The sequence below is a fragment of the Mixophyes fleayi genome, chromosome 5, assembly GCF_038048845.1.
Source record: "Mixophyes fleayi isolate aMixFle1 chromosome 5, aMixFle1.hap1, whole genome shotgun sequence".
NCBI lineage: Eukaryota > Metazoa > Chordata > Amphibia > Anura > Limnodynastidae > Mixophyes > Mixophyes fleayi.
The window spans coordinates 40,137,129-40,209,217 of NC_134406.1; positions in this window are offsets into that span (position 1 = coordinate 40,137,129).

The following is a 72,089-nucleotide window of genomic DNA, read 5'->3' on the forward strand; positions in this document are numbered from 1 at the left end:
GAGAGAGTTATAATATGTATTGGACCATAAAACCAGTTGTAAATCAGACCCACATACCAGCCCACTTCTTTCAGTGAAGTCATAAAGAAGGGGGATTGCGGTAGAAAAAAATGGTTTTAAAAATGTGATAAAAAATGAGACATTGTCATTTCTTGGGATCAGTCTGCTACTGAGGTTCTGTCCATTTCTAGCCTTCCCCCAGGCAACAGAATTACAATAAAAGTACATGAGTGTGAGTTTTCTGTTATGTGATAAGCCACATAAAAAGTAAAGTCTAATGAATACTCATCATCATTTATTTATATAGCGCCAGCATTTCTGCAGCGCTTTGGACCATTAGGAGGCGATTAATAGCCGGGGAAATCGACCAGAGCTCAATCCAACATTATAACCACTGCTGGGCCCACAAACCCTTTAAAATCTTCTGCTCCCACTCCCAGTAACAGGACTTTTGAAGTGAAGAGGGGAGACGAGACACTAGACATCATAATAGGAACAGTGTTGCGTATATCCATAGAACACTCATGGGCTGATCACGCAGGACACCTTGATTAATCAGACAGACCAATTGCTTTGCCAACAGCAATACAAGGAGACACCAAGCCAGCTCATCTGTAGAGCCAAACCCATGCCCTTCCTAGAATTATTTGTAGTACTAATCCTGCTGATCAGGTTCAATAGGAGACTTCGCTGAGCTTGGCCTGCGTGCTACAGGATTGCCTTCCTCCAACCCAGGCCAAGACAACACAAGTTTGAGGCACTGCAGCTCCTGCATGACTCCGGGGCTTCTCCGGACTCCTGAGAGGGGACATGCATGTGCAGTAGCAACAGTGGTGCTTACATCCCGGACATTGAGGAGGGTGATGGGAGTAGCCAGCATTGAGCATTAGGCCTTGCTAGTGAATCACTTGATAGGCTATGCAGTTGGTGTTGGGTGAGGATTTGTGATCACCTTGGTTTACAGAAGCGGGGATTGACAAGGGTGTCTGTTGAGGGTTTGGATGGCAAAGTATGTAGTTACCAGGTACATAGACAATACACTTGCTTTTTCAATCACAAGTTGTGCTCACCCTTGCGTTCCACTGGGAATCTGGTCCACTAAGTTTATACTTTAAACATATGGTATAAGACTCTCATATTTAAAACAGTTCACAGTATTATTCCCAGCATAGATGGATAGAAAGGATTTTCAATACTGGTAATTTTGAAAAATTCTACATCACTGCAAAACTGAGCCGTGTCGAGTGGTTTTGTGGAACAAAATGTAAGTCCTCTGGATAAAACACTCTTTTTCCACTGTGCTTGGCTCATATTGTGAGAGGTTCACAACAAATGACGATGTATCCAAATTGTTATGTGAATTTTGCTTTTTGTCTGGCACATTGAGACCAGCTTTCATCCTTAGTCTGTTGAGTTTCTTTTCCTTATTGGTGATTAGGTGATGTTGTAATTTATAAAAGAAATCACGTAGTACTTTCCTGGTTGGATATGACACAGGTCCCTATATTGTGGTATTTAAGGAATTAATATTATTTTCGATAGTTCTCCTCTTGTTATAGAAAAGTCCAATAAGGTGATTTCGCAGTCATCAGATGATCTGTAGCAAAGTTTTTGTCAGAAGTGAGTATTGTAGGTGTGTCGAGTTGGATTCCTGATCATGAGGCCTTTGGGAATTAGGTTCTCTTTTTTGCATCTGGATAGTAAGAAAATGTCGCTGTTCAGTACGGCCAGTTTCTTCAGTAGGTTTTTAAGATCCATCTGTGTTCGGTACATTGAAGTATCTTCTATTATCAAAATGTGTAGCAAAAAAATGTTTTTTTACATTTATTCTAGTATGGACTATGAATAAAAGAGGCTCACTTTATATTTAGAATTAAAGTGAACTTTTTGACATTTTGGATTCACAATAAATTCGAAACTTTCATGTTTTTGATTCACTTTTGCTTTGTATCTATACATTTTTGTTGCCTTGGTGATCATTTTTCAGTGTTGTGTAGACATCTAAAGGGAACGCTTTATTTTGAAGCTAATTTTTATCCATTCCCAGCTTAAATGCTTTGATTAAAATATGAACTAATACTTCATACATTCATCATTTTGTTCGATACAGACAGATTTGTAATAGTAAGGATAGGCGCTGACACCATCTGTTTTTGTTTATTACTTATGATAATAATAATAATAATAATAGTTGTACAATGGTGTAAATGATATCTACAATATTTATATAATTATCGCATTTATACATCATATATAACTTATTGCAAATTTCAAATGCCCTTATAACATGTATGACATTTATTTTAAAAAATATGATATTTAGGGAAGGTTCTGAATGTTACCATTCCCATTACTCAACTGTGCTTTTTGAAGGTGCGTGAATCAGAGGAAGTTCTTGCAGGTGTGTTTTCAATAACATGATCTGAACAATGGGAATCTTTTGAATTGATTCCAGGGCCATAGAAAGCCATTGTTTGTTCTGCAAGCTTTCCAATGTTATTTAATATTTCCAAACTTAACCTGTTAAACAATGTGCTTGGGTAACAAGGCAAACATTTCTCATCAATGGGCAAAGAGCTTTGTGCTTTCTAATCCAGAAACCAGTTCCCAGCTTCTTCCTAGTTTTGGGATATTTTAGAACTTGTTTTGTAATGAGAAACTGAATTATTTGAGCGTTTAACATTACAATATCATTAATGGGTACACAGATGCCAGATCTTTTTCTACACTGAATTGCGACACCAGGGTATTTAATGAACATTTCCCATTACCCAGAATTCATATCTTCTTCATAATATGAAACAGATATCCGAGTCTTGTAAATGATTACAGTAATTCTATGAGTGGAAATGCAGTCTCTGGGTTTTGTTTCAATAAAATCTGCTATACGTCATGTATTGTCTTTTAAATGGTTATTTGACTGTTCTAAAGTGAATTGAAGCTTTTAAGGAAGAATAAATTACATCTGTTATTCAGTCTTTAGATTTACCACTATATGCATATGAAAATACATTGTTATATATAAAGATATATTATGCATTTAACACAAAATTATACCTTATACTTTTTTCGTACAAAATCATTTAAGAATTGATGGCAGAGCTCTTTGTTTATATAGTTATTCTGTATGTTAACCCCTTTATAACAAAACACTTGAATGCCCCTTATAGGTGCTTTACTTGCAGTTGTGCGTTCTACTGAATTGTATTTATTCAGGAATAAGAATGATTATATTTACAAATAACAAAACAACAACATCTATTAAGATCAATCTTTTCCTTATATCCAGATTCCATCCTTTTCCATCACGCACTCTGGGGCTCGTACTGAGTTGTGTGTACGGCCGTTTGCGTAGTGTAAGATGCGCATATTTGGACTGTGCATGTCCACAAAAAAAAGCATATGCAAATGTCCATATGCATATGTGACACTTTCGCTTCCTTATGATTGGAGAGCCAAATGCAGTATGAATACACTAAAGATGTCCTTTGCGTAATTGTTACCTGAGGCAGACCCACAGAGAGATACAGATACACCTGTCAATAGCTGTACCACTTGCAGTGGCTTCAGCTGATGCAAATACGCACTGAGGATGATGATGATGGTCGCCAGAACTAGCTAGCCGCTTCTGATTGGCTGATTGTGGACTGACCTCTGAACTTTTTTTCATTGATCATCACTATCAATAACACAAATAGTGTATAATTGTATATTATAAAAAAAAAAATTATCTACGGAAGCTTAAAAAATTCCAGGCACCTCCAGTCCATTCATCTTGTAGGCCTGTGTAATGACATCTCTGATCCATTATGGTTTTGATGGAGCATAACCTTTACTGGAGGCTTCAGGAAGGACAAACACTAATCTGTTTTTCTAAATCCACTTGCTCTGCATAGATAAAGAGAAATTGCCCTGACAAGCTCTAGAGTATGCAATTACTCCTCTTTGTCATTAGTTGTGGACAGAGATGGTAGTAGGATATCCTGATTGATATGGAAAGTAGTAACTCCTTTTGGTAAAAAGGCAGGATTAGTCCTTAATAATATAGATGTTTAGAAAAGATTCTTTCCACCATAAGGCATGACACTCTCAAACTCTTTGTGCAGATGTAATTGCTACAAGACATAATAATCTAAGTTTGAGCCATTTAAGGAAATATCCGGTAGGCTCAAAGGAGTCAGCCATTAGGGTATATAGGACTACGGTGAGATCCCAAGGTGCCAAGAAAGGCTTGATACAATGAAGAATTACTTTTTACCGTCTGAAAACATTGAAGGATAAGGTCATCAGATGCGCGTTTGTTGTCTAGAAGAACTTTAGGTTCTAAAACTGCTCGATAAAGCAAGACCTTTGTGTAACAAACCTCTTTAATAGTACCAGAAGTGGAATTGTCAATTTTGTGGTTTATACCACAATATGAATCTTCTCCAAATTCTATAATAAATAGAGGAAGAATCTATATTTCTTGCTTGAAGAAGCATCTAAATAAATATCAGAAACCCCCTTGCTTCTTAGCAGAAGATCTGATCAGCATGGCAGAAGCCAATACTATCTTTCCTTACAAAGACATTACTATAGGGGAATCATCTGATGCCATTAAATCATGTCAATGGGCTAATGGTGCTGTTATATTTCAAATATGTATTTGTGTATGTTATACAGTTTTTAAGGAATACCAATTTCCACTGACAGTAGTGTTTTAAGGAGTTGTTCCTACACTGTTTTCATTCCTGGAAATTGTTTTATTGTCAGTTCCTCTTTTTCAGTCCACGGTATATGAGACATTCCCATCATGTGTTCTTATTCTCTGGGGTTTATACGTTAATATTTATTAAAGGGCGTATTTAAAATGTAAAAAATACAATATAACCAAGTTCAATAAACATGTCATGATGGGGATTATAGTGCCCCAAGGTCCATTAAGACAGTATTGCACATAAGTAGATGCAGCTGCCTAGAAGTGTAGTGTCAGTGGAAATTATTTTGCAAGATAATTAAAGGACTACCAGTTTTACCAGTGGTCTATGCATGAAAACTTTAAAATTGACAAACTGATAACATAGACAGACCCTATTTGCACAAATTGGCCTACATGTCCACAACTGAAAGGTGAAAGATGATCCCTATGAAAATACAGAGATGAGGTTTAGTTTAGTTTTCAGCACCTTTGATCAGCCAGAGAATTCAAGTCCTTTTGCAAAGGAGGAAAGGACTGTGTGACTTGGAATATGGGGAACGTCTACACAAGTGCTTATTCTCCAGATCATTTAGATTATCCAGTCCCACAAAATCAAACCTCTACAAATTCACTCTGCAAATCATGAGGCACTTCAGGCCTACAGAGACGTTGGCCAGGGAGTAGCCATGCTCCTTGAAGTCCACTGAACAAGCCTCCAAGATGCATCTGTACAAAACTCAGGTGATACATGGTGTGCACTAAATGCAGTAAATGACCTCCTATACACGATACAAAGCTTTCTGAACAGCTCAGTAGCATTACTGCTTTGCCTATTTATTATTTAAAATCTGACTTAGTAGGTCCTATATTGATTCATTATATCCAATAAATTTGTATACTTTTATCGTCCATTGCCAAAATTGCCCATATCTTCAAAATCCCCCTCCTTTACTTTACCGAGTACTGTCATATATTCTAACTTATTGTTCTAAATTCTATACTAATTGTTTCTGTGCTCATCATTATCTACGTAGGCATTCAAACACCCTAGGTGATACATTATTTGCTATTGCTATCTCAACAGGTGTATTGTTGTAAAACGCATTGACAGGTGCCATACCAAACTTCCTACACTTTTTAATACCATTCACTAAGAGTGAAAATAAATGGGCAACACATTGACACCTCAACTAGTGTTTTCTTTATACCACTGGTAAAAAGCACATTTTTTTATTGTGTTTATCTGTCATGGAACCTAGTGAAAGAGTTAGTCTAGCAATAGACATGTATAATGCTAAAATACTAAAATACACATTTTTATTTTTGTCTAATGCTAAATTATCATACAGCATATAGGTAAATTGCATGGATAGCATGGTCCATAGTTGAGGGTTGGTCAGTTTTAAATATTGCAGTCCACATGGTTGAGGATGAACTTACCATCCACAGAAAAATTCATACTTCACAAGGTACAGCGAAGAATTCCATTCCACATTGTCTGCTGTATTAATCACTTGTCAGTCTGTCCACCCTCTATTATTAAATCCGTTTTCATCTGCCCCTATCTAATTTACTTGACTGTCAGTTGAGGTGTCAGACAGGCTCTGGTAAAGCCAGTGCTTTTCCAGTGTTACTAGAGCTCAGTTTCTTTTTCTCTGAAGCAAACAAGAATTGCTTCTTCCCTTTCACAGTGACTTGCTCTGATCTGCATCTCCGCACAATTGTAAAATGATTGACAGATTGTCCTGAAGCGAAAACAGAGCAGTGTGAATCATGAATCACCAAATTGCACCTGCTAAATAGGGGGGATCGCCAATTCACAAATGTTAATTTGAATTCCATTGAATAGCAAACAAAATTTTTGACCACTAAACCACTAAGAGCAAACAAGCCTTAAGTCCTGAAAAACATTTACAGGCATTTAGTCATGACATCACCATACGTGTTACAAAAGTGTCTGGGGAGAGAATTACAGTGATGCAATCATCATCATCATTTATTTATATAGCGCCAACATATTCCGTAGCGCTGTAAATTGTAAAATTGGGCAATGATCCAAACTTGTGCCTTGAAGAAGACTACATTTCACAAACCTTTATAGGAGCCAATAAATGTGTCATTCCACAAAATTATATAAGGCTACTTACATACTTACCAACATTGAGATAAAATCGGCACAATACTGACCACTGATCCAAGTAGGTCACATGCTCAATTCTCTTAGACCACTTCCTCACTTGAATGTTTCCTCTTGCCTTATCAGACTACTGTTGGGGTTATTTTCCTGTATGTATCTGCTTTAGAAAAGTCCTTAGCTTCAGAATGCAAACTTCTCATAGCTGTCATCATTTTATAAATATATTTGCGCATTACGACATTAGGAATACTTCAAATTGACTGTGGATAAAGAAACTGTTAATTAATATTAGAATAGGGGGTACTGAAAGTTGATGAAATATGAGAGCATTAGAGACTGGAATAATATCGCACGCAGACTGCTAAAATAATCCAAACAAGATGCTGGTCAGCCTATCACCTCCAAAATTCCAAATCCTTAACTACATTGCTTAAGCTTCAAGCTAAGTAGGACAGGTCAAATGTCTTTGCTATAATTACAAAAGGACCATTTTAGTGTCCGTTTCCCAAGAAAACACTATTTTTGGTCTTGCTGCAGAGCGGCCAATAACTGTAGTTTTTAATATACGAAAAATAAATAAATTGAGCTACTGCACAGCAAGTTTCCTGTAAATGTTGGCTCATTTTCAATTTTGCACTCAATTTTCAAGTCATTCAGAGAAGTTTTAATCACAGTGCTTTGCTCTCTCTCTTTGGTAAATATATTGGACAAAGTGACAAAGATTCATGTACCCAGGCAGCACAGTAATTAAATACAAATCATGTTGTTTTGACAGGACACAGTGAAGAATTGAGGCAGCTGAATTTCTCTTGTCATTCCTGTGACCTAAAAAAGGGAAGGAGAAGATCTTTAGTAGACTTTAAAATGACAAGACATTTGCTGCTATAATGTGTCATGTAATTAACACTGATTTTACTTTCTGATTGATGTTTACTAATCAAGAACAGACACAGAAGCAAATTCAGATATAAAGGAGAATATATTAGTGACAATTTTCTAGTTCTTTAAGATGATTTTATTTTTACAGTAGCCTATTGTGCTTTGCATTTTCTTGTACAATTATACCCGATCTAATGCTTGAAATACGTTCCAATTTTATTTACACTGTATAGCTCAAACTATGTACACAAACCCTAACTGCATGGCATTCCAAGCCTAACTGCACAATAAAGGGATTACGGATTTAAAAATGGGCGCTCTGTTCCTGTTCAGGCAAAACTGTGTACTTAAAATTAAGGATCCCAGCCATGGTCTGTCATCATCTTAATACAGACTTTTGAAAGATAATCATTTTCCTTATTTGCTTGTTCTGTGGATTGATTATAGTATTATGATACTATGATATAAAGTTAACATCATTTAATAATAGCAAGGAAATCAGAAGTTACATAATTTCAGCTTCTCCTTCCCATTCCAAAAGGCAAATATATTCCCCCACCTAGGGCGGTTGCTATGTTTGACTTGTTCCGCCCTTCTCCCATTTGATTTTAAAACCTTTTGTTGACCTCACACTTTGAGCTAAGATCTCAACCCAAGAGAGTCCTAACTTTGTGTGTTATGAATTGTGATGTTTGTAAAAGCAGGGTAAGCAGCGTTTCTGCTTTTTTCAAGGCTATATAACTGGTTAGGTATCGATAAAGTTTAATTTATAGACGTTGCAAGATTTGGTGAATATTATAAACGTAATGGAGTGAGTCCCAACCAGCCTGGATATGGTACAGGAATAAAGAAAGCATAAAGAAAATGTGTTAAAACTTAATTCCAATAAAAAACTGTTTAACTATTAACTGTCATCAACCAAATTGGCAGAATTGTAGGGGTCGCCAAGAAACCCCAGAAAACTCATCACTGCCAGAAAGGGTGCTGCAAACAGCGCCTTATTAGTTCATCTGAAGATACTGAAGGATGTTATAACCTGGGGCACTGACTGCTGCTGTAACATGGGGCAAGGGTGGTTTGTTTGATGTAGTGGGCACTAGAAGCTGGTGTAATCTATGGGTACAAAAGGCTGGTATAATCTTTGAGCAGGCTAGAGGGATGTCTAAAGCTGGGTACACACTACACGGTTTTCGTCCAATAATCGGCTAAATCAGCCGAAATACGACCGCTCGTTCAAAAGTCGGGTCAGTGTGTGCAGTGACACGATGGTCGAAAGTCTGCCCAAATGGACGATTGTCGCCTCATTTGGTTGGTCGTACCGTTTAATATTTTCGTTCCAATCTCGTTTCCGCTGTGTAGTGTGTATAAACTTCCGACCGATCCACAACAGTGAGTACGAAATTACAGTCATTGCTCACGACAACATGGCTGTAATAAGTCGCTAAAGGGACATCTGCTCTTCCCTTTATCGTCCTAAAGGCTAGTGTGTATGCAGTCCATGGGCCGAGCGATCGGAACATCGATCGCATGTAAAAATGCTCGGCATAAAAAGTTGATTGAAATTTCTGTAGTGTGTACCCAGCTTTAGAAAGAGGTTTAGAAAGCAATCCTGACATGAATTTGTTTGCTGAGACCAGGAAAACCTTGGGATAGCTGGGAGGTAATTGGGTCTATGCAGTGAGCACTGCACCAGGGAATGCTCTGAGCTTCCACAGTAAAGACATAGATGGTTTACCCTTCTGTGTGTGAGTTGCTCCTCAGATAAAGAGGGAAGTGGGTGGTCTGCTGGTTTGGGATCCTCATTGGCAGGGGCCACAGGCATTAGAACAGATTACTCTATTTACCACAAGGTAAAGTCTCTGGAGGATGTACTGTGGACGTTCTCCTTGGAAAAATAATTTGTCGCTCCAGAACTGCTATTCGAGCAAGAACCACTCGGAGAGTAGAGCGAATGAAAAGGCAGATAACACAAGTAGTAGATAGTCAGAGTACGCAGGTTTGGCTGAGAAGCTGAAGTCTCTGGCTTTCCAGCCAGCTGAGGTGATCTGTTGGCACAGAGAGATGGAATATCCAGTTTCAGCTGGGAAGCTTATATGCAGGATACCATACAGAAGCGATAGTCTGCAGGCACAAGTAGCCTGGAGGTCCAGGTAAGCTGGGAAGCTTGAAGCTGGATACCAGGAAGTAGTGATAGTCTGCAGGCAAGTAGTTTGGAGGTCCAGGTAAGCTGGGAAGCTTGGAGCTGGATACCAGGTGGTGAGATGGAGCCTGTCAAGATCAGAACACAATATTTACTCAAAGAGACCAGCAAAAGCAAAGATACTTTATGAACTGGTCTTGATTGCTGGGAGAGGCAGTCTTTTAAAGGCCAGAGACAGGTGAGCATGATCCGAATCCAACGATGAGAACTTAACACTTTGTAGGCAGGATCAAGGGAAGGCACAACAGCACCTAGGGAGAAGATGCAGAACTGCAGCCAGAGGCAGATCATGACAATACCTTAGTATGTAAATAGGGATTATTACGGCCCATAAAGTTCATAATTCATAAGTCATGGTGAAATATAATTTTATAAAATTATGCTTGGAAATTGCAGATTTTCTTTGATTCATGCTGGTTCACCGAATGCCATCTCTAATTCACATATCCACGTCCTATAAACCATCTATAACTTCTGTGGGAATAGCAGACAGCACATCAGGGATAGCTTAAAAGTTTAAATTAAGGGGGCGTGGCTGGCACATAAAGCAGTTATAGCTTTATTTGAAAAAGAATACCAACTGGGTACTCGCTATCTTGATTCTGCACAATTCATCCATTCTCTAAATTACACAAGTTTAACAAACTTGGCATAATTTCTACAGAAAGCAGTGTACTTTTAGGAAGAGTGTTCTAGGATATATCCTACTGCAACTCATTCTAATACTTCCAGGAGTAAGGGTTGGCATCAATATCCTTGTCTGGTTTGCTGGTTTGGAATTTTGCCTTGGAATAATAAAACGTTAAGTAATGACAGACATTTATAGTTTGCACTTCACAATTGTCATTTTGTCGTATTTCAGAACGATCATACTGTACATCATCATCTCCCTCATCACAATCCACAAAGACAACTATATTCGATGTACAATTAGATTATTTTTTTTAGTATTTTACATCTGATTTGTCAGGAATAATTTTCTTTGCTTCATTACTACTGACACCAGCATTGCTTCTTTTCTTGTACAAGGTTTGACTTAATAAAAAAAGTTCTGTGTCATGATATGAATCTGAACTGCCTACTTCTAGCCATTCCATACTTTCATGTGTTTTATGTGACATATCTACAAACTTACAGTTTGGGCTTAAGGGAGGTTTCATAGGAGGATTTTATTTTCTTCATGAAAATTGCTATTCTCTATAAAGTAATTGACAGTCAATACAATGAATTTGATATTGCAACTCTCCAATACAAAGCTAGTGATAGTGAAAAGTGCAGATAGATTAGATGCGTGGGTATTTGTACACTTAAATAACCAATCATGCTAATGACAAGTACAGGTATTAGGAAACAATGGGTTTCAGATTTATTACAGTACTGAATGAAATAAGGTATTGTGGGGGATGTTGAGTACGCGAGAAATAAAACCCAATACAAATCTAATAGACTCCTGTAAATTGGGAGTCAGTAGGACCAACTAAGTGGAATGTTAACTAAAAAGGAGACAAATTAGACAATGCTGCTCTGTTCCAAGTGTCAAACAGAACAGAAGTAAAGATGAAGATTTAAATAGTAAGAAACCAGGACACTAAAATTTTACAGCTCATGTAACAAATCACACTACAAAATAGTGGCATCCACAGATGTTTTCCTTTAGAAAAATCCAAAAAGACGGAGTGCCAGAGGGGCTCTAAGTTCCTTTCATAAATCTATAGACAGGTGACATCCTTTTGCATACCAAGAGGCTGGACTGCATCACAAAAATCTGGACAGTTGCAAGGAATGTTACTTATAATCTTTTTTTTTGTTTCTTACTGCATTTGTTTCCCACTGCTCTATTTTGAAGAGTACCCAGCGGCTACACAGTGGACACACCCATTTTGTGCACTGAGCCTATATTCATGAAAATGCAGGCTGACAGTTCACTGGGAACTAATTAGATCAATGAGGCCGAAGCTGTGATGTCAGAAATTCCAAATGAGAGGCTTCATTATCATGAATATTGGTTAAGTCCGTGGTTGCCTCAACTGTATGTTGGCAACTTGTATGCTGTTAAGGCTATTTTTGTCCTGCCTGTTTAATACTTTTTTGTCATGTCCCCCAGTGTGTATAGCATATATGATGAGGAGGATTAGCTTCCTCCAAGCAGCATGTTCCACCATGATAACTAGACATATGAGAAAGCAGCAGAAGGTTGGTTTGCCAAGAACCTTATTTACTTACTGTATATTTTATAGTGAACATCTGCTGCCTTTATCTGTGCTCTCTTATATTTAGTCTGTCTCCTTGTTAAAAATAGCCTTTAAACACCACTTTGTTAACATTCGTCTCAGTATGTATCATACCAAGATTGTTTGTAACATTTTTTGTGTGTGGTTTCACAGAAACCCCTCATGAATCAATCAATTTCTTTGTCTGCTTAATTATGCTGCTACACAAGATAATTAAACAATTTTCTGCTTTGCAAAGAGGACTTGGAAACTTTAAGCCTTAAGAATGCTTTAGGAACCAATGACATTTTTAACAAGTCTGCCAATAAAAAATACTTAGTGTCACAAAACATGGCAGTAGTAGCTCCTGTACAACGACTAAGGGCTGCTTATGTTGCTAAAACCAGTCTCTACAGAAACTGTTCATAAGGTATGTCATAAGCTTCACTACACTATATTACAGGTTAACAGAGGCAACACAAGCTTATCTTTAAATTGCATCCAAAGCGCCGATCAAATTGGGGGAGAGGGCCAATCTCAAGCAGGAACAAGGCCAACTGGGGCCAGCCAATCAGATTGAAGGAGGGGCGTGATCATGCTAAATCACCCCCCCCTAAAAAAAAAATCTAGGTCTGCCCCTGCCAACTACAAGCACAAGTTGCCAGATTAATTAGTCCCTTGGATCAGTGTCTAGTGTTTCTATTTACCCTGCATTTATATACCAGATCTCAGCTGTAAACATAACTATTGTTTCTTCTTCTATGTATAAGACCCTGACTTTTGAACCCTGACCGCTGCTTACCGTTACTCAACCATTGGACTCAAACATTGGATGTGAATATAACTTCTAATGATTCCTTGCTTAAAACTGACTGCAAATTCAACTACTACCTATCTGTCTCATGAAAATCAAATTTTGGGGCATATTTACTAAACTGCGGATTTGAAAAAGTGGAGATGTTGCCTATAACAACCAATCAGATTATAGCTGTCATTTTGTAGAATATACTAAATAAATGACAGCTAGAATCAAATTGGTTGCTATACGCAACATCTCTGACTTTTCAAACCAGCAATTTAGTAAATATACCCTTTTGGCTTTCGAATTTTGACTGCCTCCATTTCACTAGTGAATCAAATTTTGTCCGGGATTCTGACTGCCAATACTTTGATGCCTGGCTTTGCTGTGTCTTCTGTGTTCTCAGCCTTTGGCTGCAACTATTGACTGTTACCTATTTAGTATTTGTTAACTGGACTTCAGCCATGAACCCTGACTGGTACTTATCTAGTATTTGTGTGAACTTGACGGCTGTTGTCTATTATTGTATAATGGACTTCTGATGTAGTTTGCTCACTGTTAATTCCTTTTTCATATATCAGACTCTGTCTCTTTGAATATAACTGCTGCCAGTCACTACCTGGATGTCAGACTTTAGCTGAAAGTTATCTGCTGTTTGTCTGGTCCTGTGAATTGTCTGGTTCTGCCCTGCCTGCTGCATTATCATTATTTATGCATTGGCTCTAAATGGTAATCTCTTTTCTGTTGCTTCATTATGTGCATAATAGGGTCCATTGGACAACATGTTGCTTCAGTGTCCACTATTCATTATTAGAAGTCCCGCACTGCTATTAACTGCATGGTCTGTGCTGCTGCAGATCTCTGGCCTGTAGAACTGATTCTTGTTTACAGTTCTGCATTTATTGCTTGTTTGTTATCCTGTATCACTTCCTCTTATTAGCTCTATATATTGTAGCAGTGGCCACCAGTCAGGAGAGTCTATAATGTCAGTGCTTTCATTTGTTACCTTTTGTCACACACCTCATAGTATTCCCAATTGGATAACTGGGACAACTTAGACCGTACCCTAATCAAACCAAATTATGGCCATGCCATGCCATTTTCAATACCAGTCCTCTGTTTTAGAGAAACATACATCCTTTACCGTTAGAAAGTTTGAATGGCACATGAAGACGTGGACTATTGAAAGACATGCAGTCATCGATTATGGAAATGTTTGCTAGCCTGAAATATTAATAATGAATGATTACTGATCTGACATGTTATATATCTACTTCAATGTAATTGTGTTTGTAAAATCCAAATATACCTTCAAAAATTTGATATCACCTAAGTTTTTTGTCAAATTTTGAGAATTGGAAATTGGAAAAGTAAAGTATTTAATCATAGTAAGTGCTTGACAAGACTCCCTTCTCCCTGTGCAGTGGGGGATCTAAGTAGGACACCCAAGACTGTACCATGACCATCAGTAACCAGGGGTGTTCGCACATTGGGCTGCTTCGTGACGGAGCCTCCACCTCTGTGTCCCAGCACTCTGGCTGATGGCACCATAAGGAGATATGTGCTGATTTTACCTTTATTTTCATTTCTCTATTTTAAATCAGTGTTTTTCTTTTCTCGTGTTTGTTATTTTGTTATTTCATATCTTCGTGAGTACATTCTTTGCACTGTTTGTAAGTACATATGAAGTAATGGAAACCGCTAAAGTTTGTGGGTGTGTAAATCATCCTGATAACTTTTGTTATGTATTATTATTATTATTATTATTATTCCTTTTTATTTATAGGGCACCACAAAATGTTCGTAGTACCGTATGGGAACAAACAATAGGATTGTACAAGTTAAAACTGCATGGTACAATTAACAGTTAACACTATAACTCAGGCAGCTCAAAGCACAGCTAAAAAGAAAGGCTGAAAGGGGGTGAGGGATATTCGGCACAAGCTGGAAACCTGTGCTCAAGAGGGTGGGTGGAGTTAACAGGTTAATAGCCACTGAAAGGTGGAGAAAACAGCAAGAGCGGAGCTAGTGGGCAGAAGGAAGGGGGCAGAGTAGCTGGAGAGCAAAGTGGTGGAAACAGGAGGAGCGAGGGCCCTGCTCTAAGGAGCTTACAATCTAAAGGGAGGGGCAGAAATACTGAAGACACATAGGGTGAAATAAAGACAGAGTCACACAGTGCAAGAGAGGAAGGAGGAAGAAGGGATGAGAGGGAGAGGTAACCAACAAGGGGGGTAGTTAAGTGGATGACTGATTGGCTTTTAAGAAAAGGTGGGTTTTTAATGTCCATTTCAAGCTGCACAGATTGGGGGACATTCTGTTTAAGAGAGATTGTTCCAATGAAGGGGGCAGCGCGGGAGAAGACTTAAACACGAAAGTGAGAAGAGGTAATCAGAGGGGAGGAGAGGCGATGATCACTAGCTGATCGTAGTGGGCGGGATGGAGTTTGACTAGAGATGAGTTTGGAGATGTAGGGAGCAGTGGAGTTGCAAGGGCCTTGTATGTGAGGGTGAGGAGTTTGAAAAGGATTCTGTAGGGGAAGGAGAGCTATTGTAGCACTTGGTAGAGAGGGGAGACAGAAGTGGAGCGGCAAGAAAGGAAGATAAGTTTAGCAACGGCACTGAGTATAGATCGAAGCGGATCGAGATGAGATTAGGGGAAGCCAGTAGGGAGAAGGTTACAGTAGTCCAATGAGAGATGATCAGAGAGTGGTTAAGAGATTTGGTGGCATTCTGGGAGGGGAAGGGTCGAATGAGAGCAATGTTACGTAACTGTAAGCAGCAGGATTTGACAAGAGAATGAATGTGTGGGGCAAAGGAGAGAGAGGAGTCAAGAATGACACCCAGGCAGTGAAGTTGGGGAACAGATGAGATAGAGGAATTGTCAACATTGATAGAGAGGTCGGAGGGGGAGGAGGTTCTAGATGGAGGAAAGACAATGTGTTTGGTTGTAGCAATGTTAAGAAATCTAGAGGACATGTGTCTGGTAAGCTCACACCAAGAGTCAAAGAAAGTCTATTAGCGCCTTGATAAAGAAGTCATATAAAATGTACTTTGACTGTGCTCTTGGTGACCAAGATAAAATCTGGGCACCCCATATTTCTTGCATAACTTGCACAACTAATCTGACAGAATGGTTGAAAGTAAATCAACATATGATGCTGCTCACTGTCCCAATGGTGTGGCGTGAGCCTATGGACCACTGTACTGACTGTTATTTGTATTTAGTGTGTTCCTAGCGTGTTACCAATTTTCTATACACACTTATTTTCTCTGTTCTTTTGGAACAGAAAAGAAGCCAACTTCGTGTCCATCGTGAATGAACTATTGGACAATTACAAATTAAGAATATGGGTTGTAGAATGTCACTTAACATTCACTTGTTACATGACAACCTGGGTAGTAAAGGTGATAAACAGGGGGAACATTTTCACTACGACATTCTGACAATGAAGCATCGCCACCAAGCACACCGGGACCCTGCAGTAATAGGGGACTATTGTTGGTTCCTTTTTAGAGAGACCAATGAGACACTGTACAAATAGAAAGCGTCAACATCCCATTTCCCTAAAGCAAAGTAACTTTACATTTTATCTGTATTAACAATTAAATTACGGCTAATTTGGATTGTTATGAGTTTCTGAAGTTCAGTTTGTGCAGTTTTTAAGGCTTTCGGTAATTTTATTAGTACTTTATAAATGAATACGATGAGAATATTTAAATTCTATAGAAATTAATTTATCTTTTCACTTACCTTGCTTTTTTCTGATATAACTATTACAGCTTGTGTTTATAAATGTGACGTTATAGAGATAATCTGTTTTTCCACTGAATTCAGCGTCACTAAATTAGGCGAAAAGACACATATTCAGAAGCCAGATGTAGATAATATTTAACAAATTTTTGAGTAGTGATTTTATGAATAAAATATCGTAAACACATTTTACAATACTGAGATATGGTGACTGGTAATCCAACAAAGCAAGCCTGGACATGCATATGTTGGTTATTGACTAGTAAACAACTTCGTACAAGATATATTTGGTGTGTTTGCCAAATACCCAAGCATTAAAATGTGGATTCCTTTATGGGATAAAGCTTGTCTGTCACCAAAACTGGAACTACTCATACTTGCCTACTTGTGGGGGCAGCTGTCCGGGAGGGGGTCCGTCGAGGGGGCGTGGCCACGCATGGTGCGCCGTTAGGCTCCGCTCCTGTCAAGCTTAGGCCATTTTAGCCAATCACAGCAGGGGGCGGAGCCACAATGCCGCTTTTAGCCCCGCCCCCACCATCTTCAACAACGGCGACAACTGGATCCGGGGGTTTTGCCTGCTCTCTCTGGAGTCCGGGAGAACTCCCAAACATTCGGGAGTCTCCCGGACATTCCGAGACAGTAGGCAACTATGGAACTACTACAGTAGCAGAGGGTGCAGCTTCAACAGGGCCACAGCTAGGGGGATCCGCCTACTCTTTCAAACCCTATGCGTATATGTGTTTTTTCATCCTCACGTGGCATGTGGGGTCCTTTTGCTATGTCTAGTTATAACCATATCTCATACCCTATACCTGCTGTCTTTGTCTGCTGTAGTTTCCCTGTAATCATATCATTCAGAGAGGGTTTTTATTTCCTTGCCCTGGGATGGAATACAAACTTGCTCTCTGGACAAACGCATCCCATGCAAAGAGTCCAATACAAAGAGCACAACAGAGCTATATGATATCCCTGGACAACAAAAATAAACAACTATTCACAGCCCTCGTACTGCCGACCATTAAGACACATTTGTATGATGTTGGAGGGGAGAGGGGAATTATTTAAAGTTGCCAAGTGCATGATAAGCCGTTTTCCCTGGCAATTATGGAAAATAGTTTAAGAGATAGGCAACAGTTACAGACTGAGACCTATATTATGCAAATACGTAAGGCAAAGCAGGTGATAGAAATATATTTTGTAGTTCACACACACTGAAAACACTTTACATGAAGATGGATCCCTTGTTATTTCCGTTTCATCTAAAAGGCATATACCTTGTTCTCACTCTCTCTAGTGGCATCAGTTTATCATATTCATTGTCAAACCAAGGCTTTCTTTTCACTTCATGTCAAGACAGTTACAGAACTATTATTCAGTGAGAATTTTATCCAAATTTAACTAAGCAGAGAAGGAAAAATAGTCCATCTTGACATTTCATAAAATCGCTTTGTATTCAAGCTAAGAGTGGAAATTAGGTTGACATTTTAAAATATGTAATGAATGCCCTTTTTTGCCGAGGATCACCATTGAATTTCAATGCAACAAATCAACAGGATCTGAGAACGTCCGCAAATAATTCTGAAAGCTAAAGCTACTTTATATACAAAGACTGACATTTTTCATGAAATTAAAAATACTTCTGGCTTTGAAGTATGTCGATTCATTTCAAAATGAAAATAAGCCAGCGATAAATAAATCTATATTGCCTTCTGATATTGAAGTGCTTTATTTTATTGTGGGTTTTTTTACATAAAAAAAGACTTATTATATACAACAGCTTCCCATTCAAGGACACCGTTCTCAGTCTCAATTGTAATAGATACGTAATATATTTTGGAGGATGATGAACAGGGTTAAATGCATGGTTTTAAAGGGGCTTTCTGCATCTGTACAACCCATTCCTTTAATATTACTGCCAATCATTCCTGTTGCAAATAGGATGGAGTCTATGGAGCTCTATTGAAGCAACATGACCGACGGCACAAACTTCATCAAGCATAGTATTATTTTACTATTATTAATTAATTTACTATTATTTTTATCGCATAACCATATAAGTGAAAAACTCTAGAAATTGACCAGTATATATTAGAAAGTAATAGTAACCTAGATGCCATTGTGCAGTAACCCATAGCAACCAATCAGCAATAAGCTTTGATCTAGTAGTACTATTGAAAGCACATGTCTGATTGGACAAACAGCGAGATGGATCCATGGTGTCATTTAGTTTTCTCCTTATTCTGGTCATCGCCAGGGGCGAACGGAGGATTGTCGGGGGGGGACCCAAAAAAAACCCCCACCCCCCGCGAGAGCTCCGTTTCTTCAACGCTGTCCTACACAGCAGCCGCGGCGCTGTCTAAGAAGCATCCGCTGCGGTGCTGTATACACTACAGCACCGCCGCGGATGCTTCTTTGACAGCGCCGCAGCTGCTGTATAGGACAGTGCAGCTATAGCGGCCACTTAGTTAGCGCAGGGGGGGGGGTTTCTGGAGACTCAGAAACCCCCCATGCCTGCGCCACTGATCGCATTAGCACAAAACAACAGTAGCCAGGATTCTTCAGAACAGGAAATGTCTGCCCTACCCCATCTGTGATAAGGTATGATGAGCTGGTCATTTATATTTAAATCTTTCAGCATCACTATTATTTGACTGACTGTAGCCTGACTGTTACCTGCACAAGTCGTGCCAATCCCAGTGGCAACTTAAATCAGCCTACCTACCTACTTTAATGCGGGATAAGTGCAGAGGCGGAACAAGTGAGATGTGGGGAGGATGGGACTGGGGCACACAGCTCGCTAGTTCCCCGTCCAGCGGGCCCCATTATCTACATGGGCCCCGTTGCACCAGACCTGCTGCACCAATGGTTGTTCCGCCACTGAGTAAGCGATAGTTGTATCTGTAGAAAAGAAGATCTTGATGTGGACTGAGTTGGTGCATGTCTACCTTTGATTTTTCAGTGTGCCTTTATATCCCCCTGTCAATCACAACCTCCACAAGCAAACAGCAAGTATTATTATTATTAATTAACAGTTACTTATATAGCGCTTATATATTAGGAAGCGCTTTACAGAAAATATATAATAAGCCCCAGTGAAGCTTACATTCTATATTCCCTACAACACACACACACATCGGTGGGAGGCAACCGATGCACTTGGAGGAAGCACACACAAACACAGAGGGGACATACAAACTCCACACAGATAGGGCCCTGGTCAGTTCATGAAAATCTTAAATGTATAAAGAGACAATACCTGAGCAAAATTTCAATTGCTTGACAATGAAATTGGCAAGCATATTCTCCTTTATTTACACTTCCTTCTATAATTTCTCTTTGTAAGGAATTTCTTCTTCAACATAAAGAAAATAAAATTATTCCAACCATTTTTCCTAAACAAATCAAGATTTTTCTGTTCATGAACCCCAAAAGTAACCATTGGGGCAACAGGTTTTAAACTTCAACATTCAAGCCCATACCTTCAGAGATAAAACATACTGTGACAGTCACCGTATAGTCTCCATCCAGAATAAGATACAAAAGACGTATGAAATGTTTAGTCGAGGGAGACATAAAAGAGGATACGCAGACAGTCAAGAGTAGGCTAAGAAAACATATTTATATGTACCCACAATAAGCAGCGTTAATTGAAAGCTTGAGTGCTTGTCAAAATAGTACACATGCGAGTATATACCATAAGGGTCAACAGAGCAATAGACAAGTATGCTAAAGTGGGAGAAGGGTCTAACCAGGCTGCAGACTATAGTGATCTAGAGTACACAGTATTTCTAGATAACAGATAAGGATGGTCAATAACAAGATTAAGGACTCAGGTCTGACAAGACATAAAAAAACTGATTATTTATAGGCAACATCCGAACACATTTCTACTGATTCAAATTATTGCAATAGATTGACTAATTTAACCAATATTGCTGTACAAATAGATTATTTATATGGTGTGCAAATAAATATTGAATTTAGAACATTCAAATATTGACAGATTATTGGTAAATTGGTATATTGGTAAACTGCTAACCAGCCCTCTGCATCAAATAGCTGCATCTATTGATGTAATGTAGAGAAGCAAATTGTGAGCACAGCAAAGTACCCCGTCTTTCTTGTCACCTGAGAATGTGCCTTACATATGATCACTGCATGAAATACCTCACATTTCCCTGTAGTCGTATCATGCACCGTTGATTGGATGCCTCTTGAGAAGCACATTTCTTGGTGAAATTTTTTTATGTAAAAAAATATTATTAACTTAAGTCATAAATGAAGCTAAAGCATAATCAGTGTTTTAGGAGTAAAACTGAAATGTTTTATTTAATGAAAGGGCTAGGTGGTGGGTCTTGATGTATCATTTCCACTTTTGCATGACGCGCTACTTAAGATTCTATTGCCTTGCAAACCCTGGTGCACTTCTAGTTTGTGAAGGCATCTCCAAAGACCAAAAATGAGCTGTGCACCATGAACAGTCCTGTACAGACTGTCTACTGGAGGCACATCAGTACAAAACGAAAGTGATTTGCTGCACACATCCAGTATGTCTCTTAAATGAGGTCCAATGTATAGGTGACAGGTGTTATTCCCAGCAACAGTAGCATGCTTCTATAGGGAGCTGTCATACCTGAGCTTGAAGGTGTACAAGAAAAGTATAACAAACAGGAGGCCCCAAAATAACAGTTGGTGTCATCTTTCTATATGGCATTTAGCTCCAACAACCCTCCATATCTGCACACAGAATGCATGAAGAGAAAACATCTGCTCATTCCAATGTTAAATGCTTCAATCAAAGTATATTGAATACCAGTATTACCATAGAGTTGATACATATGGATATTCAATACATCCTGATTGGAGCATTTAACTTTGAAGTGTGCAGCTGCTTTTTTGTACATTTCAGAGATTGTTATTGTTGAACTAACACCTACATCACATATTTCAGTAACTTACTTATAAATTGTGATGCACACCTGGAGCCAGCGGCAGATTGCTACTAAACAACATTAATAGTGCACTGTAATAAAATATAACATTGTTGTTATTATTATTATTATTATTATTATTATCATCAATTTTTAAGGCACCACAGTGCTCCATAGTGCCGTACAGTAGAGAAAACAGGACATACATTAAACAGGACATACATAAAACAAGGACATACAAGGCAGACAAAATAAATGCAGACATGAAAACAAAGGCTAGAGGACCCTGCTCATTAGAGAGCTTACATTCTAAATGGAAGAGGGCACAGCTGAAAGATGAGGAGTGAGTGTGGCTCAGAGTGGAGATTGGGACAGTTGTGAGGGTGTATAAGTGTGAATAGTATCATCAGGGATAATATAAGCTTTAAGAAAGAGATGAGTTTTTAGAGAATGTCTAAAGATTTGAAGGTTGTTGGAAAGTCAAATTGGGTATGGCAGGGAATTCCATAAGTGGGGAGCAGCACGGGAGAAGACTTGTAGGCACGAGTGAGAGGTAGTTACCAGAGATAAGACAAGGCACGGGTCAGAGGTAGATCTAAAAGGGCGGGAGGGAGCGTATTTTGATATGAAATTTGAGATTTATGAAGGGGTTGTGTTGTTGAAGTTACCATATAGTAACATAATATTCATGTCATTTTTACAAGGTAATGTATGCTAGATTTATAAAGCAGATGATAGAAAAATTGCAATGTTTTATTTATTTTACTTATACAGCACATTGGTAGCCGGAATTAATAGACCACTTGGTTTATGAAACCATCACCTTTATAGAAGAACTCCAGTCAAAATGGCTGGAGGTTGATCAAACCATCAAATAACATTTAAAATGATTGTCAATTGGGGGTAGCACAGGGGAATCTAAAACATTTAATTATTGAACATTTAAAATGATGTCAGTGGCGAGTGTGTACTAAAAGTTGCATTGAATTAAATCGCTGGGGCACCTGCCAAATAAGGTGCCATTTTCAGTGCATACTCCCTGTAACCATATGGACTTTAACTGGTGGCTCCATCCTTATAGTCCTTGCAGGACTCACAAAATGGTGGACACTGTGGCAAATGTGAGAGATGAGGCTCCAAGTGAGCAGTCTACCCCAAACTTCTAGCCATGAGGGAGGATAGCTTCCATCCAGGGAATTTTCTTTATCATTTTTGAAAAATAATGACAATATCATTAACCATTTTGTCCATCCAGCTGTTTATAGACTATAAATTGCGAAAAATAATTTTCAAATACATTCTGCAGAATAATGAATCAAAAGTAGAACTTGAAAACTTTATTGACAAAACTTAGTGCCTCTGCAAAATGGTCTGTTATGGGGCAAATCTTGAGGGTGCATCCATTTACTTGGGAATAACGTATTCCTTTTCACCTTACCAATATGATTTTTACAATTGTCTAAGAAGATATACAGCATTTCTTGAAGCCTATTGGAATAAATAAATATATTTTTAAGTCAGTAATATGGGAAGCCATCAGTATGTCAGGAGATGAATGAAATTGCTCATGGAATTCTGTCAGGGTTCCTCGACTGTCACTGACGGCATGAGACTACTTTTCCCACGGCTCTCAGAAGATTGCTGTCACCATTTCTGTCTGATGTTTTAAAAAAGCAGCTCAGATTTAAGAGGCCACCACGACATCACTTTAATGCAGTTGGCGGTCAGCAAATAGTTAGGCAATAAGAAAACCAATGAGCTATATTTAACTGGTCACTATTACTGGTGTCCATATATATGTCTTTACCCAGAATCTTTGGCCAATGTAACGGTCTTTGCGTCTATTGGGAAATGTTGTTACATTAGCAACGTCTTATTAGAGTTTTTCATTAGAAATTCATTGCAATATAATGCATTTTGGTTAAATTGTCCTCAAAGTCAAAAACACTTATTGGCCACATATGCTCTTTTGTATATGAATGTGTTTTGTCTTAACTCAGTTTTTTTAACAATAATTATATTGATTGCACATACATTTTGGGCTTCATATAGACTTAAGATCAAATGCTACTAAATGGTACAATTTTGCACCTAGACAAATCATGTTGGGCCTGATTCATTAAGGATCTTAAATGAAGAGGATTCTTATTTCAGTCTCCTGGACAAAACCATGTTACATTGCAAGGGGTGCAAATGAGTGTTCTGTTTTGCACATAAGTTAAATACTGCCTCTTTTTTCATGTAACACACACATATCAACTTTAAATTTCAGCGTACAAATAAGCTATCAAGTATTTGTGTGCTACATGAAAAAACAGTCAGTATTTAACTTATGTGCAAAACAGAACACTCATTTGCACCCCTTGCAATGTAACATGGTTTTGTCCAGGAGACTGAAATAAGAATCCTCTTCATTTAAGATCCTTAATGAATCAGGCCCGTTGTGATGCAAGGGGTGCAAATGTATGTGTTTTTACATACAAGTAAAATCTGTTCTTGGATGTAGCACACAAGCACTGGCCAGATTTTTTTTCCACACTGCAATTTAGAGTTGATCTAGGACAACTCCCAACTCTAAATCAGTCCACATATTTTAAATTTGCCCCCCATTCAGCACATCGTATAAACTTCTGCTGGACTTAATCCAAATTCTAAAACCCTTAATTGGATATTAACTCCTTCACATACAACAAATATGTGTTTGCGAAGGAGTTCCACTGGATCCAGTACAGAGATGCTAGGTCAGTCATTTAAAAATGGACACATGTAAAATACATATGTTTCATAGCTGTTTTGGAATGACATCAGCAGAGGGGTTGCCTGGCATTCATTATAGGCAATTAAATGCACTATGCATTTTGACTTGAGTGGCAACCCTGTTCGATTTGCTAAAGAGATTTGCAAACATCCTTTAACAATGCACAAGTTAGCATAAGGTTAAATATACATAGTTAATGACAGTATTATATATAGCTGTTCTGGTCATTTGTTGACTATAGCTGTGCTGTTTACTTAAGGAGTTTAGTAGAAATACCTTAAACTGTTTCTCCAGAGACTTAGAGGTATTTATTCATTTATATCCACCCTAGCACAAGCCCAAGCTGACACCTGTGGAATTTGTAGAGTACTAGATAAATGCAGCATACTACTTTAATCCTGTGTTTTCAGAAGTGACTTATTTAAAGAAAGAAGTGCCCTTTTCAGGAGATCTACATGCATACATACATCTTCTTGCATGTAGAATATGAATATTTCAGTTTCTTTTGTCTAGTTCTAATTCTTGTATTTGTTCTTAGAATTATATTAATTGCTTATTTTCTCATATTCAGCCCCCTACCCGGTGGCTTTGCTTTATCAATACCAGCTCCCTCTCTCTTCCAGTTTTCTACAACACATACACAATGTGCTCATTCACAAAGAATTTACCATTCGCTCATTTTGTGTTTCACATTGTTCTCTTTACCTTAGTTACTGATATAAAATAAAACATCAGCCCATGTTCACTGTACTTTCCATCTTTAAAATGGAACAAAACACTTTAATATGTAATATACGTAGAGCAGTGTGAGTAGGGGCAGGCTGGGCTGGGGGGGCAGGGGGGGCTTCTGGCCCCCAGGCTGGTCCCATAGTCGGTTACCTTGGGCAGGGTCACTTGGCCACCTGCATTTTACTTCCTTTAAAATAGGCTGCTGATTCGAGTCTTGCCCCCGGGCTGTAATGTGCCAGTCCTCCCCTGAGTGTGAGCTATACTTTCACTTATTAGAATAGCAGATCTGTTTTACCCAGTCCAGTATGGTTAGAGATGCTCAGGTCGGTTTTCTGAAAACCGAGCCCACCCTAACTTAGGGGATTCGAGTAGGCTCGCGAGCTGGCTTGTTACTTTTGTGTGTCCTTGGATCTGAATTCAGGCAAAACGTCATTGTTGCGTTGTCGGATATCACGGGTTTTGGATTCCATAAGTACCTCCCTCCCCAGGAGATCCAGTGCCATTGCTCACACAGAAACAGGGGTAGCAATGCTCTTGTCACTCTCCAGTCTCCAGTGACATTACTCAGCGCCATTGCTCACACAGAAACATGGGTAGCAGTGTTCTTGTCACTCTCCAGTCTCCAGTGCCATTGCTTAGTGCCATTGCTCACACAGAACAGGAGGGGTAGCAGTGTTCTTGTCACTTGACAAAAAATGACTGGAAATGATTGGAAATTAATGTTATTGAGGTTAATAATAATGTATGGATAAAAAAAAAGCCAAATTATGTGATTTTAGCAAAAAAAAATAGGGATTTTAGAAAAAAAATTGGGAGACAAAACCAAAATCAAAACACGCGAGGGCGGTTTTGCCAAAACCAAAACACGAAGTTAATCCAGATCCAAAACCAAAACACGGGGGTCAGTGAACATCTCTAATTATGGTATGTCAAAGGTCTGTCCCACACCCATCCTATCGCTGTCTTAGATTAATAAAAAGTTAGTACATTAAGCCACCCTGTTAGCATAAATAAAAATTATAGAATTTTTTTTGTACTTTGTTACTTTACACATACTCCCAACTGTCCAGATTAGTGAATCCCAAAAGAGATGGGTTTATTATAGGAAATGGGCCGGGGTTTGTCAGGAAATGGGCATGTGTTATGTGAAATGGAGGTGTGGCTTGCACAGCCAGGAGGCTGGACTTATTTTGTCACAATCATTTCTGGGTAAATGTTGTGAGGTACATATCACATTAAAAAAAAAGGAAATGTTCTGTTATCATTCATTTTTATTTATTCTCAATATAAGTAAACTACAGTATTGTACATGTATCACTTTCATATAAGGGTATTCATGTCTCGTATGTCATGGTGATGAGTTATTATTATTTTTAGCTATATCCTAGCCACCATGTGTTGAATGTGCCATAGTATAGCAGACATTGATCCTCATTTGCTAACTGAAATAATGTGCCTTGCACAGTGCGGTTTTCATTGCTCAAATGGGCCTGCTTCCACATAGGTGTATATTCACATTATATTTTTTTGAAACTTTCCCCCAGAAAATCTCCTTGTGCATATAGTTGCTGGTCCAGCTACGTACATGGTGGAAAGAATAAAAATGTCACTTTGAATTCCCGCACAAAAATAGATGCAGTTATAAAACATAAACAATTAGCGCAAATAAGGAACATACAGTTGTGTTTCCTTTCCACATACATGCCATTAGGACACAACACTGACTTACCGGGAAGGATACATGGAGTGTACAGTTTGGGACATACACTGCACAAGAATAAGGACTCCTATAGGACACTCAGTGGATAATCATTATTTTGACTATTCAGAGACATTTATTAACTTCATGTCTCTGTATGTTGATGTTCATACCATTTACATAACAGTCAGTTTGCATTCTCCCACAGTGATCGCAGCGCTTGAGTACTTTGTATATTATATACTATACACATCAACCTGTACTTATTTAAGAGCTTGGATACCTCTTCTCTCAAGCTGCTCTCATTGCATATTTTCCACCATCCCAGCCAGAAAATATTAAGTGCAGATAACCCCCTTCTTTCTCATTTAAGAAGTGCACTATAGGCTATTTCATAGACGTGCTCTTCAAAGTTCTGGTGATAGAATCTTTGAGTTCCACTTTACCATTCCACGGAATGCCAGTATATCTGCAAATTAACATTTTGAGGAATGCATACAGCTGGGGTGATAATTTTCAATACATTTGCTATGTGGTATTGTAGGGGTGGGCAAAACAACCAAGTGTGGAACAAGGCGTATATCATGTGGAATAGTTTTGAAGATGTTTTTCCACCTCAAATTCAGACTTTTGACAAAAACTGAACATGATATTTAAACTGTAAATGCTAAAAAGGGAACCATCTAATAATAACATTTCAAATATTCTCTTTCTACTTGACTTTGGTTCAGGTTCAGCTGTGACTGCTGACCTAGACGACATCCTTTAAGACTTTTATATTTTCCTCTTGAAATTTTTTTAATTGGATCAAGGCAGCAAACTTGTCATTGAAACATATGTAATGCCCACCCCTATGAAAAAATTGGACATTGCTGCGTTACCTCATCTGCAGCTGTTCCCACAGGTTTGCCAGACTACTTGTGTCTGCTGATGCAGACCCGGGCTGTCCTAAAGAAGAAGTGAAATACTTTATCAGGCACTTGTGACTTATGCAACTCTTATTCTAATTTTGTAATGTTTTGTGCAAAAATAATAATAATTGAATATTGCTTTTTATAACAATATAGTTTTTATATTTAATAGTTTATTATGATATATTTTTTTTGTTATATGGACTGTAAATATGTACAAACCAGCATACTGAAACTGGAGGATGTCATGTCAAGTTGTATATTTAAATATTAAAATGATTTACTAGTTCTAATGAAAAGTACAATCCCCTCTTAATATGTGGTATTTTTCTTTTAATATAAATTACTCTGGTTACTTGTCGGAAGTTACATGGAATTGTTCATTTTTCCTAAGGGCACTGACTGAAGCTGCTATTAATAATTTGTAGTTTGCTGAGTGTCACGTGATTACCATCAGGGGAGGGCTGGCAAATTTTAGCCTGGGGTGCAAGACTTGACTCAGCAGCCTATTAGGAACATTTTCAAAGAAAAATATGCAGGTAGCCCAGTGGCACAGCCCAAGGTAGCACACTATAGGACTGGCCCTGGGGGCCAGATTCCCAGCCTGATTACCATGGAAACCACAGTCACATAACATACAGTGTGATGCAGAGAGTAGAGAAGCTTATAGCATCTCCTCCTTCCTCTGTCATCAGGTGACCAGCAAGGAGCTTCCTGACTGACTACCTCAACAGAGTGACACTTTTTTTTCTTGCAGTGGCAACCATATAAATATACCACACACATTGATTTTGGAAAGTGAACACTGAGTCCTTGGAGAACTTCAGCTTCATGTTAAAAAAGAACAATATTTGCTGGGGTTTTAAATTGAGTGGTAGTTTTCAATTATATTGGGTATTGCACAAAATATTTGACATTTTGTTTTGATAAATTTCTTTAAAGTGAATTTATTACTTACACACAGGGGAGGCAGACATTTTCTGGACTGAATATGTTTGCAACATATGAACAAAGAATAGTTCCTGATTTCTGAAGCCAGCTATGAAGCTGAAGTGGCGAACATAAATTTGGAGAGGTTAGTGAAAAAGTTAAAATTAACAAATGTTCATTTAATTTAAAATACTTTATTTTTCTCTCCATTGGTCATTATTGATTTTAGACTTTTCTACATTTATTCCTTACAATTTGTCTCAGAAGTGGACCAAGGCTGTAGCGAGGGTGGTGCGGGTGGTGCAACTGCCAAGGAGGTGCAAGGCCAAGGAGGTACAACACCCAATTGCTATATACCCAAAAAAAACAGGCACCCAGGTAACCCTTAATGTGCAGGGCTGTACTTGTCCAGTGACAGAGAACCAACGCAATGAGGAAAGTACAAACACCCTGCTCACTGCAGAATCACTTACGTGCATAAATGACATCAGGACGCTGTCAGTATTGAGGAGTCAAGGGGAACCAGCTCACAAACAAGAAGAACAAGGAACAAGAAGAAGCAGGAAGGAGACACAGCAAGAAAAAGCAGAGAGAGCATTAAATTACTGCAGGGACTGGTGAGAAGAGGGGGCTGGAGAGAAGGAGGAGAGAGGGAGACTGGAGATAACAGAGGGAGATTCAGGGGGCAGGGGGCTTGAAAAAAGGGAATTTTCTTTGGAGCACATAATATATGCTACATAAATAATATAAAAACATAAGTAATATACAAAAAAATCAGTAATATATCCATCAACAATAATGGATAGACTAATCTCTTAATTTTGGGGCTGGTGAGGGGTAAAATCGGTCTATTTATTAACTTAATGTCGGGCATGGTGAGGGGGGAATACGTCTATTTATTAAAAGGGAATGTTATTAATTTAATGTTGGAGCATTTACTCCAATAAGATTCGTGGTGGTTGGGGGGCAGGCAGTGCTTGTTTTACCCAGGCCACTACTTGGCTCTGGAGTGGACCATTTTTTATGCATAGGGTACTATTTTTATGAAATGCAAATTAAGAATATGAAAGGAAGCTGCAAAAACGTCAGCCCGCAACACAAATGTTCCTTGTTGACTGAGGGTTAATCAAAGTAATGCTATTCATACCCACATGCAAAGAATCAGTGTTGCATAATGAGATATTTAAGTGTTAACATGTGAATATTGCATTTTAGGGGGTGTTTCCTGGATTAGTGGTGGCCACAGTACTTTCCAGAATTACTTCATTTTTTCACATTCTTGAAAATGGTAATGGGGTGTTGGCCTATACATTCATGTGTAGGCTTTTAAAACGTAATGAAGTTATGAAAGTCGCCATGTCTACTTATTCGTCTTATACCCTCATGATTAGCAGTGCTAGCTGATTTGTCACGTTCTGCATGTCTCTACTAAAGGAGACTATGATTACTTTTCATATGTTGGATCAGAGCCAACTATGTCTCCTCGTGACCTCAACTGATCCTTTGTGCTTACACTATGCACTTGACCATTGCTATGTACTCTGAAACACATTCCAAAGTCATGATTTTCGACTAGCAATTGCCTTAGTGATAATGTATGTCTTTTATTTCTTCAATTGAGAACTTTCTTGAAATCTAGCAGTCATTAGAGATCTGCCTAATAAACACACTCCTTAGGAAGTCTCCACAATACACACTTCTGTAGCAGTCTGTAAATATTCTACTGATGCTGCATTTAAACCTGAAAGTGGATTCAGCCTTTTACTTGTATTAGGCTAAATTTTCATGTTTGATCGCACAGTATAAAAGTGTGCACCATGTTCTGTTTCCAGAACTAGCAGCCACGGCCTGGTATTACATTGTCTGATTCACTTATCCTATGATATGTTGTACTTTCCTTTGCCTCACAGCACCTGTTAAGGCCACCCCATGGACACCAAGGTGCATGCCTGTCTTCAGCCTCCTGGAAGATGCCTTTGCATCATAGATGTGTATCTATGTGTATGGAGAGAAGTGTTAAAGTCACATCAAAGTAAAACCATCTACGATTTTAGTACAATCTTTTTTAATAAAATTATTTTGTGTGTATATGAAGATTCTTATTACTATGCTCGGAGCACTGCCAAGAGTATTCTCGGGCTACAGTGCAGCCACTTCTTCAGGCCACCCACAGGCTGTACAAACAGCGTCGGAGGATTATGACTACACAGATCAATAAAAAAAACTATTGGCCTGCACATCACTTTCCCTATCGGCGCCACCTTGATAACCATTGCTGCTTGTGCAAACTTCTGCTATTTCCTAAATTTCGCTATCGTGCTCCGAAAACCCACAGACCTTGGCGGAATTCTAGGTGTATGTGAGCAGACCAAGGTGCATGGTTGATCTAAAGCTATCTGCAGAGCGAAGATTAATGCTTTGTAAGTGCTTTCAACATTTTTTTTTTTACATTTCATTTGCAACCAATCTATATTCTGTATATCCTGACAGAGCACAAAGCAGTGATTATTAGTAGGAAAAATTTGCAAAATACAAAAGAACATCCACTGCAGAATACAGGGCTATAATAAGTGGTTCATTTAATTTTTATTAATTTCAAATATTATTTTTTACTCTCTGGGGGGAATTCAATTGGCCATGTTATTGGTGAAAATAACGAACTATTACTGATACTAAGATAATAGTGTGCATTATTACCATTAGTACGGTAATTTCAACGCTGATTTTTGCCCTCAGCTCTGAGAGCCGCAAGCAGGAATCCGTGTTAAAATTACCATACTAATGGTAATAGTGTGTGGCCCACGTTACTTTCACGAGAAACGCAGCTAATTGAATTCCCCCCTTACTGTCATCTATAATGTAAAACAAAACCTGAATAAATATATGAAATAACATAAGAACAATGAAAATAATTGAGTGAAGAAAGTAAACTGCCAGAGAAATAAATGATTGGAGTGTACAGGTTAAGTTATATAGAACTGTGGAAAATAGGTTAAGATGAGCGAAGATACAGGTGGAAATGATTAAACATATTCTTGATAGTGGTTGAAAGTTCAGATTCTCTTTCATGAATGTTTCTATGTCTTCCTGTATTGAGTGCTTATGGAATCCCTTTGGGGAACTCAATTTGAAAGTTTAATATAAAAAGTTTAACCCTTAGAAATTATATTTTTAAAAAACAAATTATGGAAAATCATTGCGAGATTAAAATGTTGCGTAGGGAATTATTGAAACAATGAGTAAATAATAATAGTCTCTGAAATATAACACACTTTTCATTATGTATGGCCATGTTATATAGTGCACATATAGATTTTAAATATATACACACATACATATAAACTATGTCACATGCATATATTTATATAATGCTTTAAATCTCTTACACTTTCTTTCAGCTGTTTTGTAGTATGTTTGATCTAATTAATTTTAAATACACAATATAGAATTTTCCGACACATGTAGATGATGTATTTTATTACACTGATATAACAATAAAGTAAACAAAACATTTTTTCATGGATAATAACAGTTATTCAAGGCCTCAAAAGGATTGTTCTAGGGACTTGTTTAACATTCTGTATACTTTGTTGTCATAACAACGGCCAACTTCATAAACTCATGGATAGCAGTAACTTACTACTGTCCTGCAAACTCACTTATACTACACTCAATATACAAACTAAAGGATGCTAATACCAGGAAACAAGCATTGATAAATAAATTGTTAGTAGTTTGTAGTTCATGTGGTAGACTATTGTTTTTTTTTGCAAAATTGAAAAAAAACATTAATAGTAATTAGAAACACGCAAAGAAATGATGGAAATAGGACCCACACACTTTTTTCAAAAACCCAAAACTATTGGATTCAAAAACAAAAAATTGTCCTAAAATAAGTGCAACTTTCACATTAGAAAACATATTAGAAAAATTTGCATTTTGCAAGGGCTTAAGATGTGCAAGATTCAGATGTTGGGTGATTTGCAGGATCTATATTTTGGATCTTTTGATTATAGATTGCACAAGTGACGAACATTAGGAGACTTTATCATGGCTCAAAGGGTACTTAGAGTGACAGAGGACATTTCCCTTTCAAAGGTTATAAACCTTGCCAGTAAGTCAGTAATCATTCACAGCAATGCAGAAAAAATGCTTTAATCACTGCAAGCTTATACATAGTGGTGTGTGATAAATATGAATCACGATAATATAGTAGGATATCTGTAAATATAAATAGATTGCACACAATGCACAATACATTCTAAAGATGATTTTTTTTTTACATGTATCTCACATACATCTCTCCTCTTAAATCATTGCCAGAGATTTATTTAGGAATCTCTTCACCTCTGTTCCCTTTCTCATACACTGTCCATTCATCATTGTTCCACATACACCTCCTGCTTCAACTCTTCCCGTTATTTATTGCTGCTCTTATTTGCTTCACTTTTCCCCCCTCTCAAAGTGTTCCTGAAGGCAGATTACTATCTTTCTTTTCATCTGTCTTTCCTGTTCATGAATCAGTATTGTGTCCACTGGAGAAGAGTGTGGATGTTTGAAGAGCTTAAAATAAAGTCAAAGTTGTTCACTTTTTGGGTCCAAGGGACAAGTCCGGACAGCGTCATCGCAGCACCAACCATACGGTTTGCGGTTTGCAGCATTGAGCAGTGGGTGCGGGTCATGATGGCGTCAATGGCTGCCATGTAAAGCTCAGTATTCAGAGCACGGCATTGGCATGTGTTTACATACAACATAATAATCATCAGTTATTTATATATAGTGCCAATAAATTCCGTAGTGCAGACACAGTAATAATACAATACTCGGTAATACAGGCAGACAAAGAGGTAAGAATGCCCTGCTCAAGCTTACAATCTATGGGACATTTATACCACTTTCATACTGCTGCTCTGGCAATATCTCGGTTTCATGAAACAGGATACGGCCGGGTAACAGTGCAGGACACCACAGCAAATACCCGGGTAGACCGTGTTCACACTGAACATGGGTGAGCTTTGATTGGCTCCTCTTGTGATTTTTTTTGTATTATTTTTTTTTTACTTTACAATAGCCACACTGGTGGCTACCCAGGTCGGACCCAGGAATAACCTTCCGAAAGACCCGGGAATTAGACCTGGACCCGTTCACGCTGAGCCTCGTCCCGGGTCTTCTGATAATAACCGCGATTTTTGAGGCAGTGTGAACAGGGTATTACCTACAAGCAGCTTGTTTGGATCTCTCAGTACAGTGTGGAATTATGGAGAATATAAGTAACACTTCCTCTTGACAATAGGCAAATATATCAGCCCAAAATGAGAATAGTCTTCTGGGTAAGGCTAGTTACATGGAGGGGTTCTGAGCCAATGCTTTGCTGGTATTTAGTTATTATCTGGCTTTCTCATCTCTGCTTTGTTTTATAGTGGTTGCTAAACCTGCTGATCTTGGCAATTACCAATTAGAGAAGTTATTATTATTGAAGGTTGGTAGGTTAACTTGGCTTAGAGTCACTAGCACTAAAGCTGGGTACACACTACAAAGTTTTCGTCCAATAATCGGCTCAATCAGCCGACATACGACGCTCGTTCAAAAGTCGGGTCAGTGTGTGCAGTGACACGATGGTTGAAAGTCTGCCCAAATGGACGATTGTCGCCTCATTTGGTTGGCGCTAAAGAGAAGTCCGCTCTTCCCTTTATCCTCTAAAACAAGGCTGTTGTGTATGCAGTCCATGGACCGAGCAATCGGACCATCGATCGCATGTAAAATCGATAGGCATAAAAAGTTGGTGGAAAATTCTGTAGTGTGTACCCAGCTTAAGCAGGTGTGGGAATTGTGTAAAATAACTTGCAATGCACAAAAATAGAATAAAAATGTGCAGGGTCAGTTTGGCATTCATTCCTTTAATGTCAACATATTTTCCCAGCCCTTGTACTGGCAGACGAGAACACATGAAACAAGGATCTTGGCAAGTCTCAAGACTAGAATGCAACTATATAGAAGTCTTTAGTCATGATTAGATATTGTAATAACTACTACTGAAAGTTAAGGGGAGACCAAATAATGTTGTAAATGTGTCTCAAGGGCATTCTAAAAGATGCAGCAGCTTAGTGGCTGAGTATTCTGGTTAAAACTGTTAAATACATCATTTGTTAGACATCCTGATTTGATTCCCTTTCTAAGCTCCTCATCTTGGACAAGCCATTTATTTATCTAAGCCTGTGAAACTTATTTATAATATTATATGCACTATAAAGAAATTTACATTATAAAGATCTACCTTTATACAAGAAGGAAGAGTGGAAGGATTAGGTAATAAGAGACCCGATGAGCCAACATCACTTTTAAATATTTTCCAATGTTTAAAAGCAGAACAGATTTGCAGTAATTGACTTAGCTAATGACAAACTGTGATAAATGAAGGAATGACAGATGACCCTTATGCTCTAGACTGTTCTCAAAAAAGATTTAAAAAATCTATTTATTCATTTAGAATTTGAACAACTTAAGTTTTGTTTTAGATGGGTTTAATGATATTGAAATGCTTTTGAGCAGAAAATTAGTTTGTTCTGTTTAATAGGGAGATGGGGTAGATGTGAGTTTTAGGGGTCTATTTACTAAGCTGCAATGAGCCTAACATCTGGAGAAAACAGCTGTTTCCTCCAAAGAACGGCCATAGCAACTCTTCTTTTAATTTTCTTAAGGGGTACAAAATCAGAGAAATCAGAGATTTCTCCTGCCTTAACTTATATAACACTGGTCACTGTAGTCGCCATAGACTTTTATGGGGACTGCAATGTCACCCAATTTAACAAGCAAAGCTTTTCAACGTCGGCCTTTAAAAAAGGTCAGCTGACCTTTTTATGGAAGTCCATTGGACCTCATTGCCGCCGAAGAGGACGCTCCTCATCCATCGCTGGGTCCTTAGCCGCTCATGTGCAATAGCCAGATACGGATCAGAGCCTTCATTCGCCAGCAGCGCTAGTCTGCCTGTGAAGGAGATTTTAGTTACTTTCGGAGGGGAAGGGTTCATTAGGGCTCACCAATGAGCCCTGGCTTGATAAATTCAAGCAGCAGTACATGTTGAATTGTTGCAGTAGCAATACTGAATTATTCTTACTGCCGTCCACAAGCTATCAATGTTAAATAATCCCCATATTTTTTAAATTATTGACCTATTGGTGATACCTGATGATATGAATTTCCAAAAACAATACTAAGGCTGAAATACATAAACAGTAATGGTGAATTAGAGACTGCATTGTATAACAAGACTGAATGATTAGACACTTGTGGGTATATTTACTAAACTGTGGGTTTCAAAAAGTGGAGATGTTGCCTATAGCAACCAATCAGATTCTAGCTGTCATTTTGCTTTATGTGCTAAATAAATGATAACTAGAATCTGATTGGTTGCTATGGGCAACAACTTCACTTTTTCAAACCCGCTGTTTAGTAAATATGCCCCTTAGATGTGAAAGGAAGCAGGAAGGTGAGGTCTAAAAGATTTTGCTATATAGTCTTTAAAGTGTCTATTACTTTGGGCCCTAAAAATTGGTTGCCCATCCAATATGTGTTTTCTTCATTTCATTCAGATCCATTTGGATCATGTACTGTGACAGGCAAGCACACTCATGTTTCACAACTACAAAAACTGATCTACATTACCAATGTGCAGCAAAAGAAAGAGTGGACACATTTTTTTAAAAAAATGCAAATTGGCGGTGTTTAGGAATAGGATTCTTTGGCATCTTGTGCTGATCCACTAACATAAATACCTATATTTCAAAATTTTAGTTTTATTGATACATCTCTTAAAATGTACATAATAAACACATACTACAAAGCAGATACCAGATATGCTACTAAACATATGGACATATAGCAGTGACGGGATCAGAGACAAAGGAAACAAAAATCCAAATCCTAACACACCTGTAAAAAGGAAACACAAAGAATTAATTACATTGATGTTCTAATGGCTGGACAAACAGCCAGCTTTCTTTTGTAGATAACCAAAGACATTGATTCAGCATAATCTCAACCTCTTATTAGAATCACTTATCCCTAGGTTTTATGATGTTATACAGAGGTCAGTCTACAGAAAAGGAGTGACATCTCTCAAGGCTGTCAGACTTAGAGGGTGGGAGTGCAAGAACAGTCGCTCCCCATAAATATATATATATATATATATATATATATATATATATATACATATATAAACCCCCGAGATTTTAAGCTTTGCCTATTACTCTGTTTGTCCTCATTGTAAGGCAATACGGAATTTGCTGGCGCTACATAAATAAATGTTGGTGATGATTATATATATGTGTTTGTTTATATATATATATATATATATATATATATATATATATATATATATATATATATTAGCACATTCAAGGCCGCTTGTAGTTAATGAACCACTGTCATCTCATTTTCTTTCACTGTGATCATTTTGTTCCTTACATTTACATTTTATGGCCATTTTTCTCCAAAACAGATACTTTTAAAATTCTCTCTGCTAACATCCTCTAAGCTGTCAAGGAAGATATCCATTAAAGCGGAGAGTATCTGGCATTTAGACGTTAGCATAACAGCAGATGTCTCCGGAGAATTCGCTCCCTTAATGAGAGCCAAGAACGTGGAGCCTCTGGGGAAGTGGTATGAGGAATGGAAATAACACATGATTACAATAAAATGGAACTCTAATTTGAAGAAAGGAGAGTGAGTTTTTCTGGAAGCATTAAAGATTAAGCTGCTAAATGAACAGTTTTCAGTAAGAAAAACAAAGAAGAAAAAAAAACACTCTTCATTTGAAACGATATAGTTACAGTAATATCAGAGATTCTTAAGAGATTAAATAGTCCACTCTGCACTAATGGATGTTGAACATCTTAAAGAAGAAGTAGATAGTTACAGTATAGAGAAAGTTGTATGCACACATACACAACCTACCTGATACATAGATCTGGAGGAATTCACAATTAAGGATGTAGGGATCTATTGAATTTAAGGTTGGGCGATATGGAAGCTCCAGGTCCACTTTTGCCAAATTTAAAATAATAAAGTGAAAGAAAAAATATATCGAAAAAGAAAAAAAAAACAGTTTTACTGAAGAATAATATTTAAATGATAAAGCATAATAAAATCATATTTTCCTAAATACAGCAATCCTGTGTGAAGCAGAATGAGAAGTCTTGAGACTTTATATGCTGTGCTGAATTTTCAATTAGTAAATGTGGAGTAGTGTTTCCATGCTACTCTCTGTTGGTAATGTATAATAATATTACATTGAAATTAGGTTTTTCTGGTCCCAACAGCTGGATCCACAGAAGCACAATCTATGAATGTGTACTTTTAATTAACAAACTTACACAAGTATTTCCTAGAGTTAATTTGGAAACATTGCCTAAATTTTGAACTTAGCAGTTTATTTTGAAGAAAATGACAGCATGTGTAATTGATGTTGTTTCACTATCCAATGAACAGGACGCACCCTTTACTCTGCACTTTGTGACTTGACAACAATGAAAGCTTTCAGTACTGAGCCATTATTACTCAGTGCTTTCCCATAGGCTTTCATGCAAATGGAATGTCTAACACACCCTGTTTGCATCTCTCTTTTTAAGGTTTTGTAACTGTACTTTTGACTTTTATAAATATCAAAACAGAAACCATTGAAGAACATGAACTTGTACTGCTAACGTTTATAATTAAAGTAAAACATATATAATGTATTTTTAAATTGGATTAATTTTCTCCTTTTTAGGTTTTAAGCAATATAGGTCTAGTTTTGGTATGCTAAATGCAGTGTGAGCCATGGCAACCAATCAGATGTTCGCTTTCATAAACTGACTGCAGGTTAAATAATGAAAGGAATTGTCGTATTGGTTGCCATTAGTTTTGCACAGATGTACTTTTACATTTTGTTGTTAATAACCCACAACATGCTTTCATTCTCTCAAGGTTCTATATATTTCCTATGCTATAATATTTTATATTCTGCACCACTATCTACTATAGTGGTGTCGGGACAAGTCGGGAGTTATGATATAGATTGCACTTGGGCTCACGGAATTTTTTGTATAACACTGCTATGCTTATTCTCATTTTCACATGTGCAATGCAAATTACAGTTTTGAGACAAGAGCTGGCACATGACAGCTCTATGTATAATACAAGCAAAAGCTCAAGAACTAGGTCGATTGCTTGGGAAATGCATGGAAAAATGAATGTGTATATATATATATATATATATATATATATATATACATATATATATACTCAAACGCAGTAATAGAACAATACTGGTTAATATAGACAGACAGAGAGGTAAAAAGCTGTTACATTATATTATATTGGTAAGGTGGTCTAGCATAATTTATTTAAAGGAGATTAATATTAATGAGGGTTTTATAATGTACAGCTTACTTTATATCTCATTTTCATTTAACATACGTTATTACACTTATATACATTGTACTTTTTATATTTATTATTAATGCAGTAAGTGTTTTTGTTTTATTTTTCTGAAAACAAGCATTTGGGAACCCCATGTAGAAATCCTGCCCTTGCTCCTGCACTCATACAGTAAATAGTAACACACAGGTTAACTAGCTAATAAAGGAAGCACTTGTTGACTCAGTTTTGAGAAAATAGTTTGAAATAGTTTCATAGGTTGTGATAAACCGCAATATATTTCATATTTCCATATGACAGATGATCCTACTGTACAGTGTTTCAAGGTCAAAGCCAGCCAAAAAGACATGTCAAAGACAGTCTCCAGTATGCTATAAAAATAACTCTTTGGGCTTCATCAGCTGCAAAGCAGATGCAACAAGAAATGCATGTACAACAAGTGTCTGATTTGTATATACAGCATGCTACTTTTGCTTTGGTTTCCAATAAAGGTGTTTTTGAACCAAAGAATAAAAATATAGAGTTTTGTAATGGCTAAAATTAGTCCTAGGAAACAATATGCATTAAATCATGTGTGAGTCATATAGGAGAAACTTACACAAGAAGGAAGAGAAATTGAAACGTTCTACAGTATAACTAAGAAGAACTTTGCCCTTGATCCTCTGAGATAATGAGTAGACAGAGCTTATTTGTCCATGAACTCTTACTATGAGGTAAAACCATTATGTTGTATAAAGGTAATACTATTTATACCACCTCAGCAACTGTCAAAGATCTCAGATAAAATAAGAATAGTTATCTCCGGCAAGGGTCTCATCTACTAATGTTGGGGTTCTTCTACTGTTCTGGTCAAGGTCATCAGCACCTCACTAGTGGGGGTTGTCCCAGTGGGGGTTGAAGCAAATGATACATTCTTTTGAAAGCTTTGTCAATCTGTTTTCCCAACAGAAAGAGAAGAAAATTAATTCGGTATGGTGGGAAACACACCATAAACCAAGATCATCTACATGGATAGAGAAAGTATTGCATACTTTACCACATTCGTTTTCCACCATTCATTTTATTTAGCAACCCAGTAGCTGAACTACCATTAGTGCACAAGGTGCCATGCACAAGGGCACATGGACATAATGGGGCCTGCTGCATGGCAGATGCAGAGAGTCGGGGGCCCCAGTTCTCTCCTTCATGTCTCCCTGTACCGAGGCCCACAGCTCGCTAGTTCCGTCTCTGCATCAACCTATGTGCATGGGCATAGAAAAAAATGGATATTATTACTGTGGTTAACAACCAAATTACTATGGAATTGCAAGATACTTTGGTCATATGGTAATAATGTACCCTATTCAGAAAGGCTCTGCCCATTATTAAGAGATCCATAGAGATCCAACGCTTCTGGGAGCATCTGTCTCTCATCCTGGCACCTATCAGTAATGGAATGGTGAAGACATATAAAATGCTAGGTTAATTTGACCTTACCCTGCTCAGAACCATATGGGCCACTAAGTTCTGCAGAGCCCTTTGCCTATGACATACATTTTCAAAGGGAGTGGGGTGAGAAAGATTACTTTTTGTTTAAATATTTTTTTCCCTTTTATTCAGTATTTTGCTCATTGGTAACCAACATTTGTAAAAAAAACAAAACAAAAGACATAGAACAGTGTTGAACCCATGAGCAAGTGGTGTCTACAATTAGCAATTTAGGGTGTATTCATTCACTCCAGCTGATAGCAGCAGGAGATCTAATTACAGACATTGGCAACAATTCATGTACATTGCAATATGCCTAATTACTAAGAAGGACTATGTGTAAATGGCAAAATACAATCATGATAAGCAATATTAGTATTCTTACATACTATTATACATGTAATATTATTACAAGCATTTTCTTTAAATAGAACCACTTATATGATTTGAGGTACTTTGAAAACATTACTCTATTCATTTAAATTCTAAAAAAATTTTGGGGAAAAATAAGTTTGTATTACCTGCAGGAGTTAACATTTATTATTAGTTCAATTGTCTCCTTTTTCAGTAGCATACTGTAAAACAAACCTAATAAATAATATAAAAAGCAATATAATACTAAGTCGTTCAATTCATGCGTGTGAGAGATTATCATAAACATAACCCCTTTAAATAAGATTGCTTGGCACGCAGTCTTCCTATTTTTCTTTCTTTTTTTTATCTTCTTAATAAAATCGAGATTTTAACGAAATCTGTGATTAGCCAGCTTAAATTTACATCCTCTTTCTTAGTTACTTAAGAATCCATCCATGTGCAGAAAGTGAATGTCTTCAATCTCCTTTATTTTTGTTATAGCAACCAGGGAACAAAGAGATGGTTTGTCTTGTAGGATGGGAACGTTGTAAATGATTTATATACTTGCTGTGCAATCTGTGCTTTCTAATTTTATCTGGATGATGAAATGAAACTTGAAACATTTAAGTTTCTTAGACTTTGATTGTGTGTCACTAAGGGTGATGTGGGCAAACAGAATGAAACAAAGCAATAATCTAGGCTTGGCACAAGTGCTTTGGCAGAGTAGACTATAAAACAAAGGTTACTTAATAAATGCATGTCCTTAATTGTGATTGTTGTGCATGTACTGCATGGGACGTTCTGAGTTTCTAGGTGAGAAACCCGACTCTATCCTTAAAGTATTTTACACTGACATCTGTCTAGACATAACACTTATTTCTTATGTGACAGAATGTAATAAATCAAATGAATGACGTTTTTTTTTCTAAATTGGCAAATATACACCGATTTTTATCAGAAATGCAAACTTAGCTTAGAGTATCAATTTGGTTGTAAATAACAATAACATTACAATAACTGTACATTATACTATTTTATGTGAAAAATTACAATTTATCCAATTAGTGGTGCTATATAAATAGCTGATGATAATACATATTGAAAGTAGCAGTCGCATCCATTTTTAGAAATGAGATTGATTACATTTAGGGGCATATTCAATTGTTGAATATGCCCGCGGCGTTAAAACTATTACTGTTATTGTCTATAAATGGTTTCCCATACAGTTTTATGCATTAGATCATTGTCTTATGTAATATTCCACTTCAATTTCTTCCCTGACTTTGGGAAATTAACTTCTAGGATTTGTTCATATTTAGTTTAATGGATTCTTCGTTCCACCTGCACAATATTTCATGTGCCGCTGGCTGACACTCATTCTTCTGGGCCATAGCCCTTCCAATCTACCAAGAAATGGGTTTGTCCCTGGACTTTTTTGGAATCGAGAATATTCTCTACAATAAATTTGTGACATCCATGCACGTTCACTGGCCGAAGCTTTCATGTCCCATTAAACTTGAACTTGCTAGATGAGGCAGCGGGTTTCAAAAGAGAACAATGGAAGGTATTCGGAATTCTCAATGAAAGTGATCCTTCTGGCACAAAACGGTGCTTGCACCCACATCAGAACGACAGAGTCTCTTAATGTAGCCCCCCCCCCCCCATTGAGCTGTAACAGAGGAGTCTGAGAACATATTTTTCCGCCAGGTAGAGGGCCACCATCCAGGCCACAGACAGTAACAGGTGGTTCAAATTTCACGGGAGGAATCCTCAAGGAACGCGTGAATTCGACATCCAGAAAATTCCCAGCAGCACCAGGAAGACAGAGACAGAAATGGATTGTGAATCAAAGGAAATGACTGCAGGTACCAGAAGTGCATTTTTGGAAGATATTATCTGCAGACCTAGACTAACCTCCTCCACATTCTCTAGGCCTGTTCTTTTCCCGGCTTGTTAGGACAGCTTCGGAGAAGATGACCCTTGTTGCCACAATAAGGACAAAGGCCTAGAGTACAACTTCTTGTTCTTTCCTCCGAAGAGAGACGATAAGCACCTAACTGCATGGGTTCCTTGGCATCCATTAAAGGAGAAAACAAGTAAAGCAGTGTACTAGAGGAGAGTGCTACCTTCTCAGCTCTTCTCTCTTTAATCCTTTATTTGATCTGATAATCCTAGACGGAACTGACTGCGCAATGCTGGATCGTTCCATCCGCCGTCAATGGACCACCACCGGAACTCGGCAGAGTGTTGTTCGGCAGGACAGCAGCCTTGTTTAAGTGATCTCAAATGTGACTCTGCTAAAGCCACCCGGTCTGGATCATCGTATAAAAGGCCTAGCGCATTGAAGAATGCATCCACAGTTCGTAGAGAGGGGCTGTCACGAGGCAAACCGAAGGCCCAGGTCTGAGGGTCTCCCTGAAGCAGGGAAATTACAATTCCTACCCTCTGCTGCTTAGAATCAGGAGAATAGGGTTGCAGGCAAAAGAATAATTTACAACTTTATTTAAAATTCTGAAACAAGGTTCTGTTTCCAGAAAAGCGATCCGGGAAATTCAATTTGGGTTCCACAGCCAGGGCCACGGTGGCCTGTGAAGATCACAATGTCTCCTCTTGGATGGAAAACCGGTGGGCGGTGGGCAGCATATGAATTTGACCTGCCAAGATCTGGGCTGGGCTAGATGACAGCTGGTCTGGCTGATCAGAATCCACGGACCAGGAGTCTTCCAGTATTCCTTTTCTTTTTGGCAGGTTATAGGGTTAGGACTGTGATTATTAGATGAGCTTTTAGAACCAGGCTAACAGAGGTCTTCACCTTTAGCAGCCACCTTTCCCGTAGAACTGTTATTGTTCGCAGGTACTCGGATGCCCCCAGCATTTATGGTCAAAGGTAGTAGAAGCTTATCTAAATTTCCGCAGTGCAAGGATAAGGTAACCGGAATACTGGAAGTAGGTGTCAAATACAGGCCGGTGATCGCCAGTAACAAACAAGCAGGATAACCAAAGAACAGGCAGAATCCAAGTCAACCAAAGGTTCACAACAGGAGATCAATCAGGATACAGCAGTACAGGCAGAAACAGGGAGCTGGTCAGCAATGTGGATACACAGAACGCTAAAACTGTGTCACGGTTACAAACAGAAGTACAGCTAGGAGTCACGAATATGGTGAAAACACTCTGTGTTTATTTGCAGACAAGTATAAATAACAGGTAGTCAGGAGTAGTGGTAATTACCAGGTACAGGCTGATACAGGAAATAATATAAATGTCCAGAAACAAGCAGGTACACAGCTAATGCAGGGAAACAGGGGTATGAACAGATTCCAGGCAGCATGAACCAGAAGAGCAAGGCAGGAGGAACAATCCACAGGTAACACAGGATATGACATCAGAATAGGACAACAATAACCAGCCATGTGTGCTGGGAGTGACAGGTATATAAAGGGAAAACCACACCCAGGTGCATGGGATAATTGGTGAACATGAAGGTTAACCCCTAATGCACACAATAAGGCACAATAGCAGCACCTCTGGTGAATGGAGGTACTGCCAATACAAATCTAATAATAATAAGGACAAAAAGGCAGGAGCTGCCATGCAAAGCAGCATGTAATGCATAAACTGTAGGCAGATCGTGACAAACTGGCAGGGAGGCTAAGCCCTCCCTGCCTTAAATACATGGAAGGCCCAATCAGAATTGAGGTGGTGCTGGAGATTAAATCAGCCACCTGAGGCTGCTAATACATAATTAAATAAATCTACACCTGCGGCTGGCTGCCTCTAATGCCGTGAAGAAAGGCTGTCAGTGAGAGCGTCCCGGCCGTTGCAACAGTGACGGCCTGGATCTAGATACAGGAAGTGACATCTCGGTTGTTGCCATGACAGCTGAAACGCAAGCAGGAGCGATGATCCATGGGTTGCCGTGGCTCGTAACACATACCCATTATAACACAACATCCCTCTATACTTCAGGGTAAGACTAATGCATGCATGCCTTGAATAAGGCTAGGTGCACACTGGAGCTCTTTCGTCCAATCATCGAGCAAAACAACCAACATGCGACCAATCGTTCGGATGTCGGCTTTGTGTGTATAATTACACGATGGTCGAAAGTCACCCCAAAGTGCAGATTGTTGGTTCATTTGGTTGGTTGTGCGATCATATAATGTGTATAAATTTGCAATCGATCCACAACCAACTGGCAATAGTTCTTCGAGCTGCGACTCCTTTGGAGGCGTGTATGTAAATTTCCAATGCCTGTATCTCTCCCACGTGGTGCAGTGTCTGCAAAAGAGCACTTGCCTGCTGTTCGTTATCAGTGTCCATATTAGTAAAATAATTCATTGCTGTGCTGTTGTGAACCAACGTACACAACTATGTGTTACAGAATGAATGAAGAAGACGTGTTTCCTTCTCCTTTTAAGAGTTTTTGGGTGGTTCCAATGAACATGTTCTTCCCATTATTTCATTTTCTTGGGGACATTGCTACAGGGACCACATATGTTGCTTCAGTGTGTACAAAATCCAAATTTTTTAATACTAGAATAACGCTGTGAAAAGCCGCTGCTGGAACGGTCCGTCTTTCACTAATCGTTTACAACGTGTCTAGTGTGTACGCAGGAATTGCCCAAGCGATCGGACCTTTAGTCATTAGTAAAATCATTGTAGATAACACGTCGGTCAGAAGATTCCTCAGTGTGCACCTAGCCTAAGGGGTACCAGTCCTGCTTCATTACTTTATGCTTAACAGGTGAATTAACTTTTATCTGCTATACTAATGGCCCCACTGTAGATTGGAGGCACTCATGGATATAAACACAGATTACAATACAAAGGAGTTTCATCTCAGTGTCATTTTAAATATTATAAATAAGTCCCAACAATGAAGAGTAAATAATAATTTGATGTGAATATACTGGTAGGTCCAGTAAATATCACCTTGTACTTGGAAAAGAAGCCTGTGTATGATGATTAAAAAGGGCTTGTGCTAGACATCGACCTTCATTGCCTTTATACACATTTAGTAATACAAATAACTAGCCTATATGTTAGCAGTCTTATTGATTTGGGGGCTGAATTAGAGTTAGGTGATTTTCCACATGGGTGCAGAATTTGCAGCTGTACATACCATATAACACTGCAAGTGGCACAACAGAACAAATACTGCATGCTCTTATATGATGCGCACATGCATTGGACAGCTCTATTTTTACACTGCATTTTAGAGTTGAACTAGGCCACACACCCCGCACAACTCTAAACAGAGATGTGCATTTTACATTTTCCCATTTTCTGTGTTGCAGAGGTAGATGTAAAATGAACAATCTGATTTAGAGCTGTGTGAAGGGGAGAGGGACTTAGCTCTACTCTAAAACACAGCATTAAATAGAGCTGCTTAGTAGTTAGCGCTTCTGCCTCACAGCACTGGGGTCATGAGTTCGATTCCCGACCATGGTCTTATCTGTGTGGAGTTTATATGTTTTCTCTGTGGTTTCCTCCCACTTTTCAAAAGCATATTAGTAGGCTAATTGGTTGCTTTTAAATTGACCTTAGTCTCTCTCAGTCTGTGTCTGTCTATGTAAGGGAATTTTGACTGCAAGCTCCAATGGGGCATGGACTGATGTGAGTGAGTTCTCTGTACAGCACTGCAAAATTAGTGGCACTATATAAATAGCTGATGATGATGAGTTGTCCAGTATGTGTAGGAGTATGCAGTATTTGCCCTGCAAGCAAAAAATTGCAATTGCACCCTTTGGCGTGCACTCTGGTTCATCAGCTGCAAATTCTGCACCCATACAATATATGCACCTAATTTTAATCACCCTCTAACTGCACTCTGCCTTAACACCTTAATACATTTCAATGATTTGTTAAACAGTGTTTTCTTGTGGTGGCAACACACAGGCAATAATATGTACTTCTCTGCTTTATAACAATGAGTTAGTGATCAACACATCTATGCACAAGCCTACATTTAGTACCTTATGGGAGATCGCGGAAAGGGATATTGTGAATTTTGTGAGACGTCGAGGCCTCCTTGATGACACAATTCACTTTCCTCTAGTCTTCAAACGTTCAAGCGTTCTCTGAAAACCCACCTCTTCAGACAAGCTTATAATATTCCTCTACCACCCACTTAATCTCCCTAGTTTTGCCTATTACCACCCTCTTCATAGCTAACACAAGACAACAACCCTCTGACCAATTTAGTTGTGTGACTCAGCATACAACCCACTAAATACTTTGTAATCTTTGCATTCTAGCTGGACAAATATTCAATATGATGTATCACTTTGTGTATATCACCTTGTGTATCAAACCATTGTCCCATAGATTGTAAGCTTGCAAGCAGGGCCATCTTACCTCTCTGTATTACCCAATATTGTTTTATCACTGTTTGTTCCCAATTGTAAAGCACTACAGAATATGCTGGCGCTATATAAATAAATGATGATGATGATGATGATGATGAATTCAAAATCTCGTGCATATTGCTAAATTATGTGTGTTTAGCAGTTAAGGACAATTGAGTTCTGCCATATTATGTTCTTTATTCATTGAGATAACATGCACACTGGATGAGTCACTTGTTTAATGCATAATCTTAGTCTTCAAGACACTGAAGGTTTTTTACATGAAACACATGTACTGTAGGCGCAAACTGTCAAACCATGAATTGTACATCTTAGCTCCCTAACTCCTAACAATTTCTATAAATTTATCTACAGCCTGAAGCATCCATATGTCATCTATGTTACAATAACCCTGTTAAAGTTAAATATATCAAGTGCTATTTCTGCTTTATCAATTTCAGCATGTATTGTAGCGCATAATGACGATTTTTTTTTTTGTAGCAGATATTAAATGCATTAAATTTCAATTTGCATTTTATTCTCTCATAAGCTGAAGGGCTATTAAGCATAACATACAATTTTAACCAATATATAAGAGCGGTTATTTAATACAACTGTCATCTTAAGTATAGTACAGAGGCAACAATCATTCTTTTACTTATTTATTTATTTATTTTCATTGCTCAATGTAATAAATAACTGTTCGCTCTGCCTAACTGCTGCCTCTGGAATTTTGCAGTCTGAGGGTTAGATTTACTAAGCTGCGGGTTTGAAAAAGTGGGGATGTTGCCTATAGCAACCAATCAGATTCTAGCTTTCATTTTGTAGAAGGTACTAAATAAATGAAAGCTAGAATCTGATTGGTTGCTATAGGCAACATCCCAACTTTTTCAAACCCGCAGCTTAGTAAATCTAGCCCTTAGACTGAGTTCTCATCTCAAGGCTGAAACCTTTCTGTGTACATGGGTTTGTTTTATTTACTTAGACAGCCATAAATGTTAAGCCATGTACTAGTAAACGTGCATAATGGTTCCAGTTGATTATCCATGCAATCCTTCATTCACTTGAAGCACAGACACTCCTTTCATCCACTAAGAGTTACTTAGGACAAACGACCAGATTACTATGGAATTTCATGGGAATTTGGCCATTTACCATAATAAACATGCAGGGTTTCTTTGAATGTGATGTCTTATCAGATCCATTGGCAAATAATTAGGTATGTATATATAAGTTAATATATGTTTTAGCAATAAAAAATACAGTAAACAGAAGTGATTTACATGTCTCCTGCTATAAAATAACATTATGCCAAAACATGAAGAATTTAATTCTCTCTTCAGGAATTGTGATATGTTCCATCGACAAACTATGCACTGGTTAAATAGCACACACGTATGGAGAGCAACATACAAAGTTAAAACAAATTATTATTATTATTATTATTATTATTATTATTATTAATAATAATAATAATAATAATAATAATAATCAGTGTAAGATGAATATGTGTTTTAATAATAAGATATCATATGAAACAATGGTGAATGAGGTTAAAGAACATGGAGATGGGCAACCTAGAAAGGGCAACCAGAAATCTTACAATTGCTAATATAAGCCAAATATTCTTAAGCTGGGTATACAATACAGGCTTGTCAACCAATTATCGTGCCAATTACGCGATACATGACCAGGGGCGGATCTAGAAATTTTTTGTACCCGGGGCGATTTAGGGGGGGCAATTTAGGCCCCGCCCCCTTTCTAACATCTAAGGCTACCTGCGGCTGCACACTATGTGCAGGTCCGCTTGGCAGTGACAGGCAGGGACAGTTTAAAACACAATCAGAGCAGCCAGGTAGCACACTGTCCCTGCCTGTCACCGTTGAACGGACCTGCACATAGTGTGCAGCCGCCGGCAGCAAGTCTCTGCTAGGAGGGGGCAATTGCCCCGATCGCCCCCCCCCCCTGGATCCGCCACTGTACATGAATGTTAGGTCCAATATCGGATTAGTATGTACACTCCCCTCAAACATATTTTAACGTACCAAAGCACATTGTATCATTCGATTTGATTTTATAAATTTCCAAAAAATCACAGTCAAGGATGGAACGATGTCGGGCAAATATGGAAGTGTGTACACACTTACAACCAGCAGTGTAGGCAGATCTCTATAGTGTGTGCAGAGTCACAATCTTCTCAGCAGACGGTTATGACAGATGAAGAGCACAGATCTGAAGGTAAATCATGTAGGTGTGTAAATATAAATCTACATGATCAACGGGATCTTCAGTCGTTGGTAAAATCGTTACAGAAATCGCATCTGCAGTAATTTTCTGTACTGTGTCCCCAGCTTCACACTGTGAAAATGTAATAAAGCTTTTTTTTTAATCTTAATCAAATCTTTCAATTATATAACATTTAATTGTTTTATTTTAGCTTTAGTTGATACAGAGGAGGCTTTTTCCTTCTCTTCCCTTTTGCCTTTTGATGTTATCATGTGATTAACACAGTCATTTTGCACTTCTATAGACATTAATTAATTTACTTTACAGAGTTAGTCATTCAAATCCTTTTAATCACTCTCTCAAGCTAGGCATCCAGTCCCTGTGTCTTCCAAGGGAATGAGGTCCTTCTGACGATTGTCATGCAGATCTGCTCATCCAGGATAGCTCAACATTGATCTAGCAAAGCAATCATTCAGAAGATAGACACACACTTGCAGACTTTGCTGGCTAATTTTGCCTATTTAGATATCACTAGGCTAAATTATTGCATGTGTGAGGCTCTGTCAACCATTAAAGATGGGCAAGGACAATTGAAATCAATCCTGTGAACACTATTACAATGTGTGTAGTCATTGTCCAACGATAGTTAGGGGGATCCATCTGTTTGGCCTGACATGAAAATGACTGGATATGACTAATTTGACTACACATGGTTTTGTTTTGGGGGGCGACACAATTTGTGATATCGGACCCATCAGTGAATACTGGCTGCAATATCATTTGCACAAAACTGCCAAAGTAACTCTTACTCCATCCAGAAGCAGTGTCGGACTGGGGCATGAAGGGCCCACCGGGGGAATGCAGTGATAGGGGCCCTCTACATTGGGGTGTGGCCAACTGTAAGAGTGGGTGGGGTCAGTCAAGGCGGTGTGGTCAGCCCATGGAGGGCAACTTACAACGTAAAGAACAAGGACACCTGGTAAAATATGGTATAGTCCTTAATTAGAGGGTTGGTTATGCAGCGTTGCTGTCTATATCTAACATATACTTCCAGTGGCCGTTAAGACCTGATAAAGAAAGCGGTGTCCATCCGGAATGTACCAAACACTAATATGAGAAAATTCCACTTAATACAGCAGCGTTAAGAAATTTAAGAATATTTTCACAGTTCTCCAGCCTCTTCTTCTTGATTTGAACTCAGACAGTTCTACAAATATGTTGACATCATTTTACTGTATATTGTCAATAATTGTAGCATGTTTAATTACTGTGATTCAGTGATTCAGACAAATGGACACTTGCTGCAAGTAGTGTTGATGTTGTAAGTGTCACATAATGTAACATTCTCCCCATTGAAATACATCATATTATTTCAATGTCCATTTGTATTTTGTACAGTAAATAGTAGCCTGGAGATGAGACTATAAAATACCTGGAATATAACCTGTCTTTTATGTAAGGTTTGCAATCTTAATGTGAATGAGCGTAGAAAGTACTAAAAGTTCCATTTAAAGGAATTGCACTTGAAAACATTTTCAATTTGCTTTAATGCAAAATCAAATAGCTACTAAAATTGGCTATTTTAGGTTTTAATATATACAAGCTAAATAATCAATCTACTGCTTAATAAACATCACTTACAAGGAAAACAAATGAATAGAATGGATGTATACCGGTACTTAAATGTACTCCAAAATGATTTTCTGTTGGATGGCAAGGAGCAAAATTCAAAAGACTTGTTTCTTCAAAACAAAGTAGTCATTTGTACAAAAATAAAGTGTAGCTAGTAGATAAGAAAATCTATTTAGGGTCTGTGTGATGTCTTGGAGGGGGGGGGGGATTGGTAGGACCAATGCTGAAGCTGCAACCATGGACATTGCAGCTTCTCATTGGCCCTTCTTTGTTTCTGCCATTTTAAGTTGGTGAACAAAAATGTACACCACTTTGAAGTGTTTAGGAACCACAGCAACTTAGCCACGAAGCAGAAGACCACGTAAAATTACAGAGCGGGGTGAACGTCTGATAATGCAACATTAAGTAAACACAAAAGTATAGAGCAAAAAAGAACAACATTAAGGATAATAAAATTAACAGAAAAAGTCTGAGTATTTTCTTCTGACAATTTCTGTTTCTACATTGCTTTTACCAATGTTTATAGGGGTCCATCACTTATTTTATTTCTTCTTTCTAGCCCCCTTTCTAAACTAGCTTATTGTTAGAAAGAGACAGTACGCATTGTAGTCAGTGGCAGTAAAATATTAATTATACTTACTGCCTCTGATTCCCAGGTCTCTGCTTCTCTTGTATAACTGACACTAATGTGGCTATTATACAATAGCATATTATAGTATGGCTCATATTACAATGTGCTATTATTGTATATCATAGTAGTGCTCAACTCCTTTTGAGCAGGGTGTCAATGTGCCATTGAATATAATTAGTTGTGGGCTGCAAGGAGAGAATGGACACAGCATAAAAACTGTAGTAATGACAATTTGCAGCAAGGACTTTAGAAATACAAAGCCTGAGCCACATTTATAATATATTACATGTGGACTAAAATATACCTTATAAAGTAATGGTAGTCAGAAAAATGAATGCTTTTCATCTTTTTAGTTTAATTTGTTGCTAGAAAACAACATTTTAAAGGCATGTTTTGAAAATGATTATATTGATGCTAATTCCGAATGACAATAAAATTCTTAGAAACTGGAAACTGTTTTGATTATGTCTGGTAATTCATTTATTTGTCACTAAACATTCCCTGTAAGAAGGCAAATATAGGATTGTTTTGTTTTTATTGATGGTATTTCATTTTAAAAACACTTTTTTTTTAATAAACTGAATCAAGAATCACTATGTAGAAAATATATATAACAATATAGTACATTTCAGAATGTCAGATGTATCTAAGACCTAGAACACACTATTAGATTTCTATTACCCAGCCATACAGCACACACACATTTTACATACAGCACAAAGCTCATTTTCATCTGCTCGTTGTGACATTTTTAACACAAAATATCTTTTCTGGTCTTTCAGAAGAAAGGAATATGGAACTGAATCACTCCTAATTGATTCCCAGCACCAATTTACTGGCCAGAGATCATAACCCAAATCTTGAGGAATGCAAGCCATTCTAGAGACAGATAAATTGGCCATTGTATGCCTGGTCTTTAGTATCACGCTAGTTGAACACACACATACACATATGACAACTTAAAAACAAAGACCTTTATATAAATTCCTACAGTGTATTGAAACCTAATTTCTTTATCACTTTTTCTGTTTCCTGCCTTCTGCCACATTCAGTCTTGACAAGTGTCCTTTTATTGGTTTTGTTTTGTTTTTTACAAAACATAAAAAATATGAGTGGCAGAGCTATATGCCTGGGGGCTGCGAAAATGTTCTACTTCAGGTAACCAAGCTATTTCTAAGAGTCTTATATTCATCGGTTTGAACCACATACTAATATGGCTCTTTTTATATACTTTAGATAGTATAAATTATTTAAAGATTTATATCTGTCTTCACTGCTTAAGCTGAATTCTGTTCTTCTGTACCACAGTTTGGCAAACAAACTATGGTACACAACTTTATCTATCTATCTATCTATCTATCTATTTATCTATCTATCTATCTATTTATCTATCTGTCTATCTATTATTAGTGCAAAGAAGCAAAGGAACAAAGCATGCTGTTATCACTTTACATAAATAGATAAATACAGTGGTATAGCAACTTCAGAAGTACTTTAATGCGCAAAGTTGAGTACCGTAGTATTTGGTGAACCTTAAGTTTATTTGGGTAGCACGGTGGCTAGCACTTCTGCTTCATAGCATAGGGGTCATGTGTTCAATTCCCTGACCACGGCCTTATGTGTGGAGTTTCTATGTTCTCCCTGTGTGTGTGTGGGGGGGGGGGGGGGGGGGTTCCTCCATGTGCTCCAGTTTCCTCCTATATTCCAAAAACATACTGGTAGGTTATTTGGCTGCTGACAAAATTGACCCTAGTCTGTCTGTGTGTTAGTGAATTTAGACTGCAAGCTCCAATGTGGTAGGGGCTGATGTGAATGAGAAATATTCTCTGTACAGTGCTGCGGAATTGGTGGTGCTATATAAATAAATGATGATGATTTGTTCATTTTTCAAGACAAGCTTTCTTTAAACATGCCAAACTGTAAAGCCAAATAATATTAAGAGGCCTATTTATTAAGCCTTAAACTATGTGCAAACAGCTGTTTTTGCATTGTTCGTGCATCACAAAAGCCCAGACATCTCACATATTAGGTTATGTATTGCATCAACTTTTGGATGTCTGATGCTGAGATGATCCATAACTATCGTCTTCCACCTCATCTCATTATCGACAGCCTGCGCATTGTGCAGAGTGGCCTAGAGCCTTTGTGTGACATTCTGACAGAAATACTGTCGCTGACCAAACTCTTGGCAGTATTACACGTCTGTGCATCTAGATCTTTCTAGACCACAGTGGGTGTCACGGCCGGGATGTCCCAAGCTACCTTCAGTTGTGTGCTAAAGGATGTGCTGCAGGCTTTTCTGATGGGCGTCCAGCACTTTATCCGTCTGCCAGTTGATGAGGAATCCCTTGTGCTCATAAAGTGTCACTTTGCCACCGTTCTGCATTTTATAGAGGTATGGTCCACATGAATTGGACCAGTCAGGTGGAAATGCTTCTATTTATTTGAATAGAAAGCATTTCCACTTGATCAATGTCGAGGCTATAAGTGATTACACTTCTCTGAATGTGATGCCTGGTTGTTAAATCGCTAGGAAGCACCCAGGACTTATTTGCCTTCAGGCAGATTGCAACAAAGGCAAGGAGGTGCAAGGCCACATGGTGATGTGTGGCTATTAGGTACTATTTTCTAGCACATCATTATTTACAATTCACCCTTATTTTGTACTAAATACATTAGTATACATTGTAGAAATAAATGGCAGGTTCAGAATCTTTGCAAAATATTAACACAGTTTGCATTATGGTAGACTTGTAGTTGTCAAATATTGTAGAATTACAATAACGCCATATCATGTAAAAATATCTCCCTAATTGTTTCTATATTAAGCTTTTCATTACTCATATTGTTTTTCTTCTCTTTTTTTCCTTTCTTGTTACTCTTTATAGGAGACAACGTGTACCCTTTCCACCCTTGGCTCCTCACTCCCATTTTAACTCTGCACACAGAGCAAGAACTCACATACAATTTGTTGCATACATCCACCCATTATAGAGCACAATTTTGGTATTTTAAAGGCCAGATTCCACTGCCTGGATCAGTTTGGTGGAGCTCTTATGTATGCGCCCAATATTGTAGGAGATTTAATTGCTCTGTGTGTGTGGTATTCCAAAATATTGTCATCAAGAGTTGGGTTCCATGGCTGGTAGAGGCCGGGGTTGCTGGTCAGGAGGAGGATGACATTGAGCCTAGTCCTCCAGATTCCCAAGACTATTCAGGCTCAAAGAATATGAGATTTCATCATACATTACTTGTGAGTATCTTTTGGACTTTGTTTGAGATATAATACTTAAAGTAAATGGACAAATAACCAAGGAAAACATTTTTTGAAGAAAATAAAATGGATATTAAGTGAAACAAACAACAACAAAAAGTGGCACACAACCACACGTGAAAAGATAAATCGATACATAACTACTTAGATTTCTAACCTCACTTGCCAACAATACAATAGTGCAGCTCTTTTTTTTTTTTTTTACTCCAGGTCACCCGTGCTGTGGATTCCACTGATGGTGGAGGGGCATATGCTGCATGAAGAGGTGGGGGCGCAGATGCTGCATCAGGTGATGGAGGGGCAGATGCTGAAACAGGTAGTGAATGCCAGCAGATGGCACTGGATCGGCAGTGGGTAGTGGGGGATGAGAGGGCAGTGGGGCAGGATATGGCAGTGGGGCAGGAGGGAATCCTTGTGGCTGAAATTGAGATTAAATTTGGGATGGCTATTGAGGGACACCTTGAGGAGTATAATAATGGTAACCTGGTGACATAGGGGCCTAACAGTAGAAATGTGGCATAGAGGCCTGAGTGGAGAGAAGCGGTGTAGGGGAGGGAGTGGAATTGTGTGGCATAGGGGAGGGAGTAGAAACATGTTGCATAGGGGAAGGAGGTGTATTAGTGATTTGGCACCGAGGTTGGTGAGACGGTCCAAGGTACTGTGAATGTTTTTAAAAGTGGAAAGGATTATGGTGAGTGTTGTCATGATTTGCTCCATGTTGGTTTCCAAAGTTTTGTTCCTAGCATACATCTTCTCATAACACACTTGCAGCCTTAAAGGCTGCCCACTGCCCTTTGTTTCCTCATCCTGGGGCTGCTCTTGTGCAATAGCACCCTCACGGGAAAACGGAATGTCTTTGGCTTGATTCTGGACAAACCATTTTACAATGCAAGGGGTGCAAATTAGTTTATTATTTTGCATGTAAGGATAATACTGGCTGCTTTTTCATGTAGCAAACAAATACTTGATAGCTTTATTTTTACACTGTAATCTAAAGTTGATCTAGGACATGCCCTATCCCAACTATAAATTTGTCCCCATATTTTAAATTTACCTCACCTCTAATGCAACATGGTTTTGCCAAGGTGCAAAGTTACTCCTCTTTTTGCTTTGCTCTCCTTAATGACTCAGGCCCTAAGTGTTCTTCATTGAATATGCACAGTAATCTTGAAGAACATAGCCAAATTATACACTAGGCTGCCTAGGTTGCAGTATAAGGCAAACAATTTATATTTCTTTCGACAAAACATTAGTCATTTAAATAGTTTACACATGTACCTCTGAAAATTACCTCTGAGGGATAGTGATGTGGCTAGGGGAAGGCTATCTCCGGTATCAATGTGCCCCACCTCATGCACCAACTGATCACCTATACAGGCCAATGCCATGGTCTACAAGGGACTGAGGTTCAAGGACGTCATGGAACCACCGTCGGTGTCCCTAGTATGTCTGCAGTGGTCTCTCAGCTTGTCCTTGAGGCAACGCTTAAAGTCTTGCCACCTGTGTGAACTGTTGAAAGTTAGGAATGTTGCAATGTATAGTGTCCAAGATAATTTAAAAATACATGTGCAGACCTATATATAGATAGAGATGTATTGGGCCTAAAATATTGCAATGTAAGATTGATAATTTTCTACATCTATAAAAGGTGTAGGTCTTCCATGCCTGGGGCAATGTTTTGATTTTTTGACAAGAAAAAGAAACGTACTAGTTATGCATAGCACAAATTAATGATTTCCAATGAAAAAAATAAAACAAAACAACAACTGTGTTTGCTTACAGTTTCTTGACCTCAGTCACTGATCTACTAATTAGACCTGCACCCTGACGTCATACCATATTCTTTGTTTTGCTGGGGAGGATAGTTGCCGGATGATAATTTTTCAGCTTCTCCACAACCAGCTCAACCAGCATTTCCACATTACGCTGTGTGAAATTTGTCTGCCTGTGATTTGTTGCAGTGGCTCAGAGGATTGGCTTGTGCCAGGTGTCTCTTTCCTCAGTCATACTTGCAGAATCACTAATAAATACTAGACAGGGAAATAACACATTTATTATTAAAAGGCCATTCATTGTATATTAATGTTATACAAACGTACTTGCACTCACCACTTGAAGCAAATCAAGGTGATTATTCCAGAAAAGGCACAAAATAGCAGGCGCAGTATCAGTATATCCAGTATATTCAATATTATCCAACACACTAGCCAGACTCAAAACATGGCAGGGCTCAATGATTGCCTCTCCAGCTGCTATTGGCTGTGTGTGAACACCTTGGCATTGTAACACCCCTAATTACCTGATTATGGCTGACTATTGTGATGGAATGACAGATGCTCCATTAAGAACAGGTGGGAGGAAATCATCCATTTTTTGATGTATTATAGAAAGGATCCGCGATTAACGTGCCTAAGCCCCCTCACAGCCAGAAAGCCAATCAGTGAGGAGAATGTTGAAAAGTCTCATTTACTGACCAATACAATGGACCCTTGTTTTAGTCCCGCAGCTCGGTACATTTCTAATGAGGAGAAAAATGCTGCCTTAAAGGGCTGCGAAACTGTGTCTGCAGCGACAGTTCAGCAGCAGATGCAGCATAGTGCAGCTCCAGCGTTGGAGGAATGAGCTCAGGAGGAGGCTACCCCAGCTCCTCTCAGATTTGAGGGGAAGAAACTACTAGGCATAACTTTATTTAAAATAAAGAATTGAAAAAAACACTGTTATAATATACAGTTAGATCCCAGTGTAGAAGAGAAAGTATTGGATCTAATAATGTATCTTGTAATACCCTTCATTGGACAAGACCTGCTATGTGATTTTATGCTTCAGTGATTATTTTAGGATACTGACATTTTCTTAAAGCTCTTAGGTCAAGTCCATATGCAAGTGATGTAGAGGTGTATTTATTTGGACAATGATGGAGTAATGGTCCATGTGTGGTATCTGATAATAAACATTTCAACCTAACATTATATCAGGTTATGTATATACGTATTGTCGAAGTCAGCAAATTGGATAAAGTCATTTCAATTAAAATCGAGCAAACTTGGTTGTCTTTGTCTGAAAAGATGCGTACGGTACGCTACGACGTACAAGGGCACGCTACGGCGTGGAAGGGCGTACGCAGCTACAACACGTGGCAGCAACAGTATTTGGTCTTTTACTATACATTCGCACAAACACGCATACTTGTAAAATAGTACACATTAATGGTAGTTGCAACACATAGTCAGTTATGTCGAAATATAGTAGTATTTATGTGTTATAATATAAGTTATATGCACATTAGTGAAATATATGGAACAGGTTGAAGGAATCATATCATGTGTGGTATCATAATAAACCTCTTAACATTTGCTACTGTTTGGTTCACTCTTGTGAAGGAATCGCAGAGTGCATACACAAGTTATGAATGATAGGGAATTATGAACTACTTAAGACTAAGGAATCTTGGCGGGAAGAGCAGAGCATACCCCCTGGAGAGATGACCCCCTCCTTTGGATTCTTTAGGATGAACTAGCCAATGATTGACAACCCCTTGGACCTCCCTGAAACCTGGACCAATAGAAGCAAGCTATACCATCTTCATTGTATTACTGTATTTCTGTGTGCATATAAGCAGCAGCTTCACATCTAGTGTTCAGACATCTTGTCCCCAGACTTCAGGATTGAATGACTGCACACTGGATCCAGAGCGCCTGCGATAAGTAACGGCTGTACTTATTATTATTTCGCTTGAATTATTCTGCTACTTTTTGGAGAATAAATCTTTGTGCTTTGGAAACACAATCGTTATTGGTTAGCGACAATACGCACTTAACAGTATGTATGTATGTATGTATGTATGTATGTTCTTGTTTTCCGTTTGTACTGTTTTATGTATGTCCTTGTCTTCCCTACTGTACGGCGCTGTGGAGCACTGTGGCGCCTTACAAATCTACGATAATTATAATAATAATAATGTATGTGGGAGAGAGAGTGAGATAAGTTATCAACAAAATAATGTGTCATATTTCTTCCAACAGAACGCTGCCTTAGTAACCCTTCAATCCATTTCCCTAACCCACGACCAATCTCTTTGCACAGTTACCCTTCACTTCCTTTTCCCACCCCACCACCAATCCCTTTCCCAGCCCCAGAATTCCAACTTATGGAGGTGCCCCTGGAGGAGCCCCAAATGCTGATGCCCCTGGAGGAGACTGGGGGGGGGGACAGGGAGATCCAAAGCCCTGCCCTGATTGCATACTAATAGTGTAATATTAAGAATTTTGTTTTGCAGCATAAAAGTGTAGGCCTCGGAAATCCTTTTTTGTTAGATGTAAGGCAAAGAGACAAATTTGACAGATGTCTGGCTTCATGGACCTAATAAATATTGGTTGCCAAGCAATCCCCCCAATACATCTGTATATGCCTCCAAAATGCAGTCTTCTGGCTAACACTGTGTTCAGAACAAGATGAACCTTGCAGATAATTTCTCTTAATGTAGCACCTCTGAACTCTGCTAACTAGAACAATGTAGAGCAAACTACAAAGTACTGTGAGAAAACTAAGATAGGTTTACAAAATATCATACTATTATGATTTAAAAATTTGCTTTAATCTTTTTTTTTTTGCAGGAAGCGAAGAATCTCCAGCACAAACAATTATTTGAAAAATGTGTGTTTTCAGTATCTGGAAGAGGTAAAATAACTAATATAAATTATTTTATTTTTTATGAGATTACAATTATATTTTTCTTTGCTATAATTAAAAAAAGTTACTTGTTCAAACAATAAAATTGTGTGTGTGTATTTTATTTCTTAAAAGCAAATGACTGTTAATGTGATAGAGGGAAAGATATGTTGTATATAAAAACGCACTGGTACGTAGGGTTTTACGTCACATGAGTTATTCCCATATTCATCAAGGAACATATTTGCTGCATACACTGGAACTTGAATGCAGCATACATTACGTTCTTTTTGCGTTCCTTGATGAATCATGCATGAATATCAAAGTGATTTATTTGAATAAATAATAATTATTTATATTGCGCATTTCTCAAAATAGGACTCAAAGCACTTTACATTGTTACAGAGAGTTAGAAAGCCATCTTGGGCTGCTATTCTATGCAATCCTTCACATCAGTCAAACAATGTATGTGTTATCACCATCCCAGGAAGGTGATAGCAGAAGAAGATAATTGAATAAAGCAGGGTTTCCCAAACCCAGTCCTCAGGGCTCCCTAACAGTGCAGGTTTTCCATATCTCCTTGCTGGAGCACAGGTGTATTCATTACTGACTTGACACATTGTAACAGATCCACAGGTGGTCCTAATTATGTCACATGTGATCCAGAAAACCTGCACTGTTGGGGAGTCCTGAGGACTGGGTTTGGGAAACCCTGGAATAAAGCATTTTTCTATGTGTATGCTTGAACCGGCTTGCTGGGTTATTCATGCACATATACTCTGAGACTGGGCCTGTGAAGCGGTAAGTTAATACTTACTGCTTGGACTGTATCGCCGAGGAGTATCACTCAGCTGCTACTGTGATATTTTATTGATAAATTGTGGCAATCATCCATATCACTGCACCTTGATAGATAGCCCCCCTCATGTAGCTCACTGCCTACCACAATATCAACACAATCTCCTGAAATAGTCTACACATTCAAATGATCTGATCTGTGGCTTAGTGCTTTTATGTGTAATGGAACGCCTCTGTGACTGCTAACATCCTTATATTTTACAGAGGGGTGCACATTTTTGCTATTAATTGCGAATGATTTCCCAACTATTGTAAGAAATAATGATATTAAGGGAGAGATTCACTTCCCCACGTTGTTCTTTAGAACGTTGAAATTACCGTACTAACGGTAATAATGCACATCAATTACAGTATTAATGGCATACTTGCCTACTTTGGGCAAGTTTTTTCTGGGAGGGGGCGTGGCGGGAGGGCGGAAGGGGGCAGGGAGCTGCCACACGCATCATTTTGGCCCCACCTCCCGCGACGTAAATGCCATTTTGTCGCGGAGGGGGGGCAAAATTACGCGATTCACTGCGAATCGCATCATTTTGGGACGGCAGTAGCGAGATGCGGGAGATTTGCCAGCTCTCCCGGGAGTCCGTGAGACTGACCCAAATTGCGGGAGTCTCACGGACATTCCGGGAGAGTTGGCAAATATTACTAATGGTAATGATATGGCAATTCGTGTTGTTTTAAAGAACAACGTGGGGAGTTGAATCTCCCCCTAAAAGTCACGGAAGACTTTGGTGACTAAGCAGTTCACAAAAATCTCAGCATAATTTTAATATCCTTTTTATTTTACAGTAGGATTGCACTATTCTTTATAGTACACATTTCAAGAAACTGAATTGCTAGTATGAAGTGATCTATGTGTTTTACTTTCACTGGCAGCTGTAGATTCTACCTCGCAACACAAGATGAGTCATGTGACATCACTTTACCAAACATAAGGAAATATTTTACATGCATTCATGTCACTTGTCCTTTATACATTTATAAATATTTAGGTTTTATTCTCCAAGATTTAGCAAGGTCTATTATAATTGTGTATACCCATATTGTAATAGCTCTGTTGGAGATTAATTAGTGTGACATGTTTTAACCGCATGGATGTCAGCACACTCGCTACTGTAAGGCTGCTACTGTGGTACTAAAATGCCGACAATTTCCTGGAGCTTCAAAGCCAATTTAAAATGACTTCTTTAGCTTTACACACTGAACATTAATATAAGTTTGCGTAGTTGATAATGCATTTATAAATACATCCTTCCTGTAAGTAATAGAGTAACATTTGCCGAGAACCATTCATATGACCTATGTTATGAAATACTTAACAGTAAGGTAGGTTTAACCGCGGGTCAATTTTAATGAGTATTTAAAATGGAAAACATTTACTAATAGCCGTGTTGTAAATAATTAATCATCCAAAACGTGGTGGTAGGTTTGACTGTGCAGTGACTTTTACAATTATAATAGGTCACATATTTCCAACTAAATACAACTAGTGACTGATTTTTAAGCAGGTATTAATATGCCGTTGATATGCATAAAATTACTGAAATTAGATATTTATGCCTTGGATTAGTTACATACTTTTACAACTAAATCAAATGTAAATTTTCATATACGAATCAAAAAGATAAAACTAAAATTCATTTTTCAGTTTTTCTCTAAGTTTCAGTTACTTTGAACTAAAGTTGAAATCAGTTTTGAGCAGTCATTTTTTTTTTTCTCAGGTATTTTACCTTATATAATGCTATGTTGAATGTTATTATTACATTGGTGCACCTAGATCAACTATACCTGTAGGGCCTGATTCATCAAGGCACGTATCTGCCGATTTTTACCCTATTGTACGCAAAATCACCAAGTTTGTGTCCAGAACTGGGACATATGCTAGTGAACGCAGCAATCTTCACTGCATCTTTGTAAGCAATGGACACAATTATCAGTGGGAGAGTGGCAGGGGCGGATCTAGATAATTGGTGTACCGGGGGCGATTTAGGGGGGGCGATTTAGGCTTTGCCCCCTTTCTGCTTTCTGAGGCTTCCGGCGGCTGCACACTATGTGCAGGTCCGTTCTGCAGTGACAGTGTGCTGTCCCGCTGCTCTGATTGTGTTTAAAACACAATCAGAGCAGCCGGTCAGCACACTGTCACTGCAGAACGGACCTGCACATATTGTGCAGCTGTCGGCAGCAAGCCCCTGCTGGGGGGGGGGCGATTGCCCCGATCGCCCCCCCCTGGATCCGCCACTGGAGAGTGGACAAGGGGAAGTGGCAGATTAAGGGGAGGCATAGGGGACACGTGCCCTGGGCCCAGGGTAGGATCACATGTTAGGAGATATAGGGTCTTCTAATGGGTAAATTGCTATGCTTCAGACATTCCACAGGCATACACCTGTCGAATACTGACACTGGCAGCACTTATTTGTAAAGTAGTGGACAGCCACACAGTGCATGATGATGTCATCAGGTGAGGACTGCCAATGTGGTAGTCTGGAACTGATTGCAGCTAACCGCCCTTATTCCCCACATGACAGCAGCATCATGGAGCAAGCAGCCAGCACACCTGAGAAACCAGCACCCAGCAAATTTGAGGAGCCAGCAGCCAGCACATCTGAGAAGCCAGCAGCCAGCACATCTGAGGAGCCAGCAACCAGCACATCTGAGGAGTCTGCAACCAGTACATCTGAGGATTCAGCAGCCAGTACATCTGAGGATTCAGCAGCCAGAACATTTGAGGATTGAGCAGCCAGCACATCTGAGGATTGAGCAGCCAGTACATCTGAGGATTGAGCAGCCAGCACATTTGAGGATTGAGCAGCCAGCACATCTGGGGATTGAGCAGCCAGCACATCTGAGGAGCCAGCAGCCAGCACATCTGAGGAGCCGGCAACCAGTACATCTGAGGAGCCAGCAGCCAGCACATCTGAGGAGCCAGCAACCAGTACATCTGAGGAGCCACCAGCCAGCACATCTGAGGAGCCAGCAGCCAGCACATCTGAGGAGCCAGCAGCCAGCACATCTGAGGAGCCAGCAGCCAGCACATCTGAGGATTGAGCAGCCAGCACATCTGAGGAGCCAGCAGCCAGCACATCTGAAGAGCCAGCAGCCAGCACATCTGAGGAGCCACCAGCCAGCACATCTTAAGGAGCCAGCAGCCAGCACGTCTGAGGAGCAGGCAACCAGTACATCTAAGGAGCCGGCAGCCAGCACATCTGGGGAGCCAGCAGCCAGCACGTCTGAGGAGCCGGCAACCAGTACATCTGAGGAGCCGGCAGCCAGCACATCTGAGGATTCAGCAGCCAGCACATCTGAGGATTCAGCAGCCAGCACATCTGAGGAGCCAGCAGCCAGCACATCTGAGGATTGAGCAGCCAGCACATCTGAGGAGCCAGCAGCCAGCACATCTGAAGAGCCAGCAGCCAGCACATCTGAGGAGCCACCAGCCAGCACATCTGAGGAGCCAGCAGCCAGCACGTCTGAGGAGCCGGCAACCAGTACATCTGAGGAGCCGGCAGCCAGCACATCTGAGGATTCAGCAGCCAGCACATCTGAGGATTGAGCAGCCAGCACATCTGAGGAACCAGCAGCCAGCACATCTGAGGAGCCAGCAGTCAACAGATCTGAGGAGCCAGTTGGTGTGTTGGAAGCAGAAAAAATGGCCAATTGTGTTGGCTAGACGACTGGGTCAGATCATCTCCAAAACAGCAGGTCTTGTGGGGTGTTCCTGGTATGGAGCAGTTAGTACCTACCAAAAGTGGTCCAAGTAAAGACATCCGGTGAACCAGCGATACGGTCATGGGGGCCTAAGGGTCATTAATGCACATGGGGCAAAGGCTAACCCATCTGGTCCGATCCCACTAATGAGCTATTGCAGCACTAATTGCAGAAAAAAGTTAATGTTAACTATGATAGGAAGGTGTCAGAACACACAGTGCATCATAGCTTTCTGCGTATGGGGCTTCGTAGCCACGGACTGCTCAGAGTGCCCATGCTGACCCCTGTGTGTGTGTAAAATGTTATGGGTTTTTTTGGAAGCACATATATGGAAACCCCTTTTTAGAAATCCTGCGTTTAACCCTGCATACCTACAACCACTTGTTACACCTGACGTAAACCTGACTCATATGCTATTGATGTACATTTGGGAGGATTTTGACGTGAGTCCCACTGAACATATGCAAGTTTCATGTGTGCATCTTCTTCTGCTTATGTTCTACATGTGTCTGAAGTAAAGCCTCACAACACAGAACATTTACAATAGGATTTACTGAATCATGCAAAGCTACCTAAATATCCTGTGTCCTGATGCTCTTCTAACAATGCTGTAACGAACCATCGGCACTTTACAAACTCATCCTGTCTCAATACTTATTTCTTCTGCTCCAGTTACACTGGTACTGACCTTGCTTGGAGTTTGGATCTGTACGGCGTTGCGGAAATCTTGTGGTGCTTTAGAAATAAAGAATAATAATAATGTTAAATTTGCTAATATGATTAACAAGCTTGTAAGCAGAAGAATGCAAGTTTCAGCTATCTTTTTACACAGATATCTATGAATGAGTATGTGTTTCTGTTGTTCAGCTTGAAGATATTTATTGCTTAGTGCTTTGAATTTTATAACTGTTTAATATTTGACTTTTAGATTTTATTAAAATACTTTGTTTACATCTGTTTAGATCTTGTTTCTGGTGCGCTATAGTTACTGACAGCCAACATCTTTCTTACACGCTGTTGATTAAACATTCTTGTAAATAATTGTAACGTATTTTAGCGATAAACAAAGGGAACCTCCCTTTAAACACAGTGACTACTTAAATTATTTACTTTAATACATTTTAGTGTTATTACTGCTTACCAGCCAATTTGTTTATTTTCTGCTTCAGAATTTACCACTAGTGAGCAGGAACTGAAGAAAACAGGATCTGCTGAATGCACTTTTAGCTTTGTAATGGAGATATGTCACTTTTAGCATTGGTGTAAACTGAGCGTTATATCATACATATTTGGTGAAAGAAAAAAGAAATGATCTAATGGGGCACTCTAATGGGCAAGAAAATATTTTTATTATTTATTTAAGGTATTGATAATCTGTTAAATACGTCTTTATTGATTTAAAATTAAAACATTCCATTAGCGAAATATAAAAGTTGAATATAGATACCACCCTGAATAGAAATAACTGATAAAAAGACAAAAATTGATTTGTCTAACCGCGACACTGCTTCATTGTGAACCTAACTTTATTACCTTGAGTGTAAAATACACATAAATAAGTATTTTATTAACACCACATCCCTATATATCATACATGCCAACTCTCCCGGAATGTCCGAGAGACTACCGAATTCTGAGGTGGCAATTCTCCCGCATCTGCCGGCATGGAGGGGTGTATGGGCGGAAAGGGGTTGGCCCGTCGCGATTTGCGTCATTTTGGCCCCACCCTAGAGACGTAATGCCTGCTTTGGGTTTTTACCACTGTAAAAAGACCCCAAACAGGCATACATCACTGGGGAGAGGGGTTAAAATGACGCGAACCGTGAAGTCCTGCCCCCTTCCGTCATCCCTTCACACCCCTCTTCAGTGATCTCCTGGAGGGAGCCTGTCAAAAGTAGGTAAGTATGTGTTATATTTATGTGTTTGGAAACGTTATCAGTCAACCCAGGCCTCTACACTAAAGGATGGTTTCACAAGACAGTTTTTTCTGCTGTGTTGCTGCTTTTACTTTCCTTTCTTAAATATTCCCTACTATTGAAATGGAGGCTTTGGCTTGATAGTATAACACAAGCAGTTTATTTGCTATGACTGTTTTTAAAAAGCAGCATTCAAATTAAGGGCAATCAGGAAAATAGCTGAAGCACATAAGTGCTTGATATAAGGCTGAGTACACACTACAAAAAATTGCGACCAATTTGTTATCTATGACAATTTTACCAACAACTGAATTTGTGAATAACATGCTGACTCATGCTTTCACATTATACATGTTTTAAACGATTAATAAATGATTTAGTGTCCAGGCTGTGATTTTTGTCTGTTGTAAGTAACATCGTCTCAAAAGATTGTGCAGATATATGGTCTTCCAGCAGCAATATGCTAAACAAATTTAAATAAAAGGCTGAAATGTAGTGCACACAACACAAACATACTAAGATTCTGCAAAAGGAAATACATCATATCCATTCATTCTATTGGACATCTTTGTGTATAGTGTTCGCTCGTTAATTTAGTTCATAACTGCACAATTACTGCGATTTATTTTAATATAATGGCCACAATAAATGAACATAAAGCTCATGGTTTGTTGCTTCTATAATAAGAACACTGCAAACAACAGACCCAGAGAAAAAGAGGAAGAAAGAATGGGACTTGTTGGACCAAGGAGTGGTTCCAGAGGAGAGACTCCTTTTCACATATACAAGGTTATAAATAAAATAGTGAGCGTTCTCCGTGGAGTGTATAGATGTAAATGCAGCTTCTGTATACAACAGATAATAAAAACAACAAAAATTAGGAGCGCAATGTGAAATAGGCAGCTGATAATATCAAAATCAGAAGGTATATGTAACATCCAGCAAATACATCTGTCACTCACCGGACCGTGAGTGCCTCTTCCCGGACATTTAGGAACCGTGGCCGTCCTCCATCCTGAGGGTCTGCGCATGCGCAGCCCTTTCCTACCCTTCAGTGTATGTCCCTTTAACTTAATTGGCAGATCAGGCAACACTCCCTATATTAAGCACCTGTGGTCAACACCACGTTGCCTGATCTTGGAGTCTCATTCCCCATGAGTCTCTTAATGGTGTTTCCTCGTTTGTTCAGCGCTGCTGATTCCTGTGGTTTCCAAACCACTTCTACCTCTGTGGTTTCCAAACCACTTCTACTACTGTGGTTCCCATACCACTTCTACCATCAATTGTATCATCGTGACTGTTAGCTGATTCCTATCCGCTGCCTCCGTGCACTACAGTCTTCTAAGCCACTTCAACTCTATCTCATATCATTGTGACTGTTTGCTGATTCCTATCCGCTGCCTCCGTGCACTTCAGCCACTCTCCACATCTACTCACCTGTTCATCATCAAGTCTGTGAGCTGATTCCTATCCTCTGCCTCCGTGCACTTCAGCCACTCTCCACATCTACTCACCTGTTCATCATCAAGTCTGTGAGCTGATTCCTATCCTCTGCCTCCGTGCACTTCAGCCTCTCTCCACATCTACTCACCTGTTCATCATCAAGACTGTGAGCTGATTCCTATCCGCTGCCTCCGTGCACTACTGCCTCCAGCTTGCAACTCGTCTGTGTTCCAACATCGTGACTGTTAGCTGATTTCTATCCGCTGCCTCTGTGCACTACAGTCTCCAGCGTACAACTCGTCTGTGTTTCAACATCGTGACTGTTAGCTGAGTCCTACCCGCTGCCTCCGTGCACTACAGACTCCAGCTTGCAACTCGTCTGTGTTTCAACATCGTGACTGTGAGCTGATTCCTATCCGCTACCTCTGTGCGCTACAGTCTTCATCTCATCTCTCCTGTGTTTCCTCGAGACTGCTGCTATTATTGCCATCCGCTACTCTCCGTGATCAACAGCTCCTGGTCTACTCTGCTCACCCGTGTTCCATCGTTATTTGCACCTGCTGGTTGCTACTGGTTACCTCCGGGGATCCGCAGAGTCCTGCTGCTGCTGCCAGCGCTAATCGTCCATCTACTGCTGATCCGCTCTCCACGCCTTCCTGTGTTCCGCTGGTCTCTACCCGCCTGTCAGCATTGGATTCCTGTCTCATCCGCTATCCTGCTGCTAGATCATCACCATTCTCCTGGGTCCTCCAAGAGTCCAGTCCGCGTTCTACCGATTCCTGTGGATTCGTGTCCCTGTTGGTTTACTTACCTGTGCGCTGCACCTACTAGACCTCTGCTTCATCTATCCAGGGACTTCTCATCCTGCCGGCCTCCTGCTGCTCAGGTATCGCTGCACTCCTGTCTGACTGCCTGCTTCTGAACCACGGTATGCATAATTCTCATTGACTGTGCTGGTGTATTGCATACCTTGCTGGACTGAGTTTGTTCTCCTCTGGAGTTTACTATCCGCTGAGACTATTACCATCATTGACTGTACTATCTTGTGCCGGATTACTTCAAGAGACTTTTCATATTTGCAGTGCTGTTCAGTCATTCATATATACATATCTATATTGTGCATATTACTGTGGATCGTGTTAAGGTGCCGTGTTTACCCTGTGTTGCAGTCTCTCCCCGTGCACCTCCTCACATATATATTCAGTGGTACAACTTGCTAGTAGCAGACCACTGATCCCTGTTTCCAGTATCACCTGTTCCAGTATCCTCTCACATAGCAGTGGTACAACTTGCTATCGCAGACCACTGACTCCCCGGATACCTCCACTTGGATTCCATTCCTTCACCCAGACAGCGGTACAACTTGCTATCCGCAGACCGCTGACTCTCATCACTTCCTCGTTTCTGTTGGACATTCCTCCTCACTATAGCAGTGGTACAACTTGCTATCGCAGACCACTGACTACCTTCACGTGTCCTTGTCCATACAGTTCCTCGTGTACTATTACCTCCATATTACCAGTGTTGCTAGTCATAGACTTTCCTGAGCATCTCATCATCTGCCATTTACTGTTCCGTGATCATCCTGCTACCAGAGTACCCTATTACCACCTACATTGCTCTGGTAAGCCTACCACCTGGTGATCCCTGGGTAAAGACTCCTAGTGCCCGTGACAGTAAGATCAGGCCATGACAGACCCAGATACGGAACCTACCGCCAAAGAGATGCTGCAGCATCTGGTCAGCCGTGTGGAGCAACAGGATGCCCGCCAACAGCTGTTACTTCAGTGTTATCAATCATTAACCTCCCAAGGAACATCTGGACAGACTGTGACAGCCACTATTGAGGCTCCTGTGCTTTCCTCCATTTCCCCAGTGCCATCCCAGGTGTCTACAGCTTCCACGCTTCACCTGCCTACTCCGTCAAAGTACGATGGGGACCCCAAAACTTGTAGGGGTTTCCTTAACCAATGTTCAGTCCATTTTGAGCTCCAACCTCAAAATTTTTCTACCCATCGTTCCAGAGTGGCCTATCTTATCTCTTTGTTTTCTGGACAAGCCCTGGCTTGGGCCTCCCCTCTGTGGGAGAGAAACGACCCAATATTGCAAGATAGTGCCAAATTCATTTCTACATTCCGAAGTGTGTTCGATGAACCAGGTCGTGTGACCTCCGCTGCTTCCAGCATCCTCCGTTTGCGACAAGGATCTCATACAGTAGGCCAGTACGTCATTCAATTTAGGATCTTAGCCTCTGAACTTCAGTGGAACACTGAAGCCCTAGTTGCCGCCTTCTGGCAGGGGCTCTCCGATAAAATTAAAGATGCACTGACTACCCAGGAGCTTCCTTCGTCACTTGAAGATCTGATCTCTCTTTGCCATCGTGTTGATATGAGATTTCGTGAAAGAGAGGCTGAGAAAACAACTTCTGCTAAAGCACCTCTTCGTTCAAACCCTCAATTTCGTCCTGTTTCACCCTCTGTGATTCCCATGGAGATAGGACGGTCCAAATTATCTTCAGAGGAGAGGAAACGAAGAGTCAAGAATAGACTCTGTATCTATTGTGCTGATTCCACTCATATGCTCAGCTCTTGCCCTAAGAGATCGGGAAATGCCAGGCCCTAACTAGTTCTGGAGAGGTGAAGTTAGGGTCCCTGGAGTCCTCTCCATCTTCTATGAAATCTAAAGTCTGCGCTTTTGATGTTACGATTTCCTTTGCTACCAAAACCTTTGAGTCACAGGCATTGATTAATTCCGGAGCAGCAGGAAATTTTATTTCCAAATCATTAGTGCATCAATGGTCTCTACCAGTAATTACGTTAAGAACACCCATTACTGTGACGGCTATAGATGGATCACGTCTCATCAACGGTCTCATCACCCAGAGTACGTCTCCAGTAACACTTCAGATCGGTGCCCTGCACCATGAAGAAATATCATTTTTAATCCTTCCAGTTACGACAAGTCCGGTTGTCTTAGGCCTTCCATGGCTTCAGTGTCACTCTCCCCAGATTGACTGGCGCACTCCTCAAGTTACGTCTTGGGGGTCTGAATGTTACCATCGGTGCCTTTCCCAAGTTATTCCTCTCAAAGTACAGCAATCTTCTATTTCATCTTCCTCACCGGGACTTCCTCCTCAGTATGCTTCATTTACTGATGTGTTTGATAAAGCTCAGTCTGAACGTCTTCCTCCTCATCGTTCTTGGGATTGTCCGATCGACCTTCTACCTGGCAAGACTCCTCCCAGGGGTCGGGTCTATCTTCTCTCGTTACCTGAAACTCAAGCCACATCTGAGTACATACAGGAGAACCTCCAGCGTGGGTTTATTCGACCTTCCACCTCTCCCGCTGGAGCTGGTTTCTTCTTCGTCAAAAAGAAGGATGGATCATTACGCCCTTGCATAGATTTTCGTGGACTCAATGCCATTACTATCAAGAATCGGTATCCCATTCCGTCCAAACCATGGACCCATATTAGTATGGATTTCGTTACTGATTTACCACCTAGTAAGAATCATAATACTATTTGGGTGGTGGTGGACAGATTTTCGAAGATGGCTCATTTCGTCCCTCTGTCTGGTTTGCCTTCCTCGTCTATTCTGGCTGAACATTTCATTAAAGAGATCTTCCGTATCCATGGATGTCCGTCGGAGATTGTGTCTGATAGAGGAGTACAATTCGTTTCCAGATTCTGGCGAGCCCTTTGTAAAACCTTGGGCATACGATTAGCACTCTCATCTTCTTACCATCCGCAATCTAACGGACAAACTGAACGAGTCAATCAAGATCTTGAGACTTTTATAAGGATGTTCTCTTCAGCCAATCAAGACAACTGGGTAGAATTGCTTCCCTGGGCTGAATTCGCCCATAACAACATGTACCATGAGTCATCATCCAAAACTCCATTTTTTGTGGTCTACGGTCACCATCCGTCTTTTCCGGAATTTCCTGCCCTCCCGCCCACCCAAGTTCCTGCTGTGGTGACTGTTTGTCAGACCTTCAAAAATATCTGGTCTCAGGTCAAAACCTGTTTAAAGAAGACATCTAACAAATATAAGTTGTTTGCAGATAAAAAGAGGCGGGCTATTCCACCACTAAAAATTGGAGATCGTGTCTAGTTATCTACCAAAAATATTCGTTTGAAGGCCCCATCTATGAAATTCGCCCCTCGTTTTATTGGTCCATATAGGATCATCCAAATAATCAATCCAGTATGTGTTAAACTTCTTCTTCCTAAGAATCTTCGGATTTCCAATGCTTTCCATGTGTCCTTGCTCAAACCTCTTATCATCAACCGTTTCTCAACTCCTTCCTCAGCTCCGCAGCCAGTTCAAGTTCATCAGGAGGAGGATTTCGAGATTACTGAGGTATTGGATGCAAAAATTTCGCGAGGAGTCCTCCGTTTCCTCGTTCATTGGAAGGGCTTTGGTCCTGAGGAGCGCTCTTGGATCAAAGCTGAAGATCTTAATGCTCCTGCCCTTTTGAAGAAGTTTTATTCCAAAAATCCGGACAAACCCGGTTCCAGGCGTTCTGTGCCCACCTTT